This window comes from Cervus canadensis, chromosome 27 (assembly GCF_019320065.1).
Source record: "Cervus canadensis isolate Bull #8, Minnesota chromosome 27, ASM1932006v1, whole genome shotgun sequence".
NCBI classification, from domain to species: Eukaryota; Metazoa; Chordata; class Mammalia; order Artiodactyla; family Cervidae; genus Cervus; species Cervus canadensis.
Window position 1 is genome coordinate 48,774,190 of NC_057412.1, and position 54,038 is coordinate 48,828,227.

Below are 54,038 nucleotides of genomic sequence, written 5' to 3' on the forward strand. Positions count from 1 at the left end.
TACTGCAGAAAATAATCCTAGAAATAGGGAGCACGTTAATAGATCATGATGGATCAGAACCCATCCTAAATAATGTTTCCCAATCCATTCCATAGTAGCAGGTGAAGTTTCAAAAGGTACCTTTTGGTCAAATATGTTTAAGTAGCATAAACTTTGTTGAAGTAGGTTTATCCCTGGCAGAATATTTAATGCAAATAATTAATATCATTCATGCTAATATGCAGTGTGAAGTCTCAGAGGGTGATACAGTATTTGGTGTTTTCCAACTTATTGAAAACATATAATTTGATAAACATGCACACATGTATATCAACGATGTATTTTCAAGAGCCATCATCCGAGCATATAACTTGGGTCGGTTTGGGTTATGCTTTGCTGTTCAGTGGCAAAATATCCAATTTTAGCTACTGAAGTAATTAGGGGTTATTTTCTTCAAAGAGCAAGAAACCAAGAGATGGGTTTGTGGCTTTATTGAGTGGCTCATGAATGTCAGAACAAACTCAAAAATTCTCTTGACCTTTCTTTTCCCCTCAGTTGCAAAATAACTCCTGCAGCTGTAAGCACCACAGCTGGGTACAAGAGAAGGAAGAAGGGATTAGGAAGAGGTTAGGAGGATGCCAGCTTCGTCTGTTCCTTTTTAACAAATAAAACAAAATATTTTTCAAAATTCCTATTGTGGACATTTCCCCGAGTCTCATCATCTTATCACCATCAGGGTCCCTGACCACAGGTAACCGAGCAGAGGCTGGGAGGGTCGGGGGAGGCTCCGGGAAGCAGAGAACAGAGTTCTCGTAATTGGTTTAGACACCACTCTTATGTCACCTGACTTAAGGACATCCTGCTTCAAAAGGAGAAGCTGGATCTTGACCGGCCAACTAATAGTGTCTGCCGCACGGACTGTGTTCCCAGACACACTCAGCTTAACTCACTGGTCATTTTCTAATCGTGGTGAACATTATAAAGCCCTGCCCAGACTCCCGTTCAGGAATTAAGGACTGATTACCCAGCTTCTGGGAGGTTTGCTGGAAGGAAAACAGACTTCCAGCTCTCAGCTCCCTTCAGGTATCTCTTCACGTCAAGAGTGACCTTACCAAGGATGTACCGCTTCAAGGCCATCTTCAGCAACACAGGCTTGTCAGGGCCCTCCGCCTCCTCTTTCCCTTCGCCTGCCCCTCCATCCCTCTCCATTCTCAGGGCAGCTCTGAACGGTCATCCTGTCTTCAGAGCTGGGGATCCCGAAGCTCGAGACGGTATCGCCCCTTGACCTTTTCCTTTGTCCTGCTGTCCTCTCTTATCTTCTCCAGGTTCACCTGATCCCCAGTGCACTCCTGGCAAACCTGTCTGTCTCAGAGCCACCTTCCTGAGAACCCAACCTGCTACAAAAATAGAAATTAGATATACTCATAATAGGTTCCTTTCTCCAGTTTTAAAGTTTGTTCGGAAGCTTGAATTTTTTTTTAAAAATTAGTTAAAATTAAAATGTAATTTTTAAGGATGCCACACAGCACTGACATTCATTGTTACTCCAACATTGGCAAGTGTGAGAGTATTTGCCATCTGTACCAACTATTCCTTTCCTCAACTGAGCAAACCCTTGATTGCTTATAAATGTTTTAAAATTTATTTTTAATTGAAGGCTAATTGCTTTACAATTTTATGTTGCTTTCTGCCATACATCAGCGTGCGTCAGCCATAAGTATACATATTCCTTATAAATTCTTTTTGGAAAATAGCTTCATCTTTCTGAATTAATTAGTGCTTGTTGTAAAATTACAAAAGAGGTGACAATTTCAGTAAGAAAAAAATGCTTGTAATAATAACACATACCTATTATTAATTTTTGAGTGATATCTGTCCAGACCTTTTAAAAGGAGCTAACAGCTGTTTCTTTGACTTTTGTTCAGTCTTATGATTGAAGATTTCATCCACATTCAGTCTTCCTTCCTTACCTGAAAGAATTTTTAGAAACAGGACTTGAGCAATTCTATGCTTAAAGAGGATCTGGGCAAGGACTAGAGGACCAAGCTATGCCTCATCACTGAGAATGAGTGCTGAATAACTGGTATCTGAGGTGAAGCTGCAGAGAGGTGGGGCTAATGGCACACACATGAGGACAGAGAGACGCGGGCTAAAGGCTTAGAGGCCCCCACAGCTGCAGAGTCCGTGAGCTGTCGGGGCTCTGTATCCTCAGCTTCGTTTCTGTGACCACGTGTGCCCTGTAAGCAGCATGGCTGGCACATCGCGAGCTAGGGCTGGGAGGCCCGGGACCGCAGCTTCGTTGTATATGCTGGGTTATTTCCTGTTTGTTTTCTTAAGACTAAACAGCCCCTGGTGCTGGGTGAAGTCTGATGTGTCCCGTGAGTTTAACTGTTAAGTTGAACTCTAAATAACTACAACTGGAGGCAACTGATGTTTCTATTATCTCACAGATAATTCAGAACTCTGTTCTTATTATAAAAGATTCGACTAATACAGAGCTTCATAAACACCTTCCCTGCATTCCCCCTTTTCCCTCATTTTTAATTGCTATTTAATTATTTTGCATATGTATATCCAGATTTTCTATTAGTTCTCAAGTCAGTTTTTAGTACTTTGTGACTTTCTAGGAATTTATCCATTTCATCTAAGTGTTAAATTTGGAGTGGAGGGTTCATCTAATTCATATCTAATGTAAGTATTGATATAGTTGGATTTATATCTGCCTTTTTGCTATTTGTTTTCTTAATATCTCACTTCTTTTTGTTCTTCTATTGCTCAATTTCTGTCTTTTATGTTAAGCAAAAACTTTTTTGATACCATTTAAACTCCTCTGTTCGTTATTTTCACTGTATTCTTTGAGAATTTTGTGTTGTGGTTAGCTGCCCTAGGGATCAAAATATTCATTTTTAACTTTCACAATTCACTTAAAGTTAGCACTGACATAATTAAAATGTAGCATGCTAGTAAATGTCTATGTCATTTCTCCTTATTTTTTTGTTGACGTATATATATAAAACCTTCATATATGTATTGTAAATCTAATACTGTGCTAGAATTAAGATTTTAACCAATCTTCTAACTGTAAAGAAGTTAAGGAAGGAAAGCATGATACATACGTGCATATAGTTTTTATTTCCTTACATATTTCTTGTGACCGTCCATTTTTTTCCTGTGGATCTGAATTACTGTCTGGGGTCGTTTCCTTCAACCTAAAGAACTTCCCTTGTGTTTTCAGGTCTCCTAGCAATAAATACTATTAATTTTTTTAAATCTAGACATATATTTTGCTTTAAGACGAATTTTACTAGGCTACTTGGCGGCCTTTTTTTTTCTCTTTCAGCACATTGAGTATGTCCGTTCTTTCTTATGGCCTCTATTGTTTATTATGAGAAGTTAAGCATCAATCATACTGTAGTCCCTTTTTATATGAGTCGCTTTTCTCTTGCTGCATGCAAGACTTTTTTTTTTTTTTTTTGATTTTAGGAATCTGAATATGATGTGTCCAGTTGTGTTTTATTTGTATATCTGCCTGTGTTCATTGAGCTTCTTAGTGTTCGTTGGGTCTGGAAATAAATGTTTTTCATTAAAATGGGACGTGTATAGCCATTATATTTTTGATATAATGTCTTGTCTCCCTATCACTCCTCCTTTTGACTCCCGATACATACATTCTTGAAATTGTTCTACAAATCTTTGAGACTATTCCTTTTTAAAAAATCTTTTACTTTTGCTATTTCAAATCTGCTGTTGTCTACCTAGTGAATTTTTTATTTCAGTTATTGTACTTTTCAAATCTAGACTTTCCAATTGGTATGTCATCTGGGTTCTCAAGAGTCAATTTCTATTGACTGCATCCCCCTCCCCCACCCGCTGAATATGGGTCACACTCTTCTGTTTCTTAACATGTCTTGTCATGATTGTGTGAATTTTGAGACTGATGTGGTGTGATGGTGATAGGGCAGATAACTGTGAATTTTAGATAAGATTGTAGCCGTTGTATATTCTATTTTTCTAAGGTTCATTGTATTGTGGGTTTCTGTTGTTTGTTTTGGTAATCTGCCTGGACTTAAACCACAGACTATCTTCTTAAACTGAATGTATCTGGTCATTTTCTTTTCATGTTTCTTTTTTGGGGCTGCTCTGTCTACATAATTTAGTGGTCAGTCAATGATTTGAGCAGACACCTTGATTCTCCAAGACTTGCCCAGATGTTGCCAATTGAGGTTATGTGTGTGAAGAACACCTTCAAAGCTGCAGTCAGTTCTCAAGTCTACCTTGGTGTAACATTATCAGTAGATACATGACTTTAGTTTGTTTCATTATTGACAACATTAACTTTAATACTTACTTAAGATTGTATCTGCTAGGTTTCTCTATCAATAAATTAATATTTTTCCTTTTAAATTAGTGAGTAACTTGTAGAACTTTTGTCAAAGTTTGTAATTTCTTAAAATTTGGTCATTTACTTACTAGTTTAGGACATATTGACCATTTTCTCTGAATCAGTTACTAAGTTCATAGTTTCAAAATGTTGGATGTTCTACCATCATTATTCCTTCCATTCTATTTTAAGAAACAAACTCCCCTTACTGCTTATTCAACATTTATTTATTTATTTTACTTATCAACATGGACTCATAGATTCTTTTCTTTGCTGCCTCCAAATTTTTGAAGTTAGCTTTATCAAAGTTTAATTTTACATAGAGCCAAAATCAGTTCAGTTCAGTCGCTCAGTTGTGTCTGACTCTTTGCAACCCCATGGACTGTAGCACTCCTGGCCTTCCTGTTCATCACCAACTCTCGGAGTTTACTCAAACTCATGTCCATTGAGTCGGTGATGCCATCCAACCATCTCATCCTCTGTCACCCCCTTCTACTCCTGCCTTCAATCTTCCCCAGCATCAGGGTCTTTTCAAATGAGTCAGTTCTTTGCATCGGGAGGCCAAAGTATTGGAGTTTCAGCTTCAACATCAGTCACTCCAATGAATATTCAGGACTGATTTCCTTTAGGATGGACTGGTTGGATCTCCTTGCAGTCCAAGGGGCTCTCAAGAGTCTTCTCCAACACCGCAGTTCAAAAGCATCAATTCTTCGGCGCTCAGCTTTCTTTACAGTCCAACTCTCACACCCATACATGACTAATGGAAAAACCATAGCATTGACTAGATGGACCTTTGTTGGCAAAGTAATGTCTCTGCTTTTTAATATGCTGTCTAGGTTGGTCATAACTTTCCTTCCAAGGAGCAAGCATCTTTTAATTTCATGGCTGCAGTCACTATCTGCAGTGATTTTGGAGCCCCCCCCCAGATAAAGTCTGTCACTGTTTCCACTGTTTCCCCATCTATTTGCCATGAAGTGATGGGACAGGATGCAATGATCTTAGTTTTCTGAATGTGTAGCTTTAAGTCAACTTTCTCACTCTCCTCTTTCACTTTCATCAAGAGGCTCTTTAGTTCTTCTTTGCTTTCTGCCATAAGGGTGGTGTCATCTGCACATCTGAGGTTATTGATATTTTCCTGGCAATCTTGATTCCAGCTTGTGCTTCATCCAGCCCAGCGTTTCTCATGATGTACTCTGCATACATCAGGATGTACTCTCATGAGTCAAAATAAACCTCTTTAAATTTTCCCCAAAGAGTTCCCTTTTGTCCTTTTGCAGTCAATCCCTCTTTCAACTTCTAGCCCCCAAACATACTAATCTCATTTCTGTTCCTATTTTAATTTCTGATTTTTGTTACAAATATAAAATTTTATATATTAATTTTATATTATTAAACCATGCTGCACTTTCTAATTAATTGTAGCAGACTGTTTTTGTAATTTTCCTAAAATCGTGTCAATGGTGAGACCTCTTTCTTTACTTCTTGCTTTCCAATCCAGATGCATTTATTTTGCTTATTGCTTGGACTAGAACCTCTAGTACAATGTTGTATTAAAGTGGTAGGAGTATATATCCTTGCCTTATGTCCATATTAGAGGGAAAACATTCAGCAACTTACAAGGATGACCTCCTAAATGATTAAATGTTAGTTGCTCAGTTGTATCCAACTCTCTGTGATCCCATGGACTGTATCCCACTGGCTCCTTTGTCCATGGAATTCTTCAGGCAAGAAATCTGGAATTGGTAGCCATTCCCTTCTCCAGGGTATCTTCCCAGTCCAGGGAATGAACCCAGGTCTCCCATGTTGCAGGCAAATTCTTTACTGTCTGAGGAAACAGGGAAGCCCCTACTTAATGTTTAAGGATGATATAAGCTATAGGCTGTTTTTTTAAGTATCTTAATTCTGTTAAGGAAGCTCCCTTCTATTCCTATTTTCCTGAGAGTTTTATTTTTTAAGTCAGGAAAGCAAGTTGAGATTTTTTTCATGTAGTCTTTCTGCCTCTGTTGAATGATCGCATGGTTGTTTTGTTTTTTGAGTTTTTTAGTTGTTAACCTGATAATTTACATTGATTTTCTAAGGTTAAACCATCTTTTGTTGCTGGAATAAATCCCACTTAGTCACGATATATTATCCTTTTAATATAATGCTGGCTTAGTTTTGCTAAAGTTTTAGGAATTTTCCTATGTATGTTTATGAGGAATAACTTTTCTGTCATTTTCTTTTCTTTTAGTGTCTTTATCTGATTTTGCTGTCAGGTTAATACTGACATCATCAACATCCATGCTTACTGTTTCATATGTACCATATGCTCTTCTAAGTAATTTACATGTATTTATTAACTTTTACACTTGACATGATTTCAGACTTTACAAAACAACTACAAGAATAATACAAAGTATTCTCATATACTTTTCATTTAAATTCCTCAAGTGTTAACCATTTGCCACATTGGTTTTACCATCTCTCTCCCCTCCCACTACCTTCGAATCTTTAGACTTAAAAATTTTTTATTTTTCTTAAACCCTGGAAAATTTTCACATATAGTTTCCTTTACTATGTACTCCCTTCCATCATTTTGGTACCATCTTGGGATAAATTTTATCCTTAGTTTTGTTTCCTTGGGACAGAACCAACCTATTTTTTAGGAATCTCAGGTTATTATTTGGAAAAGGAAATGGCAACCCACTCCAATATTCTTGTCTAGAGAATTCCATGGATGAGGAGAGTCAGACACGAATGAGCAACTATCACTCACTCACTCAGGTTCTTATTATAAGGTCAATAAAACTGCCTTGATGAATCTAGTTAAAAATTTCAAAATTGATTGCTCTTATTTACTCTTCTGTGCTCTGGAGAATAAGTCTACTTACAAAATTGTAAAGTCTATGTGTGTCAAGAGAGATATTTGTGTGTACTTAATTGCTCAGTTGTATCTGACTCTTGGCTACCCATGGACTGTAGCCCACTAGGGTCCTCTGCCCATAGGATTCTCCAGGCAAGAATACTGGAGTGGAGAACCATTCCATTCTCCAGGGGATCTTCCTGACCCAGAGACTGAACTCAAGTCTCCTGCAGTGCAGGCTAATTCTTTACTGTCTGTGACACTAGGGAAGCGCTATCAGGAGAGATAGTACCTATTAAAATTAAATTCATTCCCAGCCACTTACTCACACATTTTCTCTCCAGACTTATTCTCTGTTCTTCACATTTCTCAGACCGTATGAGGCTGACCTCTATAGACTGTTTCTTCAGGTTGCCTTCCCTGGGTTGACTGTGTTTAAATGAGGAAATTGGGTGGGAGACTGAGATTGGAGGGCAGAGAACAAAATGGGGATGTTTTCCCACAGATTTCCCTGTGCCTGGCCATAACTGACACTGTTGTTTTTCTTGGTGGGGGTGGGCATTGGGGTGCGTTAACAAAGCCATAGTCCCTGCCTGGCAGCCCTTTCTTGCAGCTATACATCTCACTTGGTTCCAGTAACTGACACTCCTCTAACACCCTGAAGCCTAGGAGTTGTCATGGACCCCCTCTGTTGTTACCTGGCAAGGGCTTCACCCTGTCCTGTTCTTTCCATTCGCCCTGACTGCCCCTCTGTCAATAGTCACTTCATTAAAGTCGTTCATTCAGCTCCTCCTTTCGAAGGTGCATGTGTTTTCAGCCAGGACTCTGACTGCCCATCACTTGTTTTCCTGTTTCTACTCTATGTTCCTACTCCCTAGGGTCCTCCAACTAGAGCTTACCTTCCCTTAGAATGGTCTGAGCCCTAAATCTTATTTTGATAAAAATTTAATGTAATGTATGTCTCACTTGAAGGAAGATCCACTAGAACTTGTCTCACTGTGCAAGCTATACTGAGGATTCTAAGTTTGCTACCTGTCCAGGGACATTTGAATTTTAAGGGCCTATTCTTTTATAATCTCATGCAAAACATCTCAAGATGGAAATTTCTATAAAGATGGTAAAATTGTACTCTCCATAGTACTCCTCAAGTAAATCAGGCCCCGAATGTGGAACGAGGGCAGAAAGTGAGACCCAGTTCAACAGGAAGAAAAAGTTGCTAAAATACATACCTCAGACAGTAGTTCTGCAAAATGTATAAAAAAAAAAAGGGGGAATACTTCTCTTATATGATAAGTTTTGGAAATGCTGCATAATATATCCTCCTGAGAAGTGAAATTGCATATTAGCTCACTAAAATTATGAGAAGTTTTATGATAAACTGGTTTGCTTTGTTTGAGCCAGTTGTGTTTCAAATAAGAACATTTCTCAGAATGCTTTAACTTTGTTAAAGGACATCACATAGAAATTTGTGCAATGGGGCGAATTGTTTTCTTCCAGAAAATATGGGTGCTTATGCCTTTTACATGTAGGAAAATGAAAATTTCTTTCATTTCTGAATTTTTGTTATCTACTTTTATTTCAGTGTTTGATTTTCCAGTGTTTGATTTTTGGTTCTACAAGGCTATTATAAGTGTAATAAAAAGATCTGAGAATCTTAGGCCAAATCTATGCAGCATTCTATTGCTTTTAACTTTTATTTCTTTCCATCTGAGTAATTATGTTTTCTGGAGGATCTTATAGTATAAACTTGATGAAAATATGAATCATCAGTACGGTTTAATCAGATGCAATTGTAACATTCTAATTAATTTCTAATTAATTCTAAATAATTTCATATTTTAAAACAGCATAATTGGAAGCACGGGGGCCCTTTCCATTTTGTTTTTCATAAAATTGTTTGCTTACTTTGTACTAGCTTCAGTCTTACTAAAGAATGATTTTCCAGAATAAGGGGAAAAAATCACAGAGAGAGAAATTCTAATTCTATAAAACAAAGTATTTCAATGAGCCTTTAAAATAAGGAAGCATTTTTCATTCCAACTATAAAAGTAGTACAAGTTATTGTAAATAATTTTAAACAATAGATCATTATGTAAAATGTAAAGTCAAAGTCCCTGATAATCCCCTGCTAACAGCTACATTTTGGAACTCCTTGAGAAAAACAAAACATTTTGTAACACCTTAAATATGTGTGTGTATAATATACGCATGCATATATACAGATACAAATGAACACACTACAGTGATAGGAAGTAATTAAAAAACTGATAAGCATAGAATATACACTGGAAACTGGGTCTCTTTTTAGACTCCATGACCCCTTTTTCTGAGTATGGAATCTCTTGCCATTTTGACAAGTTTTTTAGTTTCTTTTGGCAACAAAACCTCAATTTTGTTGGCCTTAAAGTCCTTACTTCTTGACAGGTGCCCATCAAAACCATACCTTTCCCCTAAATTTTCTGCAACATATCTAACTGCTTCAATCTAGTCAGGACATTTCTCCTTTGTCTAGCTATATTCCGTACTTCATTTTGATCACCCTTCTCATTAAACAGCCGTACAGAAGCCTCATGTTTATTTATTATTTGAACATGACTCATGAAGGCATGATTCAAATCTCTGAATGCACTAATATATTTCATAACAAGCATATCTGTAGGTGTCTATATTCTGATAATGTCTTCATGTGCTCAGCCATCTATATTTGATGAAAAGCTATCATTTTTCCCTAGCAGATTTCAAACATCTGTGGAGCTAGCTAATGCACAGACACGGACTTTCCGTATGACCTTGGACAATCTTGTTCTATCTCCTGAGTATGTAAGTCTATGACTCGGGGAAACATTATAATGCAGGTTATTTTTCAGGAACATTACAATAATTAGAAATTGTGAAGTGGCTCGGATTTATCAGCCAAAGCTTGACGATTTTGGAAATGCCAGTCATGCAGATTATGTACAATCATGTACGTTAACTCTTTTAAGCCAGTAGGCAATCACTCTGCAGGTACCACAGGCTGCCTTATTGACCCAGAGTGGGGGGTAAACCCTGGCTCAGTCCCTGCCTGTCTCCTCTGCCCTTGTCTTTCTAGATCTTTGCTGACTCGTGGTTTTGTGAGGCTGCAAACTTGAGACAGGCGAGCCTCAGCCATCTTCAGGCGCTGTCCCACAGGTGTCCGGCCCCTCCCCTGGTGGTCTGTCCTGAGAGTTACACCTCTTGAGCTACACCACGGAATTCCTACATTTTGACCTGAGTCGTTATCGCTGAGTCTGACTTTCTCTGCATCCAAAGCCAATTGCTGAACGCCCCTTCTCGTTTCTAGAGTTGTGCTTTATGGATCAGCCAGGATGACGGCACCTTCTCACCTTCGCTCCCATCCTCAGCACAGTTCCTGTTCTAACAAGGGGGTGCGCATACCTCAGTGTCCAGTCTTGAAACCCTTTCTCCCCTGTCCTCTGCAGGCCCCAGTTGGTATAAATGGGAAGCTATCAATACCCTGCCCCCAAGCTAAGGTCCTGCCTGGGGAATCTATACAGTTCCTTTCTGAACCTGGGGCTTCTACCCTTCTTTCCAATCATCCTGTTTTAAGACCAAAGGGTAACCGCTCATGGCCACCTGAGCCGGCCTTCTCCTCTTGAACTGATGTTGCCGGTGTCCAAACCTCTCTGGAAATCTGGGAGTCAGCTCTTCAGTCTCCATTCCTGTTCTATCTAATCTTGGATGGGTCCTTCTGATTTTTGTTGTCCTTTTGTCCCTACATGTGCCTGAGACGTCTGTTTCCTTGAGATCTTTGTCTGTGGGCATCCAGGCCCATTTCGTACAATCTGCCGCCCGACTAACGGATGGCAGCTGAACAAAACGTCCTCTGGACAAAGAAGTTTAGAGAAAGCTCTGCTAAAAATGTTTTTCAGGTTTCCTCTTTTGTAGGATTATGCCTAAGACTTTAAAATACTGATATGCATCCATAGAGGTGAAAATATACAATTTTTCCAAATATATTTGTTAAAGGACTATTTTTTCCAAGGATTTCTTGAAAACCTAGAGCAAAATGTATTCTATGAAATGTATTTTGAAAAATTTTTTAGAAGATTAAGCTAGGGATTCCCCATGACTTCTTTCAGTTTTATCGATTCTGATTCAAAGATTCACAAGAACTTTTTGGCCAATTCAGTGTTTTGGAGGAAAGTGATCAAGGTAGAAAAATTTGTTAGTACTTAATTAACGCTGTCCAAGGAATAGAGAAGCACTGTATTTTTATTTACTGGGAAGTTCTTTTCTGTGATAGAGCAGGGAGAAAGCAGAAAACTAACATTCTCTTATTTATTCAACCATTGTGAGAATATTTATTGAGACTACAACGTGCTAGTCATTATTCTAGACGCTGGAGTGTTAAGGACAGATAAGATCAGTGCTCTCCCTGCCCTCGGGAATCTTAGAGAAGCTAAAGCAAGCCACCTAATATCTTCACTCTGAGTTTGTGCATCAAAAGTCTCATTTTTAATTTTACATTAAGTTTGAGTTCTTAAAGCTTTAAGAACATCTCTTTTTGTAATAAACTGGATTCATTCCTTTATAATTAAAGAAAAGTGGCAAAGCACATAAGCAAATATGCATAAGCACATAAGCAAATATGCAGCAGGTATACATACACAGAAATACTTATAAACTGTATACATAGATATGACCAAGATAATTTTTTATCTAACATTAGAAATAAAATGCTATTATTGACACACACACAACCATATATATACACATATATATGGATTTCTCAGAGAATTATCCAGAACACTTACATTAAAATAAGCAAGGGTAATTGTGAAAATGCAGATTTGCACTCCAAATATTCTGATTCAGCAGGGCTAAGGAATATGCATGTTAAACTAACGCTACATAACATACTTATGCACACTGACATTTAAGGACTTCTGATGCTGAGACTCCAGGATGGGAGAGAGCTGGAGCTTGTCACCACGTGGCCCTAGATTGGACAGAGAGACTCACGTTGCAGGGGCAAGGTTGGCAGGAAAGAAGGCAGGCACCCAATCTCCCAGTGGGGTTAGGTACAGAAGGTACCTGATCAGTAAGTGTTCCAAGAGTGTTAATTTTCTTTCCTCTGACACCCCTCAGATATAACAATCAACAGCTGAGCATGCCTGGGGGCTTCTTACCGTTCCTCCTCATTTAGTGTATTTTATTTTGTCTTCACATGACCTCACTTGGGAGGAGATCCCTAGATTTTCTCCTAGGAGATGGGAAATCCTTGCTGTTGTTCAGTCGCTAAGTTGTATCCGACTCTGCGACCCCACGGACGGCAGCACGCCAGGCTTCCCTGTCCTTCACTATCTCTTGGAGTTTGCTCAAACTCACGTCCGTTGAGTCAGTGATGCCATCCAACCATCTCATTCTGCCTAGTCTAATTTACACGTTGATTTTATTATTTGTTTTAACGTTAGTTAGGTATTAATAAAAGTTCAAATACCAGGGTACAGAGGCTTGTGGGATTTACTTCTCACGTTTCACAAAAAATTTAACAGCCTGCTGGTTTCAGATCAAAACTCTAGAAGCCTCCATCACCACATTTCCTGTTTGTAACTGAACAAAGTACACGCAGAAGATTTTAAGAAGAGAGAAAAAACGGAGGTACAGATAAAGTTTACTGACACTTCTCACTTAACAGAGCAACATTACTTAGAAAAAAAAGCTTGCGGGAGTATTTTTAATTCATACATTTGCCTATGGCTACATAAGGATTTCTCAAAGAAAAAAAGCATGGCAGGTAAGTGGCATTTTAAATTTTGCTCAATTCATGTGCCTAAGAATTTACATAATAATGTCTAAGCCTCTAGCAAAAAGATACTTAATAAAGGTTTGGAAAGTAATTAAGTTTACACAATTATTTTAAAAGTGTGAGATGAACTTTATAATAATTAGAATGTATTTGAAGTATATCAATGAACATAAATTGCCTACTTTGTCTTAAAAAGTTGGACCGTATTTTATAATATAAAGCTAATTGTAGCTATTGGTATGTGTTCCTTGATGTATGCTAAGTTGCATCAGTCGTGTCCGACTCTTTGTGATCCTACAGACTGTAGCCCGCCAGACTCCTTTGTCTGTGGGATTCTCCAGGCAAGAATACTCCAGGCAAGAGTGGGTAGCCATTCCCTTCTCCAGGAGATCTTCCTGACTCGGGGATAGAACCTGGTCTCCTGCATTGAGGGCAGATTCTTTATTGCTGAGCCACTGGGGAAGCCCCTGTTCCTTGATACTCATCCCATTCAAAGTACTTGTTCTTTTTAGAGGATCTTTCCTTGACCTTGCATATTCCTTTTTACAGTTTAACTATAAAGCAAGAAAAGCATCCTGGGATTGACATTTATGCACTGCTATATTTAAAATGAATAACCAACAAGGACCCACTGTATAGCACAGGGGACTCTGCTCAGTATTATATAACAGCCTAATCAAGGAAGGAATTTGAAAATGAACAGAGACATGCATACATATACCTGAATCACCTTGTTGGACACCTGAAATTATTAATAACATTGTTAATCAACTATACTGCAACATAAAATAAAGTTAAAAAATAAAGCAGGTTAGAAGTAACAACATTCTAATTCCTTACACTTTAGGCATTATATTATCTTCCCAGAAATCAATTCAAACATCAACTTTCAGAGAGATGACAATTTGCAAAGGCCAGTGAAAATACCATCACCTTTGGAATGGACTATAAGGGTTGAACGCACATTTATTAGCTTAATTTCTGCTCCACGTTGACTATCACTCCTCCTTTATTCTTTAATGTACTTTTAATTTCTTTAAATAAATGTTATAAGAGAAAAGTGAAAGTCACTCAGTTCTGTCCAACTCTTTGGGATTCTATGGCATTCTCCAGGCCAGAATACTAGAGTGTACAGACTTTCCCTTCTCCAGAGGATCTTCCCAACCCAGGGATTAAACCCAGGTCCCCCGCGTTGCAGGCAGATTCTTTACCAGCTGAGCACAAGAGAAGCCCCAGAATACTGGATTGGGTAGCCTATTCCTTCTCCAGCCTATCTTCCCGACCCTGGAATCGAACCGGGGTCTCCTGTGTCGCAGGCAAATTCTTTACCAACTGAGCTATCGGGGGAAGCCCCATTATAAGAGAAATATGTATAATATATAAAGTGGGAGAAGTGTGGAATACAAATGAAAAAATTTAGTTTCCATCACTCTAGAAAATATTATGTTGTATTTCCTTCCAACTTTTGCTTCTATGTATTCTACTTGGTTTGCTTTTCATAACTAAAATAATAATATTTATAAAATCATGTTCAGTGTTTTTCACTAACATTATCACCATCTCCATCTTCACAGTAACTTCTGCTTAGTTGTTTTATAGGGATGCACAGTAACATCAATTGAGTTATAGTTTACTTAGCCATTTGTTTATTGTTAGACATTTATGTTGCATCCAGTCTTTTTCTATTTTAAATGACAGAGGGATGAACAACTCTGCTTTTTCTATATTAAGGATATTTTCTTAGGAAATATTCCTAGACACAGAATTACTGAATAAGAAGTTATGAACATTTTCAGTATCATTATTGTCAAATTGCTTTTCCAAGGTTGTTGTCAATTCACTCTCACCCTAGAAGTGTTTCTCCTTAACAAGCTGGCCTCATTTTTATAAATCTTTACTAATTTGATAAGCACAACATGCTAAGCCATTGTTTAATATGTATTACTCTGATTACAATGAAAATGAACGTTTTTATATGAGTTTTTAAACTGCTTATAATTCTATCATTTGTGAATTACCTGATTACATCTTTTGCTTTTAATTGTGCTAATAGTATTTTTAATATCAATATGTATGAGCCATTTGTAGAAGATAATAGATATTATAATATCTGTGAATTTGCTTCCCAGTGTTTTGCTTGATGGATTTTAAGATCGAGTGATTGGATTATTCCACAGGGAACGTAAACTGATGTATGATTTTCACAATTCTCTTTATCTTTCCCAGGTACATGTACATATATTAGCAAAGAATGAAAACGATTGTGCCCATTTTGCTAGTGCCCTGCAGAAATGAACATAGCAATGCTATGAATAATTGCGATGAGCTGACAGTCATGGGGAACTTGGCAAGTGTGGGAAGGCTGAGGGCGGTGAATATGACATTCAGCTATTTCCCATTAATTAATTTTAAATTTGGAGGAGAGGATAAAATATTCTCCTTAGGATTTCATGGTTTATGTTTAGATTTTTCCAGTGTAATGCAGGAGCTCCTCCATTGACAATTAAGACCTAAAATTCCACAGAAGGTAAAATATGTACAGTACTTGCCATTAAAGCCTCATAGATCTTAAAAGCCAAGAAACAAAATGAAACATGCTTAATGTGAAAAGAGAGACTCAGAGTATAGTATTTTTTTAAATTAGATAGGTGAAGTAAAGGAGAAAATAAATGTGAACACAATGGAAAAGTGAGATGATTCCTAGTTGAGTAAAAAGAATGTATGAAAAGTAAAATCCAAAGTTTTCCTTCTCTCCTACCTAAATGGCTTGTTGGTAAAGAATCTGCCTGCAGTGCAGGAGACTCCAGTTCGACTGCTGGGTCTAGAAGATCCCCTGGAGGAGGAGGTCACGGTAACCCTCTGCCGTATCCTTGCCTGGAGAACCCCCAGGGACAGAGCAGCCTAGCGGGCCGCAGCCCCTGAGGTCACAGAGAGTTGGACACGACCGAGCGGCCAAGCACAGCACAGTTCACGTGGCCTGTCCTCCCTGCATCAGTAAGCGTGCCAGCATCCAAGATGCTCCCGAGCTTCTGTGTCCACGTAGTCAGGATCAGCCGAACCAAATGGCAAGAACGGCTCCTTTGGGCTGCTATTAATTTAATTTAAACAATGATTCACTCTAGTTACACATCGCTGTTTTTTGAAGGGAAAAAAAAAGCTTTTCATTGTCTTTACTCAATTTCTTTTCCCTGGATCCTTAGTCATCTTTGGAGAGCAACGAAAGCTTGTCTTTCAGAGACCAGATAGGACTCATTTATGAATCGTTTCAATGCAGATGTTCTTTAAAAGCAGGTCCAACACAACCATTTAATTAGGTAATAATCAACAGTGATCTTAAGAACAGTTAACCCAGCAATGATTGTCACGTAAAGCTCACAACTCTAAGAAATAAATACCTACAAATTGCTAGTTAATAATAAATAAATATTGATCTCTTTTCCAGACATTTTTTTTTTCATTTAATTTTCTCAGCATTCCTGACTTAAACAGGAAAGAAACAATTAACAAGCCTTCTTAAAACATTAAAGAAACGTAGTGGTTACAGTATTTTGTTGGATGAAGTTGCACACACCTATGCCATCTTCAGAGGCTCTTGCCAAGGTGGTTCTCCCACAGGAAACAGCAAGTAGATATACAAAATGGAGCAGCGAAAAGTACAGAAAAATACAGATTCATCTACAGCAGGGATTTCAGCAGACTTCAAAATCCCAATAGGTCTTCCCAAGTTTACCAATTCTGAGTTTAATTATGAAAGAAATGACGAGTCTAATACTAGAGGAATCATAACATGCTGTCTTAAAATCTAGCCTCCGTCTCACTCTGCCATGTACACTTTCCTCGGGTAATCAGTGGGCATTGGTTAAGAGGAATCATCGTGTACTAGAAAGAGGGGACCTTTATGTCACACAGATGGTCTCTGAACACCAGATTTATAGTTGGCTTAGAATGCCGGTCAGGCTTCCCTTGTGGAGCAGCTGGTAAAAAATCCACCTGCAATGCGGGAGACCTGGATTTGATCCCTGGGTCAGGAAGATTCCCTGGAGAAGGGAATAGCTACCCACTCCAGTATTCTGGACTATACAGTCTATACACTATACAGTCCATGGGATCACAAAGAGTCAGACACAACTGAGAAATTTTCATTTTCACTTTATGGCGAGGGTCAGTGATCTGCAGAAAGTCACACCTTCTGCCTTTTTCCCTATACACTGTTCCAAAACAGACACTCCAAAGCTTCATATTGCTAATGTTCCTCTTCCCATCATGGCCCCTTCCTAACATGTATCATTCACTTTTCAAATAACCTATTCTTAATAGACACATTTAAGTTTGGCAGTTTTCAATTTTTGAATTAAAAAGTTCCTTATTTACTTGAAAGCCTGGGACTAGATTTGAGAATCTCTTCCAGTGACCCAGTCCATGACTCTAATGCCTTTTATTGGTGGGATAATGCATATGGACAGTAGTGGCAGAGGCTGTGTAGACAGTGGCAGTGTGCAACAAACAGTCATCAATAATGTGCCTAGTTTGCAACCAAATGATCCCCACAATAAGAAATGTTCATTTCATGAGGAGAATCCATGGGGACTGTTATATCAGTACCTTTATGTTGAACTATCAGTTCAGTTCAGTCGCTCAGTCATGTCCAACTCTGAGACCCATGGACTGCAGCATGCTAGGCTTCCCTGTCCATCACCAACTCCTGGAGCATGCTCAAACTCACGTCCATTGAGTCGGTGATGCCATCCAACCATCTCATCCTCTGTCGTCCTCTTCTCCTCCTGCCTTCAGTCTTTCCCAGCATCAGGGTCTTTTCTGAGGAGTCAGCTCTTTGCATCAGGTGGTCAAATTATTGGAGTTACAGCTTCAGCATCAGTCCTTCCAATGAATATTTTCTTATGGATGGACTGGTTGAATCTCCTTGGAGTCCAAGAGACTCTCAAGAGACTTCTCCAACACCACGGTTCAAAAGCATCAATACTTCAGCGTTCAGCTTTCTTTATAGTCCAACTGTCACATCCATACATGACTACTGGAAAAACCATAGCTTTGACGAGACAGACCTTTGTTGGCAGAGTAATGTCTGTGCTTTTTAATATGCTGACTAGGTTGGTCATAGCTTTTCTTCCAAGCAGCAAGCGTCTTTTAATTTCATGGCTGCAGTCACCATCTGCAGTGATTTTGGAGCCCAAGAAAATAAAGACTCTCACTGTTTCCATTTTTTCCCCATCTATTTGCCATGAAGTGAAAGGACCAGATGCCATGATCTTAGTTTTTTTGAATGTTGAGTTTTAAGCCAACTTATATTTGAACTACTACTATTAGCCTCTGGTGGGTTTTCCTGCTGGCTCAGCTGGTAAAGAATCTACCTGCAATGTGGGTACCCGGGTTTGATCCCTGGGTCAGGAAGATCCCCTGGAGAAGGAAATCACAACCCACTCTAGTATTCTTGCCTGCAGAAGTCCATGGACGGAGGAGGCTGGTGGGCTATCGCCCATGGGATCACAGAGAATCCGACATCAGTGAGCGACTCACACACACACATTAGCCCCTGGTTTAGTTGAAAGCTAGTTAGAAACTTCAGTCATGCTTTTCCTACCTGACATCACCTCACTGATAACGTACCAAAATTTTAGTTTTTTAACAGTATAGATAGCTAACTTAAAATTGTGTAAGAGTACTATTTAAAAGCTATATGCAAGTAATTACAACTAATGAATAATGGTACTAAAGATTGCATTTGTCAGGCAAGAAATTGTAGGTACTTTGCACATCCTCTGCTATAAGAGGCACTGTTAGTATTGAATAGATACCCACACGGGTATACTGCATACGGAAAGTAACTCAGTAAGAGGTGGTATGAAGTATATGTGTGAGTCTGTATATGTGAACATTTACACAAAACTACCATTCAAGTTGAAAATCTCCACCATTCAGTTATTCAATATCTTCTCATTTCTGTGGTTTTTGTTTTGGTTTTCAAAATAGGGCATTTATTGTTGGCAATCAAAATTTTTGAAAGATATCAAGAGTGTCATGAAATACAAAGCTTCCAAATAAAAACCTTCCTACTTTTAACTCGGATCACATTACAAAAGAAAAATACCTTGGGAAATAGAAGGGTTACACAGGAATCATAGACTCCTAAAATCAGGGGAAAACTAGAGACCATGTGAAACAAATCCAGACATATTAGAATTTAGCCTGTTTTAAAATGTCTGCAACTGATCAAAGCAAATTTACTGTTCTAGTCAAAGACAAAACCCAGCCCTAAAGGGATGTGCAGTGTGGTCCAAGTTCTTTCCTTGGAGTTGCTGATGTATTTCATGAAAATTATTAGTGTTTTCCTAAAGCCATTAGTATAAGTGTAATCTTGTGATATTGGTTATTTCTTTGCTGCTCAGAGCAAAATTATCTTCTTGTAACAATTAATGGACTAAGGAAAATTCATAAGTGAAATGTATTTTTGTGAATGATAAGAATTTACAGCTAGAATCAGTGTAATTTTAAAATGAAATTAGGATTTTCTGCTTGCTGCTTTGAAGTACACCTTTTCCTACTCTGCTGTGTTTTATTTATACAAAGCACAACTGTTTATTGAGTATATACTAAATACTAGATTCTGTGGGAAATGGAAAGGGAAAAAAGGTAAGTAAGTACAAAGGAGACTGATTTTGTTAGTTCTCCAAAGGATGATTTTATTCGTTCTCCCAAGGGTGATAAATTGTAGACTTATTATATTTTCTGTGCATTTATTTGCTCTCTTACCCTTCCCCCAGAAAGAGAAGTACTAATACATAGAACAGTACATATAAATAGTACATAGAATAGCACACAAACAGGAGAACCAAAGAAATCAGCGCAAAGAGAAAAGGAGCAAGGGGTACAATTAATTCACAAAAGTGAGCAGCATATAACCCTATTGCGTGTCAAATGATACACAAGGTCAGACAGGTGACCACTGACAATATTGACCAGTGACAATATTCACATGGATTATTAGAGTAAACATTTATCCTTTCTCGAGGAGATCCTCAGCTTCTTATACCTTTTGTAACGTGGTCTGAGTTACCAGCAGGAAGATTTTCATTCAGAAGCTTTGTATTTCATTACATTTTTGATACCAGTGATGTATTAAACAATGTCTTCTAGTCCATAGCATCTCTATAAATTCAGCAGCAAGTTTCATACAGTTGGTTCTTTTTCTTAAAATAAGTTTTATTTTGTCCTGATAACAAAGGCAGAAGATGTAGAAAATGGAAGAGAATAAAAAGAGCAATAAAGAGTTAATTTTTATTTTCTGACTACAACCTGAAGTTTAGCTCTGTTGCTATTTTACACAGGTCATCAGCTGAGATGGAAGCAAGTTCTATATTCTCTTAAGAAATCTGGGGAACTTAACTAGGACATGTCCTGGTGTAGAAATAATCAAAGCCTCCATTCAGAGGTTGATCTAGGGAAAATCTGCAGGGAGAGTCAAAAAAATCTTCCAAAATCTGTTTTTCACCTTTTAACCATGTGTATGAATGAATGATCAAATCCCTAAAATATATGACATGATGATTAGATGCAGTAATTCTAGATGGTCAGTGTGATCAGTGCAAAGATATAGAGGAAATTAATAGAATGGGAAAGACTAGAGATCTCTTCAAGAAAATTAGACATACCAAAGGAAAATTTCATGCAAAAATGGGCTCAATAAAGGACAGAAATGGTATGGACCTAACAGAAGCAGAAGATATCAAGAAGAGGTGGCAAGAATACACAGAAGTACTATACAAAAAAGATCGTCATGACCCAGAAAACCACGATGGTGTGAACACTCATCTAGAGCCAGACATCCTGGAATGTGAAGTCAGGTGGACCTTAGGAAGCATCACTACGAACAAAGCTAGTGGAGGTGATGGAATTCCAGCTGAGCTATTTCAAATCCTAAAAGACGATGCTGTGAAAGTGCTGCACTCAATATGCCAGCAAATTTGGAAAACTTAGCAATGACCACAGGACTGGAAAAGGTCAGGTTTCATTCCAATCCCAAAGAAAAGCAATGCCAAAGAAAGTTCAAGCTACCACACAATTGCACCAAACGCACATGCTAACAAAGTAATGCTCAAAATTCTCTAAGCCAGGCTTCAATGGTATGTGAACCATGAACTTCCAGATGTTCAAGCTGGATTTAGAAAAGGCAGAGGAATCAGAGATCAAATTGCCAACATCGGCTGGATCATTGAAAAAGCAAGAGAATTCCAGAAAAACATCTACTTCTGCTTTATTGACTATGCCAAAGCCTTTGACTGTGTGGATCAGAACAAGCTGTGGAAAATTCTGGAAGAGATAGGAATACCAGACCACCTGACCTACCTCCTGAGAAATCTGTTTTCAGGTCAAGAAGCAACATTTAGAACTGGACATGGAACAACAGACTGGTTCCAAATAGGAAAAGGAGTATGTCAAGACTGTATATTGTCACCCTGCTTATTTAACTTATATGCAGAGTACATCATAAGAAATGCCATACTGAATGAAGCACAAGCTGGAGTCAAGATTGTCGGGAGAAATATCAATAACCTCAGACATGCAGATGACACCACCCTTATGGCAGAAAGTGAAGAACTAAAGAGCCTCTTGATGAAAGCCAAAGAGGAGAGTGAAAGAGTTAGCTTAAAACTCAACATTCAGAAAACTAAGATCATGGCATCTGGTCCCATCACTTCATGGCACATAGATGGGGAAACAGTGGAAAGAGTGACAGACTTTATTTTGGGGGGCTCCAAAATCACTGCAGATGGTGACTGCAGCTGTGAAATTAAAAGACACTTGGTCCTTGGAAGGAAAGCTATGACCAAGCTAGACAGTATTTTAAAAAGCAGAGACATTACTTCTCCAACAAAGGTCCGTCTAGTCAAAGCTATGGTTTATCCAGCAGTCATGTATGGATGTGAGAGTTGGACTATAAAGAAAGCTGAGTGCTGGAGAATTGATGCTTTTGAACTGTGGTGTTGAAGATCCAGCCATCCTAAAGGAAATCAGTCCTGAATATTCATTGGAAGGACTGATGCTAAAGCTGAAACTCCAATACTTTGGCTACCTTATGCGAAGAGCTGACTCTTCGGAAAAGACCCTGATGCTGGGAACGATTGAAAGCAGGAGAAAGGGACAACAGCGGATGAGATGGTTGGATGGCATCACTGACTCGATGGACATGGGTTTGGGTGGACTCCGGGAGTTGGTGATGGACAGGGAAGCCTGGTGTGCTGCAGTCTGTGGGATTGCAAAGAGTCGAACATGACTGAGTGACTGAACTGAACTGAATTCTAGATGGACAATTTCTAAAGCAAGGCTATACTGTGCTAAGTCACTTCAGTCCTGTCTGACTCTTTCTGACCCTGTGGACTATAGCCTGCCAGACTCCTCTGTCCAGGGGATTTTCCAGGCCAGAATACTGGAGTGGGATGCCACGCCGTCTTCCAGGGGATCTTCCTGACCCAGGGATTGAACCTGCAGCTTTTGAGACCTCTGCACTGCAGGCAGATTCTTTACCACAGGGCCACTGGGGAAGCCCAAGCAAGGCTACAAGCCACCCCTAATTTTGACCAAAGGTAGATTATTAAAACATTTATTAAATTCTTAATTTTAAGCAGTGCAGCTTTTCGGTTAATATGCTATATTCTTAGATAAGTTATACTATACTACACTATATTATTTTCTAGGCCAAAAATAAATCATAAAGAACATCTGCCAAAAACTTATTTGAGTTTTAAATGCAGGAGTTAGTCTTCCATTATTCTCTGATAAAGAATAGACAAAACAACTATTTCATGAGGCAACTCTTGGTTTATGTAGATAGAACCTTGTTGTCAGCTTATAGGAAGACATCCATTTTTCTGTTCTCATAGTAGGAAAGTGTACATTTAATACATAATAGTAAACATATGAGGTTTTTAAGGTAAAGGTTGAAGAGAAGAGAATGAAAGCACATCCCCATTTCATGCTTCTCAAAGTGATTATGTGGTCTGTGACGATTGTTTCTACTCACCCTGACTCTCGTGTTTTATGCAAGCAACCCAGTTTTATGCAAGCATATGTATCCTGGGTTGCAATAGAGTTCACAGCTTAGCTCAGCTAATGGTATTTTCTAAATTCCTTTTTTCAGGAGATTTTAATGAACACTACTCAAACTCCTCAAAGACTGATTTTTTTAAACAAGAAAATAAAATTTTACCTTTATAGTTGTGACCACCCATAAATCTAATCAGATAGCCAGCTGTTAGCACCAGCTTTCTTGTACCAAGTTTCCTAGGATACAACTTACAGGTAGATTTTTTGGCAAATACAGGCTCAGGGCAAAGAGAATTAGGATGGTAAATTGATGAGTAGCGTCACCAGAGTGACAATGAGTCACTCTTTCTCAGTGGTCTGTTTCCTAGCTGCTGGGAAATAGGTCTTCTCAATAGTACTAGAGACAGATGTAACAGAATCTTCAATCTGTCTTTTCCTGGGTTGTGGATGTGTCTGGATTTCATACTTGAGCAGAACCCTTCTGCTGGCCCTGGTTATTAAGTTGCCCTCTTCACTTTACTCTTCATTTAGTCAGTTGACACATAATTAGTGAGCACCTACTTTGTGCTGAATAGGAAATAGAAATAATAGAATGAGTCTTACTATTATGTGTGTTCAGTCGCTAAGTCATGTCCAGCTTTGTGACCCTGTGGACTGCAGCACACCAGGCCCCCCTGTCCCCCACTGTCTCCTGGAGTTTGCCCAAGTTCATGTCCTGTGAGTTGGTGATACCATCCAACATTTCATCCTCTGTCACCCCCTTCTCCTTTTGCCTTCAATCTTTCCCAGCATCAGGGTCTTTTTAAATGAGTCAGCTCTTCACATCAGGTGACCAAAGTAATAAGATAATAACAATAGCAATAGCTACCATTTATTGAGCATTTTATTAGTGAGAAACATCATTACACAAATCTCTTTATATGTCTTTACTCAATGAGTCCTATTAACAATAGGTGCATTGAAGAAATTGAAGTGTGAAGATAAAAGATCAATAAGACACTCTTTCTCTCCTTTGGGAAGTTCAGTCTAGCAGGGAGGAGTTTTCATACATAAATGATGATTCTGATGTTTGTTGAAATGTAGAGGGATAGATGAGTTGTCACGTGGTGAGGGACAGGCAGTACTGCGTGAGTGCTTCAGAGAGAAGGCACTTTTGAAGGGTGACTAGGGATTTGTCAGATGGCCAAGGAGAAAGGTATTTCAGGAAAAGGGGCAAATGTCCAGACATAAAGTATGGTCTCTATTGAAAATTGCAAGTGCTTCAGAATGACTGGAGCATGGTCTATTATTGGGTGTGTGTAGTAGACAAGTCCTGAAAGACAGACAGAAAATTTAAAGTAATATTCTGTAGAAATAACTTTGCCGACAGAAGTCTGTATAGTCAAAGCTATAGTCTTTCCAGTAGTCGTGTATGGATGTGAGAGTTGGACCATAAAGAAGGCTGAGCACTGAAGAACTGATGCCCTCAAATTGCGGCGTTGGGAGAAGACTCTTGAGAGTCCCTTGCATAGCAAGGAGATCAAAGCAGTCAATCCTAAAGGAAATCATCCCTGAATGTTCATTGGAAGGACTGATGCTGAAACTGAAGCTCCAATACTTTGGCCACCTAACGGGAAGAAGCCAGCTCATTGGCAAAGACCCTGATGCTGGGGAAGATTGAAGGCAAAAAGAGAAGAGGGTGACAAATAATGAGATGGTTGGATAGCATCACCAACTCAAGGGACATGAACTTGGGCAAACTCCAGGAGACAGTGACGGGCCGGGAGGTCCGTCAGGCTGCAGTCCATGGCGTTGCAAAGAGTCGGACATGACTTAGTGACTGAACAACAATGACAAAACTCATGGTAAAGAAAAAGAAGGGATCCCCAGGCGGCCCAGTGGTAAAGAATCCACCTGCAATGCAAGAGACGCGCTTTCAATCCCTGGGTCAGGAAGTTCCCCTTAGAAAGAAATGGCAACCCACGTCAGTATTCTTGCCTGGAAAATTCCATTGACGGAGGAGCCTGGCATGCTACAGTCCATGGAATCACAAAGAGCTGGACACACCTGAGCACACAATATGCAAAGAAAAGTGTGATGTCCTCTACGTTTAGGGCAGAGGTAGGAGCAGCCACCTTCTCCTGAAGGACGTATGTCACAGACTCCAGAGAAAAAATAAAGGGACAACTTTCTCCAGAAACTCTGGAAAAGAGGAGTGTATGGGAACAGCGTGCATAAAGATAGTTGTTGGGTTAAGAGCGGTGATTGATGGAGCAAGGATTAACACCAAGAGCCACAAAGTCAGGGCCAATTGAACTAATAGGAACAGAGGCCAAGCTGACCTGAGAAGGGTCTGCTTAGTACTCTGTTTTCAAACACTGGCCATCAAGATGGCAAAATTCTTTGATCCAGTAATTCAGTTTCAGGAATTTTTACCTTAAAATAAATTAAGATTGGGTGTATAGTTTTGGTTAAAGATAATCATCACAAAATTTCTTACATAACTAAAAATTAGAAGCAATTTAAATGTCTAAAAATAAGGGATTGATTAAATTATGGGAAATCCATGCAGTGGAATATAGGGCAGCTAAAAGAAATGAAGGGATATTTAGCTTCTAGGAAAAGAAGCGTGCTGTATAATTATCAGGGGGAAGCAGATAACAGTATAGTCAGTATAATTAAATCATATGCTTCATGACCAAAACAGCTTCTACACAGAAAATAAGTTTGAAAGTGCATTAACCAAAGTGTTCACAGTGACTGTCTCTTGATAGTAGGATTATAGTTGATTCTTATCTTTTTTAGCTTATCTGAGTTTACTAATTGTTTTTGACTTTGAACATGGATGATTGTACAAGTCTGGCTTTTTTGTAGCAATTAAAGTTCATTTATTTAAGTGTCACCAGACACAGTGAGTGTAGATGGTGATGATGAGAGTCCACATTTGGTTGAGTGAAGAACCTAAAATGATAGTTGTGACATACCGCAATAGAAAAGACTGTGTGCGCTCAAATTGCTTTAAAATGTGGAAGAATCTAGACTGTATCTAGACTGTGGTCCTAAAGGGACATATACAAGGGAAAGAAAGGAAGAAAAATCTTTAATAATAAAAATCATTATTTTAATATCAGAAGTTAATAACCCTGTATTGTGACCGTGGCAATTAAAGCACGGGCTTCCTAGGTGGTGCAGCGGTGACGAATCCCGCTGCCAATGCAGGAGACATGGTTTCAATCCCGGGTCGGGACGATGGCAGCCCACTCCAGGACTCTTGCCTGGGAAGTCCCCTGGACAGAGGAGCCTGGTGGGCTATGGGGTTGCAGAGTCGGACACAACTCTGCACATACACACACACATTGGAACAGCGAAGAAAGAAACTGAGAGGCATCTGGCATGAGAGCTTGCTGGTTCCATTGTTCATTACAGTTAAACCAACCACCTAAAAGGGGTTGTTATCAAAAGGAGGTGGGGAACAATCAAGCTCTGAAAGTTTGTCTTAAAAATTTGCTTTAACCCAGCAATTCTACTGCCAGGAACCTTTCTGTAGATAAGTCTGCATACGTGGAAAATGACCATCCAATAGACTTTCTTGCATTATTGTTTATAAAAGAAAAATGTTTTAAAAAAATCAGAACGTCTGTCTTAGAGAATTGGGTATGTCATTTACATTACTGCAACACTACTGAAATTCTATGTAACCACTAAAAGTAACATACTAATATGGTAAAAATCTGCCAAACACACTGGTAGGATTTTTTTTTTTTTGGTAGGATTTTTTTTTGAAGGCTACTAAGTATGATGTTAGTGTCTTGCATGCCTGTATGCTCAGTCATGTCTGACTCTTTGCGACCCCATGGACAGTAGCCCACCAGGCTCCTCTGTCCATGGAATTTTCCAGGCAAGAATGCTGGAATGGGTTGCCATTTACTACTCCAGGGGATCTTCCTGACCCAGGGATCGAACCCACATCTCTTATCTCCTTCATTGGCAGGCAGGTTCTTTATAACTAATGACACCTTGGAAGCTCACTATTTATGTTTTAAAGCTGTTCATTTGCTTAGTCGTGTCCAACTCTTTGTGATCTCCTGGGCTGTAGCCTGCCAGGCTTCCCTGTCGATGAGATTTCCCAGGCAAGAATATTGGAGTGGATTGCCATTTCCTTCTCCATTATGTTTAAATAGAGGGCCTTGAATATTATTCTATATTTTGATAGTCAGACTTTTAAAAATTTGTACTAGTAAGTGCCTGTTTTTTTTAAACCATTAGACATAAAAATCAAATACTTCTAAAAATATATGCAGTATCATGAAATAACTAGAATTTCTAATATACTTAAGATAATTTACTATGTTATAGAATTCTATAAATATTTGTGGGATTATGTGCATGATGAATAAATTAGGCCCCTCCAAATCTCAGAGCTTTTAACCAAATTAATTTGCAGAAGTTTAAGTCTATTAAACTACTGCAGAAGACTTTGTCTTCTCAGTTTTCTGATTCTTTATGAAATATAAAAATTCCCATAAAGGAAAATGAAACCACACATTTCACTACCATTATCAGTTAACTTTTCCCATTTATCAATTCTTGAAAAGATTTTATAAATCCTATATGTACTATATGTCTGGCATAGCAGAACAGAAGACAGAAATGGCCCTCTTTTGTGAGACTTGTAATATTTTGAGCATCTAATTACATAATACAAAATTAAAGGGAGAACAGACATTAGTAGACAGAGTTTCTGGTGTGCTAAAATACCCGCAGGCTAGTTCAACAAAAGCAATGTATGGATGAATAAGTGACATGCAAATTATATGTATATGTACATCTATATCAGAAATGTATATTTTATATATTTAATCACCTCTATGCCTAACCATTGGAGAAGGAAATGGCAGCCCACTCCAGTATTCTTGCCTGGAGCATCCCTTGGATGGAGGAGCCTGGTGGGCTGACGTCTATGGGGTTGCAGAGTCGGACATGACTGAAGTGACTTAGCAGCAGCAGCAGCAGCAGCATGCCTAACTATGCTCATTTAAAAATAAATGATTCTGATAAATAAATAAAGCAACTCAAATACACAGAAGGCAGTTCAACAACCATTGCAAGGTCAATAATTTGAAGGAAATTAAACAATTCAAATGTCAAATCTGAGATACGAAAAACAAGTGAAATAGAGCAACACAAAGGACATTTGTGCTTGGGAGTCTTTATTTGATGGTTTAAAGGTAGGTTAAGGGCGTAGAACTCATTTTCCTCCTATTAAGCTTTTGCCTCTACTGTTTATTGTGTTTAACATCGTGGTATTTGGATTTCTCTGAAAGGGCTTAAAATGTTCCAGGGAGTCAGAGAGAGAAAGAGAGTGGGGGCTATGAAGGAACATAATCTCTATTGCAATTGTTTTTTCACACTGCATTCCTAATTATGTGTTTACACAATCATGTCCCCAACTAAACAGAGTTCCTTGAGGACAAAGATTCTGTTTTTTCTATCTTTGATTCCATAACATAGGGCATAGTTCCTGGCACAAAGAAATGTCTAATTGATACTGAGTGAATACACAAATATGTAGCATTATAGAATCACATGCTATTTTTCTGGGGTTAGCATTCACATGGGTATAGGACTACTAAGATAATTAGTTGAATTTTATACATGTATGTAAATATATTCCATTTATATTTTATAATATATTTGTAATTAGGCTAATTATCTTAGTAGTCACTCATCTGTGTGTCAAGATTGGCATAAATAACCCAGGGCAGCTGATGGTCAGTATCTCACAAAACGCCCTTTATAGCTCAGGAAGAAAGAAAGACCTTCACAGAGGGGAGGGAGGACTGTAATCGACCCACCATTATCTCTTCTTGGGGCTCCAAATAGTATGAGAAAACTCCTCATGGCTAGTCGTGACAAAACTGGTAACTCTGATTCCAGTGTTATTGTTTTTATCCCAACACACAGCGTCCTGTAGTACTGGGATTAATAGAAGGTAATAAGTGATCCTCCACAGTAACGAAAGCATGTACGACTACACAGAGGATTAAAAAAAGGGGATAAGTGCAGCCAATTATTATTATGCATAATTTGAAGTTCTTGATTTAGAACTGAATCTTTAGTAGCTAGACTAACAAATGCCAGCTTATTTCTTGACAGATTTGTCCTTCGTTCTGAATAAATACAGTGGTTTTGATTTTGGGAATACCCAGTTCCGAAAAAATGAGTAAGCAAGTATTACTAAGCATCTGTTTGCTTTTGTTTGCAGGAAGCCCTGAATGCCACTTTTCTGTCTGGGCAATTCTAGCCTTCTTGGGCTTAGCTCTGACTATATCGCTGATCTTCAACATTTTCCACTATGTGGAAAAGCAGCGACAAGGTAAGACATTGAGAAATAGTCATATGATACTTGTTTTGCATCTCCAAAGTCATTGGAATTTCCAATGTCCATTGCATTTCCAAGTCACTGGAAAACCTGTGGAGTAAGATAACTTTATGAAATGTTATTCATAATATGTTTTTATCTATAGAAAATCTATTTGATACGTTTTTTCACCCTGAGGGTTTGCTTAAGCATGTATTCATGTTAGAAATGTAAACAGAGTCCCAATTTTAGCTCTTTAAGGTTCCACTCAAGTCTACTCAAGCTTCTCAGTATTATTCAGGACCTCTAAACTGCAGCAGACTTGCCTGCAAGATCAGAAGGGAATAGAAAAGCGATAGGTTGAACCACAGGCTTGTTATCAAACACTCCCAGGGTCAGCCACCGACAGCGTCTCTTTTCAATAAACTGGGCAGAAGTTTTACCCATGTGGCTTTCACCCTCTTGTGCCATGATTGGATTAAGGTGATGCCCAGTAAGGGGCACAGTATTTGCACAGAGTAGGCACTCAATGTAGGTGTGTGTGTTGAATACAAGGATGGGTGGATGTAGGAATGAAAGTTCAACTATTTCTCAGTGCTCTTAATATTCTAGAACCAGAACACTCTTGGAAGTGGGACATTTAAGTGATAAACAGAAAATGTAAATACAGTTTCTTTAAACAGATGAAAATAAATAAAGCAAAGTTAACAAAATTGCAGAGAAGGCGATGGCAACCCACTCCAGTACTCTTGCCTGGAAAATCCCAGGGACGGAGCAGCCTGGTAGGCTGCAGTCCATGGGGTTGCTGGGAGTCGGACATGACTGAGCGACTTCACTTTGACTTTTCACTTTCATGCACTGGAGAAGGAAATGGCAACCCACTCCAGCGTTCTTGCCTGGAGAATCCCAGGGATGGGGGAGCCTGGTGGGCTGCCGTCTATGGGGTCGCACAGAGTTGGACACGACTGAAGCGACTTAGCAGCAGCAGTAACAAAATTGAGTTAGACATGTGTGTTCGAGGAAAAGTACATGAAGCTAATTTGGAACCGTGGTCAGTTTCCAGGGAGTCTCCTGTATTGGCAGGCAGGTTCTCTACCCCTAGAGCTGCCTGGGAAGCCCACTTTCAACCTATGCAGTCCCTTATTTCAGCCCTATGACTGCACGGAACTGTGGTGAATATCAGTGTGTAGAATCACTTTTCATCAGCATGATAAGATCAGGACTGGTCTAATTTTACTGACCTATTACTGCTGCCCTGTCAGCGAACGTTTGACAGGAGGATCCCTGCGTGGTGTTTTCTGTGTCTCATAAATCCTCTGTTCCTTATCCGTTCCTGGTAACAGGAATGAGGGGAACCCACGCCACTCCCAGGACTGAGGTCATAGGATGAGACACATGCGTGGATTTCCTTCAGTAAACATTGTCCTTGCAACAAAACTGCTTAGTCACGACCCTCTCTCTGGAGATATGGGTTGTCTTCTGACCTTATGACCATTGTTGATTCCTTGTTCCCTTGATAATGGTTGCTGTACGTTTGGTTTTCTGATCTTTATCATTGTCGAAAGAAATTCGACAGAAAGAAATTTCTATATACTCACGGAAAGATCATTAAAACACCCTTGCTCCACCAGAGACTTGGATCCCCATGTCTCTCCCCCTCCCTCCCTCCCTCCGGCTAATTCTCTGGAGCGTGGAAACCTGCGGAGCTCACTCTCCTTCCCCGGGCTTTCAAGACCTCTTCGAGAGGGTGCCCTGTGCCTCTGTGAGCGGTGCAAGCCCTGTCCTGGGGCTTTATTGGTTCTCTGTGTAACCCAGGGAATATTAGCTTCTTTCTCTTTCACTTTATTATCGTCGGCTCCGGACCACCAGGTTCCGGTCCATTAAAGGACCCCGACACTGCCCCAAAAGTATTTGGCTGTGCTAATCTGTTACAACACGATGTGAATAGGTTTTCCAGTTCTCATTTTTGGTTGTGTGTTGGAATTTATTAATCCATATTCACACCATTTTCCCACCCTACAAACTTTTTTCGGGAGTTGTTTATGATGATTAGTTGGCCACGGTTAAAAGACAGTTGCCTAAACTTAAAATTTTTAAAAAGCAGGTTTTTTAGAAGACAGACTTTTTTTTCCCACTTATAATTGCACAATCCCTTACCACCTCAGGCATGCTATAAATGGCTCTTGCCTAAAATTGGCAGAGGGGAGGAACACTTAAAAAGAAACAGGATTGTAAATTACATTAATGTACTCTAAAAAAAAATCAATTTTGGTTCCTTCAATTGTTTTTAAAATCATGACTTCTGAAATCAAGGTGACCTGTATTAGAACTCTGCTACTATTTACCCGAGAGATCTTGTTGGAGTAATGTAACTTCTGAGTTTTGGATTTTTTATAGCCAAAGTGTAGGGAATACTATCTAGACCATGGGTTCTGTGAGAAGCACGCAGTCACCTTAGCGCGGTGCTGGGGTTTAGTAGGTGGGTCCTGCGCAAGGCACAGCCCACGGCACCGCTCTGGGGCTCTGGGCCTCCCTTCCACAGATGCTTGCTGTTTCTCTAGGGCTCCACGTTCCCCGCGTTTTCTCTGGGTGTGGTCGCTTTCCAGAGTGTCCTGTTGCTTTCTGCTGCGCAGTGAGGCGGATTGGCCACGTGCTGCGCTGTGCCGAGTCGCTCAGTCGTGTCCGCCTCTTTGCGACCCCAGGGATGGTAGCCCGCCAGGCTCCTCTGTCCGTGGGGATTCCGCAGGCGAGAATACTGGCGTGGGTTGCGTCCTTGCAGGCGGATTCTTTACCAGCTGAGTGAGAATCATTTATCTGGGTACCTATATCCCCTTCGTCTTGGACCTCCCGTCCCTCTAGTTCAGCGCAGAGCGCTGAGCTGGGCCCCCTCGCCCGGCGGAGCCGAGCTGGGCCCCCTCGCCCGGCGGAGCCGAGCTGCTGGGAGCAGCTTCCCCCCAGCTCTCTGTTTTACACTGGGTGGTGCATACATGTCGATGCTATTCTGCCGGTATTTCGTACCCTCCCCTTCCCCTCCTGGCCTCACAAATCCATTCTGTCCGTCTGCATATCTATTCCTGCCCTACAAAGAGGTTCTCCAGTGCCTTTTTTGTAGTTTCCACATTACATGTGAATATGATGTTTTCCTCTTTCTGACTTACTTCATTCTGTATGACAGACTAGGTCCTTCTACATCTCCACAAATGGCCTAATTTCATTCCTTTTTATGACTGAGTAATATTCCTTTGTGTGGGCATACCACATCTCCCTTATCCGTTACTCTGTTCAGTGAACATTCGTTTCTGGGGCTTCGTCACCCCTCCCACCGTCCCCACACTCCCCAGCTCTCATCCCAATTCCTGCCCTGTCTCTCATTTAACGTGTCTTTACAATAACCTGAGTTTTAGTGGTAACAGTTTGTTCAAATCACATACAGGTTCATTTTAGAGAATTTTGTGTAGGCTTCTTAGAATTACTTCTAAATATCAGCCTGCCTTCAATTAACTTATTTGAGCAGTAAAGAGCTAAAGACTTCTGGAATGTGTCCCTCTTCTGTATCCACACCAATTCCTTCATGGTGATTTTAGGCCTTGCAGATGTATGAGCCCAGTGGGCCGCCCTGCTGCAGACCCTGCACCTCCCTTTCTAAGGATGGAGAGAAAGGGAGACCCCGGGGATGGGGAGAAACAGGCACCTGGGGAGGGGGAGGGGGGCCATGCCGGAGTACCCCAATCCTGCCACAGGCCCCTGATGCTCAGGCTCCTCAACGCAGCAGTGCCCCACCGCTTCCAGCCAAGGACTCTGCACCCTCCTGAGGTCTGAGCCAGGTCCAAACTGTCTGACTACTCCAGGCAGGGTGAGGTTTTCAGAAGGGGCATCCCAAGTTTCAGCACAGGGTCCAGTTTACACATGGGTGTTACTTCACACCATTATGTGCACCTTCCCATTCTTAGATACCCTCCTTCTCCCACACCTGCTCCACAATCCCTTAGACCCACAATCTGCTAGAAATTATGGTACCACCCTCTTCCACCAGGGCTTGGGTTGAGTCATGGATACGCTCACCCCTCAGCTCATGGATCCAGGAAAAACAAAAGACTTTTTTTGTTTTGACTTTACTCGATCTTCACTCTTTAGGAGGAGCATGTTACCCTGGGTCTTGCACTTTACTGGTGTGCAAATCTAAGATTAACCTTGGAACAACGTTTGTGGATGTTCTTATTCCATCTCCCCCTTTTCTCTCTGTAGCCCATTCCCAACTACTGCAGTATTACTAACTGATCACCATCCTTTCTACTTCACATGAGCAAAGGACACTATCTTTCTTTCTTATCCAGAGATTCCAGGTGGATTTGGGATTAGTCCTGCAAACTGTTTGATTCCTTGGCTGTCAGCCTGAGGACCCTCCCTGACTTGTTTCTCCTGGACAGACAGACTACCAGAGATTCTATCCTATTTAGCCAGCTTTGCTGTCCCTTGGTCTCTGTACACAATGCTCCTACCTCTGGCCTCATGTAACTTTTATTTCTACATCTTTGTGCTATTCTTTGTGGCTAAGAAACTTGCAAGATATGACTCCACCTTGGCGAGCAGTTAGTGAATAAGTTTTTCTGGTTGTATTAAATAGCTTGCAAAAGAAAATCTCTGTTCCAGCAACAATGCAGTATCTACACATTCAATCAGATAGACAAGATAAGCCTCTCCTTGATGTTTTCTGTAGCAGGCAGGGCTCCTAGAAGCTTTGAAATGGAGTTCTCCCTTCCCCCCAAGTAAATCTTTCATTTTTATGTGATTCTTTGTCCAAATATGTTCTTTAGGAGGATCACATTTATTTCTCTTTCTAATAGGAATGCATCCACTTTTTCTTCCTTTAAGCCTAAAAAATATTCTTTAACCTTTCTTCTCTGTTTTGAGAAGGATAAACAACTGTACGGTTTGTTCATACATCAAAGTCCTATCAGTGTATCTCCTATTTGCTAGAAAATTACAGCACATATTTCACACTAAAGATGTATCATAAACTTTGTATTATGGAGTTTAAGCCACGTATTCTTGTTTCTTATTGTTCCATATTGCACACGGAAGGGTGAACACAACAAAGGGGAAAACAAAAGCAAATGTCAGCTCGCACCCTTTCAACCATGAACCTGACCACAGCGTTTATATCTGAATCACAGGAGAGGATTATGAAAACTCACCCAGCTTTTCTCAAACTGAGTCTTGCAAACATACATGCTTTATAATAAAATAAAAACTGTCTTTTATTAAATATAACTGAAATGTTCAAGTTATAAAGTTTTAAATCAAGTTTTAAATCATGTCATTTAAACCTATAAGCACTCATAATAGGGCAAGCTCTTTTCAGGAGTCTGAAGTTACTGATCTTTTTCCTTTGCTGTAAGCTCTAAACCTTTTATTGTAGTACCCCTATTTAAAGATATCATGTTCTATTACGCTTCTTATGATAAGCATTGTAAGACTAAAAGGACATAAGTACTGATGGTCTCGCTTCAGATTATACATTTAAATTTTAAGAGTAGTGTGATATGGTGACCTTGAACTTGTAATGTTTCCTTTCAGGGTGCTTCTTCAGTATGATTTGTTCTGATGTACAAAGTCCTTCACCCATTACTTATTTTCTTCTTCACGTTGTTTTAGTTCCCTTTCTCTTTCCTTTTTCACACAAAACTTTTTGGTCCAAATCTTCGTTTTGCTTTTCTCTGCTGCTAATACACTGAACTGCATTTTCCTTCTAGAGAGCGATCCTTCTACATATTACAACAGTGTATTTTCCAGGCACCATCATTTATACTCTAAGCACCTCCAGTTGGAAAACCCACATCATCTTTAAGAAGTATTAGTCAGTTTGGAGAAACATTTTTACTCCACACCTCTGTCTTTTTCTCACTCTGTTTAAGTACTGTCACTGTTTTTGTTTAGTTTTAATCTTTTCTTTGAATTTACTACTCAGTTGATGACAATCTTCTTCCCAAAAGATTACATCTCAAATCAAGATTTATTTATAAGTCTTCAAAATAGCATTTAAGTTATATTCTATCAGCTACTTTTTAGCGAATCCATTTAATCTGAAAACTTCCCAAATTCAAGTTAGCACAATTAAACGTGGCTTGTTATAGGATGTGGACTTAGAATGTATAATATTGATAACCGACTTTCTATAATGTTTTTATACAAATTACTTCATTTATCGCCCACATCTACTCCGTGATATAGGCATTATTAACCCTACTGATACACCAAGAATGAGTTCTACAATGATTTGCTTGTTCATCTGCAATGAAATACACTGAAGAGCTGGTACCCAAATCCAGTTCTGATTCCTAACCCTGAATCTGTTCCATGATACATCAAAGCTACAGTTTGACTAAATTCTTATGTATGCACTTTAGTTTCAGACAAATTTGAATAATAATGACCTGAGTATAAACATGTACTTCATATAAAAAGAAATCAATACATACTTTATATTTTCCAGTTAACAATTTTCTAGTCTATATTAACTAATTTTTATTTCTATGCTTATTGAACTTATTTACATTTTCTCAAGCTTTCTCATTTGTTGGGCTTCCATTAACTTGTGGGTACCGTGCAGCAGTAGGCTTCTCTAGGCTTCTCCCAGCATCCGTGTTACATTCATATTCACAAGACTAATCTGAAGGTAGTTGAAAACAGCTACATCTTTCAGATGCAGTCCATGGTAAGACATTTGCTGTGGGCTAAAGAAGCATATTTGTGACAGATCCCAAACAGGTTACATTCACCACTTCTGGTCCCATAGCTGCTTGATGTTTGTTATTTGCAAAAAGTTCCCACATTTGGCCCTTAACAGAATTCTTCCAAATATATGGACATGTGGCATGTCTATTTTACCCTCCAACATGGTGATTTTAATAATTTGAAACATTATTGAATAATATTTCTCTAACATGTAATGACTTGTCTGGATAATAACTTTGTCATACATCAGTCTAACTAAAAATAATTTCTGTAGTTGTTTGGTGACTTGTTCAATTATTTGGAAATGTTTGTTAGTTTAATACCAACACACAGTTGAGTCACTGTCAGAGAGATAATACTGGGCTTCACTTTCATATGATAGCCTTTGCAAGATTTTGGTTTTTATTTAATGCCAGGTTAATAATATGCAATCAAAATATAAAAGATATCACACTATATATATCTATCCAGTTCAAAGAAATTTTGTTGATGATTAGATAATTTTTATGTGATTGTCACACACCAAGAAAAGTTGACGAGCACTCCAAAATTAGATAAATAGAAGTGTCTTCTAGGGACTTTTTTTTCTGATAAGGAAGAAAAGCCTATTCAAATCTGTAAGGGCAAAGAGGGCACTTTGTCAGGAAGCAGCAGAGCTGTTCCGTGGAACCCGAGGCAGAGAAGCGCGGCTGTGCCCCACAACAGGCTGGGGCCTCAGACCAGGCAGGCACGGGGTCCCCGGCCCAGCCTGGCGCTTCCCCTGCGTGAAGCGGCCGCTCACTCGAGTTCACACGGTTTCCAAGCTGTACGATGTCTGCCGTCCAGATTACCAAGAGGGAACGCGACTGGCCCACACCGGGGAATACCTTTACCCCTAAGTGATAGCTAAGTGGCTTGATTAAAGATGTGAACTGACATTGTTACTAAGCTCCTCTCAGAACATGCTCTGAAAGGTTTAACACATGTCATATTTTCTCTTGTCTATTTTGAATATCTTTCAGAAAAAATATGCGCATACTCCGACGACTACTTTCCCAGGTACGTAGGAAACAAGTCATGGGTTACGGTTCCCAAATGATATGGAAAGTAACTAGTGTTATATTGCTTCATAGGATTGACTTAGGAATGTTTCCCTTGGGTTAAAATAAAAGATGAGTTTTAATTACTTTTACTTCCATCTGAAGAGTAATAGTTGTAACATTATCTACCCTAGTTCTTTACTTTCCCTGAGTCAATAAGAGAGCTGGATGAACATGAAACTAGTCTGCTATCTACAGAATCCTCGTTAATTTTGGAAGAAGATATCCCTAGATTACGATTCAGTTCAGACTGTAAGAATGTAGTACAATTAAATATAGAATTGTGTGGTTCTTAAGAATTCGAGGTGGAAGGAAATCTGGCAATACCTAATACAATTTAAGATATGTGTGCACATACACAAGAACATTTTGTGCTGTGCCGTTTTAAGGGTATTGCCAATAAATAACTCTAAATAATATGCAGTTATAGATTTAACATAACTTAATCACATATTTATTAAGCAAGTTGCAGATAAATTTGTATAATATTTTTTTAAGAGAAGGTTTATGATGTCACAGTAAAGAAGTTTCATTTTCTTAGGCAGTATATTCTGACCCAAGTGTGTCATTAAATTGGAAATTTCTCTTTTGGGACAAAAAAAAATCTAAATATAGAAAGTTTTCTAGAGGATTCTTTAAGACCTTTTTGAAATGGTAAACTGAAAGGTTGAAAATGCCTTTCAAAAACATAGAGCTTTCTCATTGGTATAGCGTAACACTGTAAGCTTTTTATTGTCCTCTAAAACGTCCTTTAAAAAATTCTCCATGTGGAAATGTCTCTGGAAGATTCAGATCTGGGCTACAGGCAGACCTACACAATAAAGAAAACCTATATTTTATGATTATTTTTAACATTATATTTTACAACATGAGATAATTTAAGTCATTAGTTCATATCAAGAATGATTTGCTGATTCAGTTACAACAAAAAAAACTGACAAAAAGACTCCTACATAGCCATGCAGAACTTAATCTGGCAATTGGTTTCACACTCTTCACTTGAAAAGTAGTTAAGATGCATTGTTATAGAAAGTAGTGTGATAACAATCATCCTACCAAAGACAGGAATGGTGGTTTTTTAATTAGGATGATAAGAAATCAGAAAGGAAAATTGGTAAAATACCCAGCTCAAAGCAAGCAAGCTTTTGGCTGCAGGGAAAATTCAGGAAAAAAGGCTGGTTCTTTTATAACATTCATTCCGTCAATAAATATTCATTTAACAAATAAGCATTTGTTAGACAATGGAGATACAAAGATGAAAAGATGCGGATCCTTCCCTCAAGGATTTAATAATCTGTTATCAACTGTAATAAATCTCCATTTAGGCAGAGATTGAATATACGGTGCAGACTGTATCTATAAAGAGGCTATCTTATTAATTCACAAGTTTATGTATGTACTTCACAGCTTGTCTATTTCTCTGATTATGTAGTTTGGAAGCCAAAGTCACCTTTATAGGAGAGCATGGAGGCTTCAGAGAAAAAACAAACAAAAAAAAAACAAATGAACTATCTCCCGCCATTAAGGCATTAATATTAAAACAGCAAGTGGAAATAAGGGCTATCTTTCTTTCAGTTCAGTTGCTCAGTCGTGTCCGACTCTTTGCGACCCCATGGACTGTAGCACGCCAGGCTTCCCTGTCCATCACCAACACCCAGAGCTTGTTTAGACTCATGTCCATCGAGTTGGTGATGACATCCAACCATCTCATCCTCTGTTGTCCCCTTCTTCTCCTGCCTCTATCTTTCCCAGCATCAGGGTCTTCTCCAATGAGTCAGTTCCTCGCATCAGGTGGCCAGAGTATTGGAGTTTCAGCTTCAGCATCAGTCTTTCCAATGAATATGCAGGACTGATTTCCTTTAGGATGGATTGGTTGGATCTCCTTGTAATCCAAGGGACTCTTAAGAGACTTCTTCAACACCACAGTTCAAAAGCATCAATTCTTTGGCACTCAGCTCTCTTTATAGTCCAACTCTCATATCCATACATAACCACTGGAAAAACCATAGCTTTGACTAGATGGATCTTTGTTGGCAAAATAATGTCTCTGCTTTTTAATATGCTGTCTAGGTTGGTCATAACTTTTCTTCCAAGGAGCAAGTGTCTTAATTTCGTGGCTGTAGTCACCATGTGCAGTGATTTTGGAGCCCCCAAAAATAAAGGCTGTCACTGTTCCCATTGTTTCCCCATCTACTTGCCATGAGGTGATGGGACTGGATGCCATGATCTTAGTTTTCTGAATGTTGAGATTTAAGCCAACTTTTTCACTCTCCTCTTTGATTTTCATCAAGAGGCTCTTAGGTAGGACTGACTCTTCCTAGGTAGTACTGACTTTTCTTAGGTAGGACTTAGGCAGGTATCTTTCTTAGGTAGGGCTAAAGTCGTGGCTGTTTCCGCAGTTCCTTACGTGGTTTGAGGCCAGTAGAAGAGAGGCGAGCTTCCCCTACCCTGGGTTCCCTGCTGCCCTGTCCCCGCTCCTTCTCAGCACTGGTTTAGGTGGGAAGCTAAGCTGGAGGGGAAAGAAATTTGCCTCTCTGATCTTCTCTTCCTGCATTAGTAAGTCAGGAACATGATCACTTAAAGGACAGCAAAGTATCTACATCTAATAGAAAGTTAAATGCCTGCTTCCTGGTATTTATCCCAGGGCACTTTATTTTTCCTTTAAACCTAATTTTGCACAATTCTTGTCTTATGATCTGTTTTAAGAGGATAATGCAGTGAGAATAACATGGGTTTGAGATCCAAACAGTTCTGGATTTTAATCAAATGCTTGCAATTACTAGGTTTGTAATCTTGGGGAAATGAGCATTTCTGAAGCTGAATTATAACATAATACTACACTTACAGAGAGTAGATGGTTAAAAAAAAAAAAAAAAGCTGACTATAGGTCTAAATTAAGGTCTAAGAAAATACCCACCCATTTGGATTATATTTACCCCTTAATTAAAGAAAGTGGTTCAGATAATCAGGAAAGCAGTTCAGATTTACATTAAGCTTATTATAGCTCCTCAATTTTCAGGGTCTGTCTCAAGGACTTAGGACAAGTTTCTAGCAACTGTTGCATGGTCTCCTCCTGCTTGGCACTGAAAGGTACTTTTATCACAAAACGTATCTCATCTCAGTTATTCTTCTACCTAAAATGATCTCTTGGATTTCTAGAGCTCTGCAGGTTGAGGACCCTGCTTCACTTCCCCTCTTTGCTGAGTATACTGACCTGGTGCCCTGGAACAGACTTTTGTCTCAGCTGTCATCTCCACCTGTTCCCAGGGTTGAACATCCTGATGGTAGTGGAACTCCTGGGTAGCCTTCCCTGGCATCAGATTTCCAAGTAGATACACAGAAGAGGCCCTCATTATAACCACTGCTGCATTTGGAACCAAAACATCTCCATGTTCTCCAGCCTTCTGTTTGTTTTAACGTACAAGTAACCATAATCCAAACTCCAACCCTACGTGAATGCACGAAGTCCCGTCCCGTGCCCAAGTCTTTGTGAGAATCTCCCGAAATGTACTTACAGGTTTCAAAGATCTTCTTCTTGACTGTCTCTGTGCCACTGCTCTGGGTTTCCTTCCCATCTCTTTACAGTTCTTCAAGATGGCAGCACTTTCCAGTCTCCCTTCTCTCAAACTTTGAGGGAAAAAAAACACTTTTTAAGTGTCCTTTAAGTACTCCAAATCACTGGCAATACAAGCCTCTGTGTTTGACTTTATTAAAAAAAAAAGTGGGCATTATTAGAAGAGAACTTGAACACTGATCAAAATAAAAATTTAGAATTAGATATCATATCTCTGAGACCCTATTAACATCTCTCCTCATAGGAAACACTGCTGGTTCTTAGCTAACCCTAGCCATACAAAAATTGCTAGGGTTTACGTTTTTCTCCTGGACCAAGCATCTACCTTTGATGTTCACTCATGCCAAGTTCAGGAAACCCACACTCATGATACAGTCCCTATCAAAGTACAAATTTATCGAGCGTATACACAGGAACACATCGCTGCAGCAACTTCCCCTTTCCTCTCCTGCGTCGTTGCTTTCTCTTGGTCTCTTTGGTCTGATTCCCATCAGTGTATAAACAGACAGTAACACCTCACATCTTAAAGGAAAACTCTCTCGATTACAGGTTGCCTGTAGTCACCGCTCCATTGTTCTGTAGTCTTTACAGGAAAACTTGGAAGTTCCACGTACATTCTGTCCATATTTGCTGGCTTCTCTTCCTCTTCTTTCTTGAACCCACTCTATTCAATTCTCTGTCCTCAATGATCCACTGACTCAGCTCTTGTCAGGGTCACCAGTGAAACATGTGTGGCAAATCTCAGTCTCATATGTGGTCCATCTGCCGCGTGACACATTGTCATTCTCTACTTCTGGTGTGTGTGCTAAGTTGCTTTAGTCGTGTCTGACTCTGCAACACTATGGACTGTAGCCCACCAGGCTCCTCTGTGCATGGGATTCTCCAGGCAAGAAAACGGGAGTGAGCTGCCATGCCCTCCTCTGGGGGATCTTCCCAACCCAGGGATCGAACCCGCGTCTCTTAGGTCTCCTGCGCTGACAGGCGGGTTTACCAGCAGCGCCAGTTTTGAGACGCGTGCTTATCCAGGCTCTGAGGCCCCCTCCGTTTTAGCTTTCCTGCTCAATACCTGCAGCTCCTTCTCCTCCACTGGCTCCTGAACCATGGACGACAGAGTGCCCCGGGCTCACCTAGTGGACCTCTTCTCGATCTACACTCACGTCATTAGTGATCTCATCCTCTCTCCTGGCTTTAAGTAACGTTTATACACTGGGCAAAGACCAAACGTTTATCTGCCTGCTCAGAGAAAGTGAAGTCACTCGGTCGTGTTCAACTCTTTGCGACCCCGTGGACTGTAGCCTAGCAGGCTCCTCTGTCCATGGGATTTTCCAGGCAAGAGTGCTGGAGTGGGCTGCCATTTCCTTCTCCAGGGGATCTTCCCAACCCAGGGATCGAACCTGGGTCTCCTGCATTGTAGGCAGACGCTTTACCGTCTGAGCCACCAGGGAAATCTTTCAAACAAATATCTATTAAACAAATAAAGTTAATCAAAACCAATGTCTGACAGACCCCTGAGCTTACTCTTTCCTCAATCTTTCAACTTTCCAGACCCTTAAAATAGTTTTATTTAGTTTTCCAGAAATGTTTTTCATTTTTATTTGGATGTTGAAACCCGCATTTATGTCCTAGAATTTGGAAGCTGAAAAGAACAACATAGGGAATAATTTAATATTTCTGTTTTTTAAATCAGGAAATTTAAACTTCAGGAATTTATGTTCAAAGTCACCCAGGCAAAAGTAGTGATTTTTTACAAATTGAACTCACTTATTTAATCTTAAATAATAAAGTATGGGACATTTTCTTTAAAAGGACTTCACAATAAAAATGATAAAGTGTGAATAAGAACTTTAAAAATAGAGACTGGAGAAATTTACGTGAAAGTGGAAAATCTGAACCTTAAAGATGTAGACTGAAGGCAAAAGAAGAGGGTGGCAGAGGATGAGACGGTTGGATGGACGGACGAGATGGTTGATCACTGACTCAATGGACATGAGTTTGAGCGAACTCCGGGAGACGGTGAAGGAGAGGAAAGCCTGGCGTGCTGCAGTCCATGGGGCTACAAAGAGCTGGGCATGACTCAGCGACTGAACAACACAACAATCACAATACTATTTTAAATTTTGGAGTGTCAGTAAATGTGCTAATTGGTTAGAGGATCATTTCAGACATACTGAGAACAGAGAACATGATCTGGCCCCAGACTCAGAGGTGCACTAGCCTCTGGGCATATTTATTAATTTACTCTAAATAGTAATGTCTTCAACATAAGACACTGCCAAACATTTGTGCTTGAAGTTTATTAGATATTTTCAATAGGCTGGAGCTATTTGGCATTGCCAACTAAAAATATACTTATTAATTTGTTGGTTAGACTGCTTCTTTATAATAGATTATTTGTGATGATTAATCGTTTGAGACCTGCCTGCAGACACAGGCCACTGAATTATAAATCACATCCTATTTTCTTCACAGGGAATGAAATGATGTTCATTTTTTGGACATGATTTATCATTTGCAGGTTGTATCTGCTATTCATGTGTGCTGGGAAAATGGATGGATTGTCTTATTAAAAATTCCTCACCTTTTGCTATTTTATTCTCTGCATAGCCAGAGAAAAACCATTAGCAGGGACTTAACTTTGTATCCCAATATTAAGCTGTAGTGAATTACCAACAGAAAGGGTATGAATGAGTTTCTTTGTTATCAAATAAGGCAAATACGTACCAGCAAAGGACTTTTCAAATAATTTCATACAGGTATCATTTGATCTTTTTTTTAAGGATACACTCTTGATATTTAAGTATACTGTCTTCTTTCAGAAGCATGGGACTATAATATAGGTTTCTCCTTTTGATGCAATTCCCTCTAGCTCTTGGTGATATATAATCTCAAAGTTAAAGCACTTGCTGCTATTTTATGAAATGCCGCTCGCTGCCTAAGATGTTCTTCTGCTCCCAGCCTGCTATTGTGAAAGCTGGTCACCGGGACCATTGTCACTGCCTGTGACAATAGTAGTTGTCTACTGTAATCCTAATAGGATTATTCGGATAAAGCAACAAGGAAATTTAATCAAACACCAAGAGCAAGTAATATTTAGAGCTTTAGGACCAGACTTGCATTATAGTCCTAGCATTGTCAGTTACTATGTGTCTTTTGACAATTTGCCTCTACAGCTTGCAAATTCCTTATGTGCACAAGTGGGGAGTTTTGAAAAATGAATCTCGTAGGGTTGTCCTGAGGGTTGAATGAGCACTGGCATAAGGAAAAGCTTTCGTGTTTGCTATTTATTGCTGATATTACACATAAGGTTAGGGAAAATATGTTAATCTATCTGAAAAGTGGGAAATAATATTTCTGTAGAATTTCCCTGGGTTTTTTATATAGTGTATGTAAAACAGCACAGTATTTGGATGTAATAGGTAATCAATCTTTTTATTGCATCTGCCAAGCTGAGTCTACAATATTTCTCTGGCCTCTTATTTTTTAATCACTATCAATATTTAGTAAACTGTGTTAGGGGTCTGTTCTGAGTGATATTATTGACAAGCAAACAGGAAGTACAGTGTAGAGTTTAGTGCACAGATAATCCATGTTCTAATCCCAGCTCTGCCGTTTCCTGGTTCTGTGACCTTCAGCATATTATATAACCAATCTGTGTCTCAGGTTCCTTATCTAAAAGATGGGAATGCTATAGCACCTGTCTGGTTAAATTATTGTGAGAAATATAAAAGGAATGAATATATATATAATGCACTTAAGTAACTCCTGACACACAGTAAATGCTAAATAAGAATTTGCTATTATTCACTAAAAGAAGATCCAGAATACACTTTTCAAATTCATACACACATATGCATGCACACTTGTATTTACTGACTCACTTGCATATCTACCTTGGGTGGTCAAGGCTGGATAAGAATGTGCAATAATTTACCCAATACAGAATATAGCTGAGAAATTAGATATGAACTATGTAGATTCTAACAAGGCAAATTATTTCCTTCTTATAGGGAAGATGAGTATGATCTCGAAGATGCACCAATTTATGGTAACGTAGATAATGTGGCCTTAGGTAAGTTTTATTTTTCCAAAAATTAAATTTACCTATAAATCAATTTCCCCCTCATAATTCCACAAAGAATTTGAGGTACCTTATTTCTTGTCGCAATCATATTTAAATATCCCAATGGTACCCATACATTCGAGTATATTTAGCATACCACTTATTATGTATTTTCAAAGCTGCATATTGTAAGTTGTATTGCAACCTTCAGTGTGAATCAACATCCTGTTTTTCTATATTCTATTTCACTCTAGTTTGTAGTGAGAATACCGGAAGACTCAATTACCATGAACTCTGACACACACAGATTTCTATGAAATAAAGCTATTTCTAGAACAGAAGATTGCCCAGGGAAACAGTGCTTTATGCTCTGTATACAAAAGCATATCTACAGTGAATAATTTGGAACAAAGAACAGATTCTCTGGTTTCCTTTGTTTTAACTGGTTCTTTTAAAGTAGGGGATCTAGGGTTACACTGATGACAATCAGGGAAAGAGAAGAGCCAAACCGTCACTGAGTCACGGGTGACACACCTTTTGTTCTTTTGTAACAAGTACTCTTCAATCCCCAGCATCCTTTGTTCCTTGAAACTGTCCCACTCCCCCACAACTAAAAAGCCCCTAAGTGTCTCAAAACAAACAGCTGTGATCTGATCCCAGCCCTCTGATGAGAGAAGCTGTCAGACAAGGGCTACCAATTATCTCTATCCTTGCCCTGTAAGTGGGTGGAAGGTGGGTAGGTGGGTTTAACTCCTGTTAATTGGCTCTCAAACACAGATTCCCAGTATTGGATTAAATTTATCTGAATCTGTATATATCAAGACAGTATGAAATCTCCTACAGTTAAACACATGAGAATTTTATAGGAGTCAAGAATTTAAATAATCTTAGTCTCCCCACCTCCACCATTGTAAAGTATCCTTTAATCCTCTGCACTCTGAGGAATCAAAACTATTTTTCAGGAATAGACTATTAAGAATTTTCCTTCCTGTTTCCCCTTGCAGAATTGTGGTGCCCACTTATACTATTTGAGGACTTGAATTTCTTTTGTATCTTGGTAGCTCAAAGCCCACCGTATCTGCAGTCTTCACGAGCAGTGAGCCCAGGCGCCTGTCTTACAGGTTCTGATTCAGTCATTCCACAGTAGGGCTCAGGAACTCCTATTTAACAAGCCTCCTGGGTGATTCTAACTCATGTTGCCCATGGTTTATACTTTGAGAAACATTACTCTATGGGCCAGTCCTCTACATCGCTTTTCAGAAGGGGTTGGAGGATTACAAAGTACCTGGTATTATAAACACATCTTTTCCTCTGTGGGGTCGAATTGGTGCAATCAACATTTCTGCAAGATTACTCTCTATCCTACAAGTCATTAGCTCTCCTTCCTCCCCCTTTTAAATAGAGTATCTGGGGAAAGAAAGGTACGGGTGACTCAGTAAGCATCCCCCACAGAAGCAAATAGGTTTCATGTCTGCTGGCTGGTGGACATGGCCAAAACCCCTCAACAACTTAGCATCAGCATTACATACCCCACGGTATACCCCTCAAAACAGCCTGGATGACCTGTCCTGTCACTGATATATGGGACAACAAACATAATCTAAACCTTCTTTTTCAAAAATAGTATAGGGTTAAAAAGGCCTCTGCGTCAACTATCTTTCTTATGGAAAAAATTACCAAATTTTGATCATCAATATATGTGCTCTGTGCTTTACGCCACCTGCACCATCTGTAATCATACTTAAATAGAAGGGCACAGGCAAGCCTTTCACTCATGGGATCCCCGGGACATATAAATGGTAGTTTGAGCTGAGACTGCCATGTCCTGCGATGGTATAAAAAGAGTAAGATGATCTCGTCTTTATCCAAGTGACCTTCTTTTGTCTAATTGTTAATACTGTGGGGCAACAGGCTTCTCCGCAGTCTGACCTGCAGAGCGCAGTTTGTCCCTCCTTACCTTTGCATGGCCACAAAAATAGACTAATCAAATGACCCTCGCAGGTTTCACGTTTATAGCTAAGTGCTGTTTGGGTCATGTATTATGATTTGTGCCAGCATTTTTAAAATTTTTCCATTGTAAATCTCTTTTCAACTCCCCAGAACCAGTGGATGAAAACTGCTACGAACAGATGAAAGCACGACCAGACAGATCTGTGAACAAACTACAAGACGCCCCCCCTTCACAGGTAAGTTTTGTTTTCTGCATCAAGGGCCAGATTCAGCCTAGGTCACAGCACAGCTGCCTCTTTCAAGAGCATAAAGGCAGCACATTCCGATAAACATCAGAAGCAGCCTGTTAGAAATTTTGCATTCTGAACCGCTGTCAAATTCTAGAGCCTAAGCTCTAATGAAAAACTCAGAAGGCAAATAAATAGTTTTCAGAGCTACACTTAAAGAGTCAAAATTGTGTACAACTACAAAGGCAGTAGATATCAAGGGAAAAGTGGATTCTCTTCCTAAATAATTAAGCTTTTTTTCTTTCAGGGCAAAAAAAAGTTACATGTATCATAGAAATAATTATGAAAAGTGACACATACAGAATGCTCAGAAGACCTAGATGTCAGGAATGGAAGGTGGATGGGGAGAGAAAGACCTTAGTGAAAAGAAATTAACTATAAAAGAACATACTTCTGTTTTATAAGGAAAATGAGTGTAAATTTAATACAAGCTCTATGGCTATTGTCTTATGGCAAGATTTACATGTGGTTTGTAGGGGGTAGGCAGGACTAAAGCATAAGCAGAAATAGAAAAACCCAAGAAGAAATGGGTAGTTTACACTTTTCCTACCCACCTCAGTTCAGCCTCCTCAGACATAGCACTACTGTTGACAATGCTTCGTGTATGTGCGGTTGAAGTGCTATAAACTTCCGTTACAACGGTCCTTTCTTCCCCTTCCCTGCCCCATCCCTTTTGCTATGTGCTCTCATGCTATTTCCTAGAAGCAGGCAGAGGGCCAGCATTTCCTATGTAGTCGTCATGCGTCAGACTGGCCTTATGCGCTCTATAGGCATTAGCATTGTATATTCCTATGAGGGAGGCAGCATGATTATTCCCAGTTGACAGAGATGATATAAAACTTGCCCTAGAGACTCAGAAACTAAGTGGGGAAACAGAATCCGAACTTAGTCCCACTTGACAGAAAACCTTTTCCTCCCAAAGATGGTCAAAACTTGGAAACTTCCCATTAAGATAGAATTTCCTTTTTCTTTATAGGAGCCTTCTAAAAATCAAATTCTTAATTTTTTTTTTTTTTATGAAAACAAGATGTGGTGAGGTTTAAGCAGACTGTAAAATAACTCTCTCATGGACAAATCTGCCATGTGACATTCAATTAATTGTTAAATGTATTTTAGATAAAAGGTATGAAAAAACTGCTTGTTATAATATGATTTGCAAAATTCACAGTAATAAAAAGAAAACCTTTTGAGAAAGGTTAAAATATAACTATACCACCTGAAATACAGAGATCCACAGCACCTTAGTTATAATAGAACTGAGACTTCTGTTGCTGTTTAATACATGTAAATTAAATGGGCCAGCCTTATTTATGCTGCATCTGGTTTACACTCAAGAGGAAATTGTGCTGGGCTTTAAAGTGTCTTTAGAAGTCTGCTATTTTATAAATTATATATTTAAAGACACTTCTAAGGGAATTAGTCTGTATCCTTCTCACAAATTTAATTTCACAAATTAGAAGTAATCGCTACCTTTAAATTAATTTTTATTGTAGTATAGTTGATTTGCAATGAAGTGAATCAGCTATGTATGTATATTCACCCTTTTATAGGTTCTATTGCCACATGGATCATTACAAAGTATTGGGTTGAGTTCCCTGTGCTATACAGTAGGCTCTTATTAGCTATCTAGTTTACATATAGTAAGCAGTGTGCAAAGATCAATCCTAATTTCCCAATTTATCCCACCAGAAGTAATCTCTTTAGACTTGCTCAGTTCCATTTTATTAGAGGGCTCTCCTAGTAGCTCAGTTGGTAAAGAATCCGTCTGCAATGCAGGAGACCGTGGTCCGATTCCTGGGTGGAGAAGATTTCCACTGGAGAAGGAATGGGCTACCCACTCCAGTATTCCTGGGCTGCCCTGCTGGCTCAGCTGGTAAAGAATCCACCTGCGATGTGGGAGACCTGGGTTCGATCCCTGGGTTGGGAAGATCCCCTGGAGAAGGGAACGGCTACCCACTCCAGTTTTCTGGACTGGAGAATTCTATGAACTGTGTAGTGCATGGGGTCACAATGACAATTATCATCAAAACACTGCCCAGTTAGCTACTATGGTACTCAGTTACTTTGGTCAGTTACAAAAGTGTGAAGAATCCATAATGCAATGCAAAAAAAGCTTGATGGATCAAATATTGGAAACAGGAAAAAGCTCCTTGTCCTTTGAAAATGATGTGTACAGTTCAAAAGTTGCAATTTCAGTCTATACTATTAACCAGGAAGAGTTGACTGGGAAATCTAGTGAAAGAATGGGTTCATGAGAGTTCCCTAAAAAATTTGAGGGGCACGAATATGAACTTATTTTTCTCTTATCCTCACATCAAAACCTCACCCATCCCTCCTTTCCCTCCATGTCAGAAGCATCCTCTCCCCTTTCCAAAGCCAATAGTCCTACATGGGCTCTTGACTATTTCTTCTACTTCTTCCAAGATCTTGTACCTTCAATTATTTGTCTCCATTTCTTTAAATAAATGAAGTACTATTGACTTACAAATATACGCAAATCTCTGCAATATTTAAAAACACAAAACAACAAAACTTTTACTTCAATCTGTTTTTGTCTCTAATTCGTAAACTGGTTTTTACTTTTCTCCAGTTTTCATTTATAGTCACAGATACACATATTTTTTTATCCCTGTCTATATATTTTCTGGGCCTCCCAGGTGACGACTGAGTGGTAAAGAATTCACCTGCCAGTGCAGGAGACAGGAGACACAGGTTTGATCCCTGGGTCAGGAAGATCCCCTGGAGGATGAAATGGCAATTCACTCCAATATTCTTGCCTGGAAAATTCCATGCACAGGGGAGCCTGGTGGACTACAGTCCATGGGGTCGCAAAGAGTCAGACACAACTGAGCATGCATGAGCATGCAGCGCATGTATATTTTCCACCCATCTATTCAACTGAAACAATACTTGGTAAATCACAAATGACCATTATGCGTACAATTTGTGGTCTTTTCTCAAGACTCACATTCGCTGACCTCTGCAGGATTTGATAAATGTTGACCAGTTGTTGACCAAACATTTGGAATGCTTTCAGTAATAAGTACAAAAATTCAATTCAAGCTATATCATAAAAAGGAAATCACTGGCTCATGTAGCTGAGATATGAGGGTGTCTTGTTTTTGAAATGACTGAACATGAGGGCTCCTCCACTTCTTCTCCCTACTTCTTTGTTACTGACTTTATTCTCTTCTATTACCAACAGGCTCTTCCACTGAGGCTGGGAAAGCCACAGGAGACCCAGATTTTCTTTCTCCCAAATCCAGGGAAAGATATCTTTTCTACTTCTGCACCTGTACCTCAGTCCCTAAAAGGCCATGTAATTGGCTCTGCTGAAGTCATATGCCTACCTTGGCCCAGCTTCTGTAGACAGGAGAATGGATAGTGTAATTGGTTCCAGCCTGGGTCAAATGCTTATTCCTGTGCTGAGATGGGATAGTATTGTAATTGATAGGCTCTCCAGGACCAGATGGAGGAAAGAAATTTCCTAAAACAAAGTGGAGAATTTATTAAAGAAAGGGAATAGAACAAAGTGCTAGACAGTCAAAAAAGTTACCCACCCCTTTATATTACTGAATGCCTTCTGGTAATTTTGCTAACTTCACTGACATGCTCTCTATCTAGGCAAAGGCAAATCAGGTCTTAAAACATGATGTATGTTAAGAAAGCAGTGAAATGTCTAGTTTGCTTGAAATAGAGAGTTTATGTACGGGAGTACTGGGAATCAAATAGAAGGTGTGAATTATGAGCATAGGAAACCTTGACTGTTATGCTATAAAACTCAGACTCTAGGCTAAAGTTTTGGGTCCAGGATGGTAAAATATAAAAGTTATGCCTTAGGAAGATAATTTGAAAATAGCAATATGAGCTAACTGGCAGAGTATAGAGATGCAATGGCAACGATACCAGTTACCTATCTACAATTATCCAGAAGTTATTTTAGAAATAAAGTCAGACCAAAGGTACCAGAGAGGTTGTAAATAGAAACATCTCCCTGCCTGGTAAAGGAGATAAGACTTTTAGCATGAAAACAAGTGCCAACAGGGAAAAGCTAATCCATGCATCGGGGGGTTGTTAATCCAAATGTTGCTTCTTTACCCAAAACCCCACAGATTGGTATAACTTTGGCTTACTCTGAATGGTAAACCCTTATTTTTGTTTATTCAAAGGCTGTTCTAAAGTTTTAGCCTACAGCTCTGATAATTATAATACCACCATACCTTGGACCTTATCTTGGTTCGAAAACCAGGTTTGAACTGTGCAGTCTACTTAAACATGGGGTTTTTTCACTAGATGCATACTCCAGAGCTATAGAGCAAGGGGTTAGTTGAATTTGTGGGTGCAGAACTGTGGCTATGGAGGGCAGACTATAAAATTATATTTAATATTAAATTACATATAAATTATATGTATATTCACCTGCTCAAGGGGTTGGCATCCCTCACTCTCACATTGTTCAAGGGTCAACTGTAAGTTACCTCCATTTGCTAATAACATTGTAAGATGTGTGTTAAGTCACTGCAGTCATGTCCAGCTCATTGCAATCCTATGGACTGTAGCCCACCACGCTCCTCTGTCCATGGAATTCTCTTGGCAAGAATACTGCAATGGGTTGCTTGCCCTCCTCCAGGGGATGTTCCCACCCAACATTCTAAGATAGGTATTCTCACTTGATAGCCAGAGGTTAAAAATATTGATAGTTTAGAAAACAAACTGCCCAAGGTCCCATGATCAGAATGTCACAGCTGGAATTCAGTCCCATTTCAAACACCAAATTCAAGATCTTGTCTTCAGGCTTATTGCTTTCTGCAAGTTTCTCTAGTCTCCTGCCCTTCCTAATCCAGTATTGACCCAGCTTTAGGCCAGAGAGGACCACCAGGCTTTCTTGGATGCAAATGAATCCAAGACCAAACTAAATGAGCTCCAAGAGGATCTGGGGACAGGTACACAGGAAGGAAGTAATACGGGAAAATGGGAAATGCAACTCTTGCCAAATGCTGGTCATATAAATGGTTGTTGGCGGTTGTTTAGTTGCCAAGCCACGTCCAACCATTGCAAGCCCATGGACTGTAGCCTGCCACGTTCCTCTGTCCATGGGATTTCCCAGGCAAGAATACTGGAGTGGATTGTCATTCCCTTCTCCAGGGGATCTTCCCAACCCGGGAATCAAAGCTGGGTCTCCTGCATTGCAAGTATCTTCTTCACTGACTGAGCCATCAGGGAAGTCCCAGTAATACAAATAAACCCTGTTAACCTTATACTTCTGAGTCTCAAATGTAGAGAAAGTAGGGACTTTTGTGGGTATCAAATAGCCAGTTATTAAACATATGTAGAGCATATTTGATTGGTTATATTCCTTCCTGTCATGCTTTGCTCCCAGTTTAACAAATCAGAGTTTTGTTATTTTGTTACTTGGTAGGTGATGTACAGGGCAGTCACTCCCTGAGGTGAATGCAGGGGGAGAAAATGGTTAAAAAATCCATCTAAAAAGTTCACGTGTATTCTGAGTATAAGAAAGAAAACTGTTTTCTTTTAAGCATTTTCCACTCCAAAATCTTGAATTTACGATTTGTAGTTATCACTCTAATTGACAAAATTGGCAAATAAGGCCATGAAGACCAGAAAACAAACTTGTGTGTTTTTGGTAGGCTTTAGAGTTTCCCAGAGGTCAAAGTTAAAGAATGGCTAACAGTGAAAACTTACCATGCCTTTCTCTTTCAGGAAACTGAAGTAAGGATGTGCTATGCCTCATTAGATCACAACAATGAGGGGAAGCGAAGAAAGCCCAAGAAACAGAAAACTCATTTGTCAGACAAGGATGGAGACGGGCAGATGCATGCAATGGATATCAGCCTTTCTAAGACCACTTTGGTGGACAGTTTCCCACCGGAAAGCGAGGCAATGGAGGAAAACATTCATGATGATCCCATCAGGCTGTTTGGATTGATCCGTGCCCAGAAAGAAAGTTTACACTCACTGGACTACGATCTGGCTCAGTGAAGTGGCTCTTGCTGGATGCATTTGTCAAAGAAATGAAGACCCATCTGACACAGCGTGACTTGTCAGGTTGATGATCTGATCGTCTGTTGGTGGGATGGACGCGTACCTTTTATCCAGAAGTTATGTTATGCACACCAAATGGAATACCATACACATTAGCTATTTAGTTATTTGAATTCACTTAAAAAACACCTATGTAGTCAAATGTGAATAAAATAAAGTTTGCAGATTGATCCTGATAGAAGCTATAACTTCAGAACAATGCTCAGTGATATAAACCTGCCCCGAAAAAAGGTTTTAAGCATATGTTCTTGATCATGTTGAAAGAAGTCAATTTTTTTTAAGTTCTCCTTTGTGAATGTGAAATATCCCATAATTGGAGGAAATTTCTAATTGAAAAGCATGAGAGGCATTTAAACTTATTTCTAAGAGTAGAGGGGTAGGCTTTTTAATATTTTTCACAAATGGAAATTTTGGTTCTAGAAATTATAAAATTAATGCATACTCCTTATAACAGTAAATAGTATCAAAAATAATTTAGATATTCCACTAGCCAGAGATAATTGCCATGATCAACTTTCTATATATTCTTTTAGATATTTTTCTCAGCATGACCATGAGTGAGTGAGTGAAGTCGCTCAGTCGTGTCCAACTCTTTGCGACCCCATGGACTGTAGCCTACCAGGCTCCTCTCTCCATGGGATTCTCCAGGCAAGAATACTGGAGTGGGTTACCATTTCCTTCTTCAGGGGATCTTCCCGACTCAGGGATTGAACCCCAGTCTCCTGCATTGCAGGCAGATGATTTAACCTCTGAGCCACCAGGGAAGCCCCAAGCATGAACATACATATACCCATTTATAGGCCCACTAGTTTTTTTTTTTTAACCAAAAAAGAAAAAGGGGGAATGATGATTGTACACATATTATTTAAACTTTTTTCACTTAATATATCATAAATTT

The 54,038-nt window shown here is 39.4% G+C and overlaps 1 protein-coding gene, 1 long non-coding RNA gene and 1 other non-coding gene across 4 annotated transcripts; 1 reads left to right on the plus strand and 2 right to left on the minus strand.

Annotated features, from left to right (window-relative positions):
* Positions 1 to 461: 461 nt before the first annotated feature.
* On the minus strand, positions 462 to 12,644 carry LOC122428897. The gene is made up of 3 exons (XR_006265843.1): positions 12,374 to 12,644; positions 1,828 to 1,949; positions 462 to 1,376 (listed from the first exon to the last, which is right to left on the minus strand). It is a non-coding gene; the product is annotated as an uncharacterized LOC122428897 (long non-coding RNA).
* A 123-nt stretch (positions 12,645 to 12,767) lies between these two features.
* On the plus strand, positions 12,768 to 53,780 carry LOC122428878 (T-cell receptor-associated transmembrane adapter 1). Of its 2 annotated transcripts, XM_043449015.1 has the most exons (6): positions 12,768 to 12,981; positions 29,297 to 29,407; positions 37,129 to 37,165; positions 44,788 to 44,849; positions 46,941 to 47,026; positions 52,799 to 53,780. In XM_043449015.1, exons 1-6 carry the CDS (start codon positions 12,975 to 12,977, stop codon positions 53,075 to 53,077), a joined length of 582 nt encoding a protein of 193 aa, XP_043304950.1. In that variant the 5' UTR covers positions 12,768 to 12,974; the 3' UTR covers positions 53,078 to 53,780. The 2 variants fall into 2 exon arrangements, with proteins under 2 accessions (XP_043304950.1, XP_043304952.1); XM_043449017.1 differs by lacking the exon at positions 37,129 to 37,165 and having other exon boundaries at positions 12,964 to 12,981.
* On the minus strand, positions 42,154 to 42,225 carry TRNAC-ACA. Its single transcript has one exon. It is a non-coding gene; the product is annotated as a tRNA-Cys (tRNA).
* Positions 53,781 to 54,038: the final 258 nt, after the last annotated feature.

Bases quoted from the DNA above. Each gene is read 5' to 3' on its own strand.
- LOC122428878 (XM_043449015.1), top strand. The intron at 29,408-37,128 runs GTAAGACATTGA...AATATCTTTCAG, and splicing joins TGTGGAAAAGCAGCGACAAG to AAAAAATATGCGCATACTCC. The intron at 37,166-44,787 runs GTACGTAGGAAA...TCCTTCTTATAG, and splicing joins TCCGACGACTACTTTCCCAG to GGAAGATGAGTATGATCTCG.